The sequence below is a fragment of the Microcebus murinus genome, chromosome 8, assembly GCF_040939455.1.
Source record: "Microcebus murinus isolate Inina chromosome 8, M.murinus_Inina_mat1.0, whole genome shotgun sequence".
Taxonomy (NCBI): domain Eukaryota; kingdom Metazoa; phylum Chordata; class Mammalia; order Primates; family Cheirogaleidae; genus Microcebus; species Microcebus murinus.
The window spans coordinates 106,008,477-106,079,550 of NC_134111.1; the positions used below are offsets into that span (position 1 = coordinate 106,008,477).

Consider the following 71,074-nt stretch of genomic DNA (forward strand, 5'->3'; position numbering starts at 1 on the left):
CAGCGCCGCGGCCCCACCCGCAGAGCTCCCAGCCTGGGAACACCCAAACCAGGCGGCCGGGCACAGCCCCACCTGCAGAGAGGCCTCAAGGCTGTGGCCAGGTGGGGACACCTTGGCAAACCCAGATTTCTGCACGAACTGCACGCTGAAAATATTCCCTGCTTCCAAACATACACTGGTGTCTCTCCGGGGAAGAGCGAGGGAAAACGGCCACGTCCATCTGAGGGCGGGCGCCGGGCTGCCGCTGTCCTCTCCGCGATCTCACGCGCACCCACACCGGCGTCCTTGTGGGAAGCTCCTGACGCGGAGCCCAGAGCCGGGTGTCCGGGAGGCGAGCGCTAGGACGAGCTACTCCGTGCAGCGCTGGGCGCTCTGCACCGAAGAGCAGAGACGGCGTGTGGACCCATCAAATGAAGAAATACAATTACACATCCTACCTTGTAGGAGAAGAGAGGGCTGTTTCGTGTTACCTAGAACGTCTGGGGTCTTCCACGTTGTTTTTGACCAGCTACTACAAACTACCATCAGAATGTTTTTTAATCACTGACAGCTGGACAGAGCCAGACCCGGCCCATCTACGCTCCTCTAAGATGCGGCTGGCAGATGATGATCGATTGACTGATTAATAACGCTGCCCACGCATTCTGGAAAACCACGTCCCAGGTGCCACGCACCACGGCCGGGCACACCCACCGGCCTCTCCCGGCCCTGGGCAGAAATGTCTCCTCACAGGAGGGGTTCGCTTTTTGCAACAGGGATTTCTGGGCAGCTGGAATTCTTTCTGGGTCTAAATTGCATTCTCTCAGCAAGACTGACTTTTCCCCTCACAGAGGAATTCTTTTTAATTTGGGCCTTGGCTGGTGCATAGCGAGTTCTCACATTTTATTTCAACAGCATTGCACTTGCTGCGTTCATCTGCCAGCAGGCTTCCCGTGAGGTGCGCAAACACTAGAGATGCAATATGCAAAAACCGCCCTGAGCGGAGAGTGTCTCGGCAACCTGGAAATGCTGGGGAGGGGGGCAGGACCTGACTTTCCCCCTGCAGAACGGGACCACCGGGACAGCCAGCCGTGCAAGGCTTGGTGACCGCTGCCGGGTTTCGAATCTCAGGACAGCACAGAGGTCTCTGAACAGGACCAGGAATACCAGTGTCCCGTGTGTCCCAGGCGGAGAGCTGGTCCTCACCGAGGTCCGGCCCACGAGGGAGGTCCAGGATCTGCCACAGCAATAGCAGCAGGGCAGCTCGTCCCGGCCCACACCCTCCGCCTGGCTCCCGAAGGCAGCTCTTTGAGAACCGGGGACACGGGAGGGAGGCTCGGGAAGTGCAGGCTGAAGACCCGCAGCTCGCTAGATGTCCGGCCAGGGCGGCCACCACGTCCGGATCGCTGCTTTGTGTCGACTTGGCCACGAGGCCTGCCGGGCCCCAGGACAGACCAGGGCAGGAGGGGAAGTCGGGGCAGGCGAGGGGCACTGACTCACTGTAACTGCGGTCTTGGGGGGAGGTGGCCAACAGCTCCAAACCAAGGGCCAATGGACAAGGGACTCCGGCTTGGGATCTCAATGCCGCCCCACCTGTGGACACAGCTCTGGTCAGGTGCGACCTGGACCCCAACCCGAGGGACCAGAGAAGGGGCGGGCGGCGGACCCCTAAGGGGAGCTGCATGGGCTGTGCGTGTCCGGTCCTCAGCGTCAGCACGGAAACCTGCAAACGCTCACGGCAGGCTGGAGAAAGAACTTTCATAGCACGAGGAGAACAGTTTTAGGAAAGAAAGTTTCTCTTGCTTTCTTGAGAGAGAGCTAGAGAGACAGCGAGCATGCACGCAGGAAAGGAGAGGTGCCGGGCAGCTAGGAAGGTCGCTCGGTGCCTGTCGAGGGTGAAAGTGACTTTTCCCTCTGCTTCTGCAGACGGATAGCAGAAGCCGCTGTGAGATCCCAGGGAGTTCTTTACTTCTTTTTCCTCCTCTGCGAGGCTGGGTCATCCGAGCCCTTTGGCGGGAACCGAGGCAGACACTGGGGCGGGGAGCTCGCACACAAAACCCAAACACCAAGACCGACGTGGTCACCACTCTGGGGCGACAGCTTCTCCAGAGCGAGAACGCGTGAGCAGCCCCGTGGCAGGAGGAAGGCCACGCTCCCCGCCTGGCGTCCCGCTGGCTTCACACCCTGCGTCTGGGACGGTGAGATGAAGAGAATCCTTCAGGCTTCCGGACTGTTATAGCAGGGTTCAAACTGTATGCTGCACACCACAATGTCCAGAGAAAGGACAGTGACCCGTGCTCAGAGGCTTGGCCTCTGTCTCGGAGTCTGAGGGGACCAACGCCCAGCACCAGCCCGCGTCCCGGGCCCCGGGAGGGAGCGGGCAGACGGGTGGAGACGCCGCTGTCCTGTTCACTGAGGTCACAACCACCTTCCTGTCCCTGCCTCCCGAACAGAACAAAGCTCCGGAACACGGAGCAGGGAAGAAACGTGCTTAAGCTCATTTGGTGGTTTTTCTTGGTGGGAGGAGCGATGTCATAGTGACGCTCTGTAGTAGAAAATCCGATTTAACGGGATTCGCGCTCTCCAGTCACCTTCTCCTTTGTGCCTTCGCTCCCACGCCCTGGCATCTACCCCACCGGCCCTCAGCTCACCTGTCGGCCCGGGTCCTGCCAAGGCCACGTCAACCGTGATGCTGGGTCCTCCTCTCCCGGCGCACCTGCTGCAGGTGACCCGGTGCACCCTCCCTGCCCCTCCCCTCACGCACACGCCTCAGACCCGACGTCGGTGGGGCTCTGTGGGGTGCCCTGGGGTGCAGGCCAGGCCCTCCGCAGACCCCACTGCCGTGCCGTCCCCACCCCTGCGTTCCGTGCTGCCTGGCCACTGGTGAGAACGGTGCCTGGGCCACGAGGCCCACGACACTCGCTGTGTGGCAGACGCATGACCACGTGCAACGTGCCAGAGGAAATGCCCTTTTTAAAAATTAAAGGCTGGGATTTTTAATATAATCACCAGGCACAGCCTCATTAAAAAAATGCTTATTCCATGAAACTACACGGCCCCGGAACGAGTGCTTCCCAAACGTGAGCAGCAGCAGGGTCTAACCGGGAAGCTTCGGAATTTTAAATGTTCACTTGTGAAAAATTTATTCTTATTGAAACAATTTTTTAATTAGGGATTTCATAACTGTTAAAGTCAACAGTATATACAAATGAGCAAACTCACTCACGGTTAAAGATAAAATCCGACCGCATCTGGCTTCCTCTTGGAAGAATCCTTAAATCGGCCTCTTTCTGCGAAGGCAGCCACGCTGAGCCACGTGGGCACATCTGCCTCAGTTTACCACATGGAGAACACCACTGCGCCTGTCTGGACCCGTCTGAAACCGCAGCTCCCAGCCTGTGCGATGCAAGGGGGGGTCCCACACCCAGACTAGCAGAGTCCGGCCTCCCAGCGGGGGCACAGAGGCCAAGACCGCTCTACTGAGAAGGAGTCCTGGCCTTCAAGTCATGATGGACGGGTCCCTTCTAAAATGCACCCGCCTTTGTACAAGTCCAGGAAGCATCCAGTGACCCCCGGGGGAGGGTGAATGCTGAGCTGCCCCTGGTCTCTGCCTTGTGATTCCCCTAAAGCAGAGGCTCAGGTTCCAGCTTGTATCCACATGCAGGTGTACGGCCCCACGTCACCTGGGCACTCGCTTCCGTGCACGGCACCCTTCTTCTCCAAGCCCCGGTGCGGGGCAGTGACCCCCCCCACCCCGCCCAAGCCCGGCTCCTGTAGACCTGCAGCCGGGGCGAACGTGGACCGCGCTGCTCACCAGCCGGCAGCCGCCCGCTTGCCCTTTGCTCTCACACGTGCACCAATGACGACGGCCAACCCAGAAACTGGACCCGGCAAACACCACAGAGCCATTCCAGGCCAATCAGTGGCCATGAAAAGGGACACGTGTCAAGCCGGACGAGAGCTTCTTTCGCTTCTGCCGTCTCACAGAACCCGACGCTGGAGTCACGCTGCAGCACCGTGGACTGAGGGCGGGTGCTCACACCTGGGGCTCTGGCCACACCTCAGCGGGGGAGGGGTGCTCACGGCAGCTCCATCCCGCCCGGTGGTCGGCGGTCAGCGCAGCCGGGCACCCCACCGCTGGCCACTGGGCCCTGCTTCGCTCAGGTGGGCGTAAGTCACTGTGTGTAACTTCCTCTGAGAAGCTCGATGTTCTTAACCATTTCCTTATAAAATCTGGTAGAACAGAAAGATACCTTAGGGAAAAACAAGTACTTTCTCTCCAACACAAAATTCTCAGGCCTGTGAACACACGCCTATTAGGAATAAAATGCAGACGTAAACCATATTGTTGCAACATGCTTGTTTCCTGGCCTTCAAAGCACTGAGAATTCCAGCGCAGAATATCAAAAGTCCGTGGTTTTATTTTGACCCTGGGTTATTTTTTTAAGGGCTGTAAGCGCTTTTGTGAAACTAAACCACACACTGCTGTGAAATAAGATTAGGAGTGTGCACTGACTTCTTTGGGGTTCGATTTAGAGAGAAGACTTGAATAGTGTTTACATGTCTTCCTCTGTCCAGTAAACACACGGAACACCAGAAAAAGACCTTCCTTAGCACCACGGACTGCAGCCTTCACACCCCTCCTGGGGACCGAAACCACACGAGGCAGACATCTGGGCATCATGTCCCAGAGCCCACACGGTGCTGGCAGGGTTGGGGTCTCCCTGGGCAGCCTGGTCCCCCGACTGTCCTGCCCACACCGAGGACGCACCACCACCCCCGGCAAGGCTTAAGTAAACAACCGGCTCCTTACGGCCAAAGGCATTAGGAACATCCAAAGTAATTAAAGATGTTTTGCTTTCTCCTTCCTCCTCTCCTTAATGGGTTTGTGAGGTGCTCGGACCAAAAACACTTCACGACTGGCCCGGTGCCCGGCTGTGTTTCCATTTAATGACTAAAGCCACCAGCTTCTTAGTGAAATGCGGAACTTCAGTCACTTAAATCTGGACTCCAACTCAAAAACTGCTGGGAAACTTTAACTTCAATTCTTAGAGCAAGGAAAGAAGGAAGCAAGAAAGGAGGCAGGGAGGGAGGGAACAAAGGACGGATGGAAGGAAGGAAGATGGAGACAGGGCAGCACACAGGTGGGAGGGAGGCAAAGGGAGGGCGGGAGGAGACGGGAGGAGGGAGTGGCCTGTCTTTTCTACCAGAACCTTCTGTGAGGGTGTAACGGTCTGTTCTGCACTGCCCAAAGCTGAACCCACTGCCCACGCAGCTGCTGAGACCTGAACCATGGCCAGTGCAACTAAGGAACTGAATTTTAAAGTGTACTAAATTTCAATTAATTTAAATCGAAACAGCCACATGTGGCCAGGAACCACCTCACTGGAAACAGGGCAGCTTTACGGCAGAAAACGCGGTTTGCCCCGCCCAGGGGGAGCCGCGGCCGGCTTGCTCTGGTCTTCCAGGTTCCCACAGAGGTGAGTAAAGAAGCGTGCTTCTCTTTCCCGTTTCTCATTCTCGACTGACAACTTGATTTTTGGGGGTAAAAAAATAATATATTGTTCTGCTTTTGCATCTTATCCCACCCACATTCTACACTCAAATCTCCCTTCAGAGAAAGGAGTTCTGAAACCGGCTGAGAACGGTCATCATGTGAACCTTCTCTAAAACTTCTTTTAAAACACACATTGTTCTGTGAATCTGTGATAATTTTCTTCCTCTTTTTGGTATTTCTTCTTCACTTCTTTCCTTTCTGCTCTAATGCAGATTAGATTACTAAAGCAAAGAGCACTGTAAGTCTGAACTACACCAAATCACACCAAATCAGATGGTGGGGAACTGGTGTGTAAACGTGCACACGCACATGTATGTCTCTGTGTGCACATGTATGTCTGTGTGTGCACATACACGTCCCTGTGTATACATGCATGCCCGTGTGCAATGTATGTCTCTGTGTGCACATGCATGTACGTGTGTGCACACATATATCCATACATGCACATGTGTGTCCCTGTGTACACATGCAGGCCCCTGTGTGCACATGTATGTCCCCGTGTGCACATGTATGTCCCCGTGTGCACATGTGCCTCTATGGCCTGGCTGTGTGTGCAGACAGGCATGCTGAGGAGACGCTCCACAGAGCGACTCTATTCCTTGGAGTCTGGAGAGACAGCGCGCACACAGAGCGGCGTGCTGGAACGACAGCTCCCACAGCGGATCCGTTTATTCTCCAGTGGTAATGACGGGCCATTCCAACCAGAAGGTTCCAAAACCTTTTAATGGAAGTTGTTTCTGCCAACTGCATTAACTACACCACAGGGCAGACTGCGTTTGCTAGGCCATGGCTTCTACTGTGCAATTTTGGGATCATTTATGTCCCCGCACCCCCCAGCCCCCAACTTAAAGCTACGTGGAGTCCGGGAGAGTCCGGCGGACCAGAGCCGCTTTGTCGCCGTGCTGCAGCGGGCGGAGGGCGCCGTTCACTTCAGCCAGATCCATTTGTCGCCGACGTCGGCGTTGTACCCGGGCGCGTACTTGCGGCCTGGCAGCTGCGGGAAGGAAGAGCCATTGGTACACCGTGCAAAATGAGCGAATGTTCCCCAGCTCACCCGACACGTCTCATTTAACTCGTTCACCCAACGGTACTGGCGAGTGCCTGCCCTGCAGCAGGTCTGCTGTGAGCGCCAGGACATCACCAGAGAGCTCAACCGTAACACAGCCCTGACTTCCAGAAGCTTCCATCCTAGGGTTGGGAGTTGCCAGTGAAACAAACCCCCTAAGTGTTCTCATTTATGTCGGGACGGTGGCAGGTGCCACCGGAGGGAGGACCGAGGGCAGTGGGGTGGCACTTGGGGGTGGGAGCACCTGTGACACCGGTGGGCTCGGGCCTGGAAACCACAGGCCATGCTCACGCTTCGGCCACCCTGATCTGGAACAGCGTGACTGTGAAAACCCCACTGGGGAAATGGCCCATGGAGAAGCCACTGTAGTGGCCAGGGTCCCGGCTGGAAACAGCACTCGCGGGAGGACGAGGGAGAATTCAGCTCGGGCCTTTGGAGCAGGCGTGGGCGGGCTGAGGAAACCAACACAGGAGGGGAGCCCGCCAGGCCCGGCCACAGCAGGAGCTGCAGGAGCCGTGGGAGGACACGGCCGTCAGAACCCAGAGGGCTGCAGCTGCAGGAGAGGGGTCGGCCAGAGCAGTGCTCTGGGCGCAGGGCAGGAGGGGACCTGGGTGGCAACACGAGGACGGTGCACAGGGGCGGCTGCGGTGAGAGAAGATGGCAGCCTCACCAGGGAGCTGGAAGCCTAAACCCGACAGGAGTTCTGCCGTGACGAGGGACATAGTCTAGCACAATGTTTCGTCAAGTTACAGCAAGTGGGAAAAAATATCGAGTTTTTCGTATTTTCAAATCAACATGGACAAACAGCAGATTTTATACACTACTCACGTGAGAATCTTCCAAATTCTGCACTTACAAACAGGTGCTAAAAATATTGTTTTAAAAAGTCAAACTTTTCCTCTATCCTAAGCAACAAAAGGCATTCACAGCCAGCCACGCCGGCCACCGCTGCCGGGACCACAAGCCACGGACACATGCCCTGCCCGGCCGCGCCAGCCAAGACAGGTGCACAGATGAGTCGAGTGAGCAGGCCGCGCAGTCGTCCTCAAGACCAGCTGTCTCAGAATCGAGGGCCGGCAGTGCTGACCATCTTCTGCGGGGCCCTGGGTCCCCCCTTTTCCTTTCCCAGAAGCACCTGCCTTCCTAGGAGCGCGGGTCTGGAGTGGGAGCCGGGGCGTGGCGCTGTCGGCGCTTGCTTGGAGCAGGGAGGGCGCGGCCGACACGCCTGTGTGCCAGGGAAGGCGAGCACGGGTCTGGAGCGGGAGCCGGGGCGTGGCGCTGTCGGCGCTTGCTTGGAGCAGGGAGGGCGCGGCCGACACGGCTGTGTGGCCCAGGGAAGGCGAGCGTGGGTGTGGTCACGGAGACACGGAGTGGGAGTGGCCTGTGGGGGCCACCCGGGGGCCACCGTGCAGAGACAACCAGCAGCAGCTGGAATGCTGGGTCTGTGGCTCAAAGTCACGGCTGTACAGCCACCACCCAGTAGCTGAGGGCGGGCCACCACCGGACGCAGAGCATCGGGTGACAAGAGAGGATGGGGCGGGTCGCACCGGGGGGCGGCCGAGCCAGGCCCACAGAGGGGCTGAGCAGAAGGGAGGCGAGTGGGCACGAGGGCAGATGGCGATGGCACGGGGCACACCAGGCCCCACGCCCAACAGCAGCCCCGTGGCCACTGGCTCTGCGCGAGGACGGGGGCAGGAGAAGAGACCACACTGGCGTGAGGCACCACCAGCACCTGAGAGAGGCAGACAGGATGGGGCTGCCCCTACGTTGGGAAAGGCAGGGTGTGCATGTGCGTGTGTGTATGTGTGCGAGTGTGTGCGTGTGCATGCGTGTGCAGAGGGGATGCTGGGCAGTCTCTGTATCGGGAGAGGGTGGGAACTGTGCCAGGCACGATGACGCCCCCAGACCTGTGACTACGAGACCTCATGTGGCCAAGGGACCTGGCCAGGCGGGTTGAGGCCCCGAGACTGGAGGCTGTCTGTGTCACTGAGTGGGCCAGCGTCACCACTGGGGTCCCACAGATCAGAGATGTGACGCTACCCCGGGCCGCACCCAGGAACACAGGCGCCTCTGGAAGCTAGAAAGGAAAGGAAATGCGTTCTCCCTCCAGCCTCCAGGAGGACCCAGTCCTGCCAGCACCCGACTTTAGGGTCCCGACGCCCTAGAACTGTAAGAGCAAACAATCGCGTTGCTCTGAGGCACTGGGTGTGTGGCAGTCTGTCACAGCAACCACAGGACACCCGTACAGGCTGTTCTGCTTCTTGTGACAGGAGACACCCGGGCACGTCTGTACGACAGAAGGGAACGGTGCGGAGGGACAGGCCAGAGACGCGGGAGAGGGCAGGTCGCCCACTGAGAACAAGCACGGAGGGCGGGTGGGCGAGCCGGCGAGCGCCGACCACACCGGGTGCTTCCGGGATACTCCGCCGCATCTGCAGAATGGCTGCTGGCGCAACTGCTGCGGCAAGAAAATCACGTTTTAGTTGTGATCACGTGTAAAAGGTGCTCCCGCCAGAAAACAACTTCTTTCTACCTGAAGGGCCAACCGCAGAGTTGTGTCCAAAGAACAGAAACGCCTCAACAGAGGAGCTGAAAGGTTTCCCGTCTTGCCAACACCGGAAGCCCACACGGTGGCAGCGGGCACCCTCCCGGCACCCTGCACCAGCCCTCCCGGGTTCACGAGACGTCTGAGCCCAGCAGGGGAGCCGCGCAGGGCTGCTCAGAGCAGCACCCACGGAGGGAGGCCCAGACTGGGCACCGTCTGGCTGTTTCCACCTCTGCAAATCGAGTCTTAAACCAGAGCAGAGAATATAACTAGCAAAACATCGGGCCTGCTGAGTCCGGGCAGCGTCCACTAATTGCCTCACAGAATGTGCTGCCTGGACGCCTCGGGCAGCGTTTTATCAGCCTCTAAGATCCAGGAGAGTTTTTATGACCACTGGGGTCTCTTTCCAGTGCTTTTAAGCCCACAGAGACCCACAGGGAGGGTTTTCATTTGGAGCAACTCACACCAAGAGAACACAAAACCTGCTTATTTTACATCATCAATTTCATGTCTGCACCTGATTAAAAGAAACCTCCTACCACCAAACCCAGTCCTCACTCATCACCCTTCCCTCGCGGGGCAGCCTCGCTCCAGAAGCGACACCGGCTCAGACTCGGCGCCGAGAGCCTCGCTGCCCGACCTGCGCACGCGGGACGGCCGGTGCCCGGCAGAGCACGGCACGTTCAGGTGGAGAAGGGTGCGGCCAGCTACGCCAGGAGCGGGCTTTAAAAACGAGAAGACGCTCACTCTAACCTGTGGGAAGCCTTAGCTTCCGCTGCCTGCACAGTGGCGAGCAAACCACGGGCCCTCAAGGAACAAACCAAGAGCAACGAGCAGTGAGGGAATGAAAACCCCTCCCTGCTCATTCTTTGGAACTCCCCTCTGAACACACGATGCGAGGGTGAGTTCACTGACCGGACCTCTGAATTCACGGCGTTTTGGACTCGCTCAATTCATGGTACTTGGGTAAGTCTGATCCTTCCAGGAGGCTGTTTCCCACATTTTCCATTAAAAAATCAAACACCAAGTTTACTAAAGTAAGGGCAAAACACAGTAAATTATAAAGCCAAACACTCAAAGTCCTCTTCCAGGGCCCAGTGGCTGAGCTGCCTCTACCCGAGGTCACGGGCACACTCGTCCACCAGCAGCCATGCGGGCCTTCCGCAGCACGGCTCCAGCCAGGAGGGACCCCAGACAATGTGCCGAGGTGGCCACTGCCAGCAGCCTGGCAACCGGCCTGACCCCGCCCAGGTACGAGTCCCCCGCCCTCAGCCTGCCAGCCATAAGGCCCGGCTGGAAAAGAGCCCACGCCCGGGCCCCACAGAGACGGAGGCACTGCCCTCCTGAAGGAGGTGCAAGGGCACGTGTATGCATGCATGTGAGTGCATGTGTGTGTGTGCATACATGTGTGTGCGTGTGGTGCATGTACATGTGTGTGCAAGAATGTGTGTGCATGCAAGTGTATGTGAGCATGCACGTGTACATGCTGCAGCCCAGCCTGTCTCGGGGTCTAGATCTGCATTTTCTTCTCCAAAAAAACACCTGAGCTGTATCTTGCTCCTGCTGGAACATCTGGATTCACGTATAGGAGATCTGAAAAGACAGCATCTGAATGCGACACTCTGATCAAGATCATTCCCAATTTCCCTCAAATATTCAATTGAGTGCAAATCTGTGCATCAGAAGGCCATGCTTAATTAACAGCCATGTTTTAAACAACAGACACGATGGCCTTCCTGATGGTCACGGTTGCTGAACGGCACCCACAGCCTGGCGGGGACCTTTCCCTGCCCCTGCTGACACGCACCCCTGCGAGGACAGACACGGAAGGAACGCCAGGGCTGCCTCCCTGCAGGGACGCCGGGGGCACAGGACGTCCGTGGAGCCAAGTCTGAGCCCGCACCCTCCGGCCCGCGCCTGCCAGCCCAGCCTGACTGCCCACAGCACACCACGACCCGCAGCCACGCTGCTTCTGCTTCGTTTCCCTGTTGTAAACAAATAACACTTGGAGGCAACCCCTCCAGATTTGTGTGCTTAAGATGAGTTTCTAGAAAGGGAACTGCTGCTTAAGGAACAGCAATAAAGGCCGGAGCGACAGGTGCTGAGGCAGCCGTCCGAGTGCGTCAGTCCAATAACGCAGGAGCCGCCGGTCCAGGTTATTGCACTGCTTGGACCCGTGGGGCCGGCTCGGGGCTCCTGCTTCGCTTTATGAATTTCCGCCATGCTCTGGGCCTTTTTCTGCCCAGTGCTGTGGTCAGCAGACTGCAGCCCGCGGATCAGGCCTGGCCGTTCTGTAAATCAGGTCTGACAGGCGAGCAGTCGCAACCACTTGTTCGCACGCTGCTGTGGCTGCCTTCGCACCCCAGCGGCAGAGTCGGGCGGCTGTGACAGGCCGTGTGGCCTGCAGAGCCCAGAATGTTTACTCTGGCTCTTCATGGAAAACGCCTGGCCGACCGCTGGCCCAACAGAAAGCCAGCAAGGACACTGAAGCTGATCTTACTACGTGGTGTAAACCCACTCAGTCCGCACCATTCCGTAGGTGCCGGGTCCCATGTCGGGTCACAGAGTGACTGCAAGGAGCAGGGTGGCTCACGCAGCTCCAGCCGGGGCCTCAGAGGCAGCCGAAGCGTGTCACCCTCCATACCCAGAGCAATGCCACTGGGTGTGGGGACTCAAGTGAAGCGCTGCACGAGGTCTGACGTTAGAAAAAGGTCCCCATCTCTAAATGCCACGAGCCAGGCTGCTATCCGGGCCGCGAGGGTCCAGGTCACACATCGAGGCTTCTCCCAGGTGCTTCTCTCTTGCATACAACCTGGAGACGCTCTGCGCTGACGCTCCAGCAGCCAGCTGCATGGACAGCAGCTGAAGGGGGGAAACGTACATACGTGTGTGTGTGTGTATACACATAGAGAGAGTCACTCGTTCTCCTGGAAGAAACTTACTCCTTCTACACGTGAAACGCCGTGTCCTAAGTGCTCTGAGAGACAGCAATGGAAGGCAGGCCCATTCTCTCTCTTTATCAAACACGGAGAATATATAAGACAAGCTGGAATGTGAGAGGAGCCCCGAGTAGAAGACAGGCGATGGAGAAGAGCAGAAGGAAGAAGTCCTACCTGGCCAGTGTGGCCAGAGGCTTCAGGCACACGGGGCCTGGGGCAGCAGGGGCCTCGGGCACACGGGGCCTGGGGCGGCAGGGGCCTCGGGCACACGGGGCCTGGGGCGGCAGGGGCCTCGGGCACACGGGGCCTGGGGCGGCAGGGGCCTCGGGCACACGGGGCCTGGGGCAGCAGAGACGGCTGCAGCTTGGGAGGGAGAAGGGAAGGGACTGACGCACGGTGACAGGGCCAAGTGTGGCCTCCGCAGAGCCGATGGAGCAGACTGCAACCTCGTGCTCTTGGAGAAGCCAGACATGGAAAAACGCCTTCCCTGACGACATGCTGGACTTCAGTCCCTGGGCGCTAGCGTTGTCACACCACCGGGCCTCGCCACTGAGAGCCGCCAGGCCTCCCTAGCGGAGTCACAGGGTCTGGCTGCACCCTCCAGCCAGACACATTGAGAAACTGGAGTCTGGTGGTTGCTTTGACTCTGAGCAGACCAATGTGGCTAGAATCTGGGCACTAGAGTGCGGGGGCGGGGAGTAGAAAAACAGCTCCTGAAATCTATACCGGGGACCCCTCTGGGCTTTGGCTGACACCAGCTTGTGCGTGCACAGGACGAGAGTCCACGAGCCCAGGCAAAGACCACGTCAGGGAAGGAACCACTCCCAGGCACTGCAAGCAGAGCCCACCTGGGACCATCCGAACTCCCACTGGCCACACACAGGTACTCAACAGAGACCCCAGGGCCACACCTCAGTACCGGGCTAAACCCAGCCTGGAGACAGGCTACTCCAGGCTCATCAGAAAGCTGAAACACCAACCCTCAAAAGCTTGTGCTGATTTGCAAGTAGCATAACTGCCTGCCAGAGAAAGATGATAACACTCTTTGAAGGAACAGAGGAGATCTAACACTCAAAAACATAAAATTCACGATGTGTAGCAGCCAGTGAGACATTTCCAGACATGTGAAAGATGGTTTCATTTGCCGTCATAACCAGGGAAAGAAACATCCAGCTGACTCAGAAGTGATGAGGATGCAGAATTAGGAAACACGGACCATGAGATGGCTGTTACAAAATGCTCAGCGTGCTCAAGAAAGCAAATGAAAAATGAAAACAATAAGGAGAGAACTGGAAAACTAAAAGAACCGAATACAATTTCTAGAGTTAAGAAACAGGATTCCTGAAATAAAGTTCCATGGGATGCGTGTGGTGGTCACAAATACGGCTACTCGGGGCTCCCGCGGCAGGACCCTCGGGCCCTAACGCCACGTCCACGCCACAGCCACCCCCCATGTAACGGGCCCGGTCAGTCACTGAGCGCGGCAGAGCGCCCAGTGCCAGCCGGTTCCCGAGGACGCGGGACTCTCCTGACAGCGCCTCTGGCTCTAGGACACCCGCCCGCCTGGCCAAACCTTTCCTGGACGCTTCCTTCCAAAACTGCTGCTTTATTTAAGAAGGAAAGAACGTGTTTGTTTATTTAACTTCAGTGAGTGTGATCTTATTTATTTCAGTGAGTGTAACTGACTTGACAGCAAACATATCCGCAGGAAACGCCACTGGGAGAAGCCAAACACGCGCTTCCCTATCAGACGAACCCTGAAGTTCCCCAAGCAGACGTCTCTTGAATGCGGCAGCTGACCCGCTGTTCCCGGCGGAGGCCATATCTGCTCTCCACTTAGCGCCCACTCTCCTTGACACGTTTCCCTGAGCCGCATCCGCCTCCTCCTGGAACCCTGCCTTCAGACAACGCCCTTTCTCCACGCAGCCGTCCCCAGGCTCACAGAGGGGCTTGTCCTTCTCGGAACTCCCTGACTCCTCTGACCTTCCCTTCTGTCCCCCCTGAAAGTGGCGCCCAGTGTGCTCGCTGACATCAGTGGGCACCCTGCAAAGTCTGTGTGCTGCTGACACGCGTGCGACCCTGACACAGGAGGTGAGCAGAGGCTGACTTGTCCGGGGTCACTCGGCTGGAAGGGCCAGGCCGAAACTGGTGCCAGACCTTTCGGTTATCAAGTCCAGGAACCTTTTCCCACTGCACCACGTCAACACTGGTTGAATTAAAGAGTGACTTTTAGTGTGCCGACTTTGAAAACAAAGCAACAGCTCTGCCTTCCTTCAGTCGCATGCTGCCTTTGTTGTTTTCCTGAGCTCCCTCGTTTGCTCCCCCGTTCCAGTTTATCTGTCTGTCCGCATGTGGTGAAGGTTCAGCCGTGAGGGCTCCTGGGCGGTGGGTGTGGTCTGCAATCCACTCTGACCTGGCCAGGGAGCCTGATCTCTCCGAGGGCCCTTTCACATGAACCTCAAAGCCTGTTCTTGGGGATTTTAATGTCCCAGTAGTCCCTTCAGCGACACTCTATGATGCTCACGGTTTCTTAGTTGAAGGCGTTTTCCTGCAGGAATCACACACATACACACACACACACACAGACACACTCACACCCCAGCACCAAACCCTTTACGACATTACTGTAAATAGGTACATTAAAAAAAAAAAGGACTGACTGAAGTGCTGTGTGTTGTGCCCCTGACACTAAGGCAGGAAGGGTGTTACATCAGATATGACCGACTCTGGTCTCTCCAGATGCTCTAAGGAGCCTGACACACCACGGAGCTCTGAGGTGATCTGGGGGTTCCAGCTTCCAAATCCTACTGTACATTATTAGATATAAATGCTAATGAGCTCTGCATAGAATTTTTCATTAATTTTAAAAACATCATAGAAATTATCAAAGTCACTTCTCTGATACACAATTTGCCAAATTTCCATGTTTGTACAGCGTAAGTCAGGTATAACAAAACTGACATCAATTATCAAAAAATTTTTTTTTATTTTATCAAAGTCAAGTTTCAAAAACCATCTTTTTATTACAAAAATAAGTGCCTTCTATTTTTAACACATAAACACTACAGCCTATTACAAATATATCCTTGTTTAGTTGTCAGAATGAACATCACAACATCACGTAGTTCAACCGTCTAGTTGAGGGTTAACCTCAACTCTTATCAGCTGTAATAGAGAAGCTCCTAACCTAAGCACCTGTTTAACACCTGAAAACATTAATAGCACGCTTTCTAAAAACTCTACAACACAGAACTCAACACAGCACAGTCAGGGCACGCCTGGTTTCTCCGGTCGCATGTGAGACAGACGCTACCTTACCATGTCATGTGTGCAGACACGCAGATGCCACGCACGACAAGCGATCACATACAACCGGTGCGCCTGGTAAAAGCCCACTTTCACACCAACCACCTCCTCCAAGTGACGTGTGTTGGGAATTTTCGGCACCAAGAAGCATAAGTAACTGGGACACACGCAGCAGTGCGGAGTGCCCGGGACGAAACTCCCGGAGCGCGGGGAGCGGCACAGGCAGGCGGGTCCCGCTTCTCCCCCTAACCGGGAGGGCACGGGAAGGCGTGACAGTACGTGATCACTTCCAAACTCCCTTACGTAGCTTCTGAACACAAAATCTGTGTTTTAACACGGTAACTGGATATCAAATTGAGTCCCAGGTGAGGTCTCAATGTCAAGAGGAAATTCAGGCCAATTGAGTCTGGCCTTTCTTCTTCCCTCTTAGGAAGTTTGTCCTTGTCAAAGTGAATTTCAGAAAGGCAAGCACACACAGTGTCACCTCTATTTTAAAAAATGGTAAAGGAGAACTTGATACGGAAAATGAAAACAACTTGAGGTAGTAAAGAAACAGAAATAGCAGGAGCGAAAACAGGGTCCTGTCGTCGCGGCAACTGTCTGGGCCAGGACCGGAGGGCAGAGGGCCACAGTGTCCGGCAGCACCGCCTCCTCCAGCTGCAGACCGAGTCGGCGAGCTGGAAACAACACAGTGTGTCTGCCCGAGGCAGGACTGGATAGAAGAAAAAGTGTCTACATGTAACCTAAACATTTGTACCCCCGTAACATTCTGAAATTAAAAAAAAAAATAAAAAGTGACCTGATATAACATTTAAGAAATGACTTTGGAAAACCAGCCGTCTGCCTCACGGTTCAGTGTTTTCGGGGACACGTACAGGGTCGACGCCAAGTGCAGGGGGGGGGGGGGGTGGCCAGTGGCAAACCGGCCAACAAGTAACGCTCAGACTCCAGGTACGCGTGCCCCTCTGAAACATGTTAATAAAAACTGCCTGGACCCGCAGTCTCCAGTGCGTCAGCATGTTCGTTCACCCCGGGGCCCACACTCGGGAGTCCTGGCGGGAGGCAGCCCGGCCACACCTGTCCCACACCTGCCAGATGTGAGCCCCGCCCTCCGAGGAGCCGCAGGACCCCGACACCACTCTGCCCGACTGCCCATCTGCAGACAGGAACAGTGGTAACAACAGAGCCTTCTAGCAGCAACAGCACGGTGCCCGGCACACAGTAGGCCTCCAAGCTAGCTGGCACTGCCACCGCTGTGACTGTCAGCAGAAGCGGCGCCCTCGTGGGCCCTGCCTCTGGTCTTCCCACTGCCCCTCGGGCCCTGCTCGCCCCGTGGCACTCCAGCACCCACCCATAATCCCTCCTGCCAACAGGTGTCACTGCCGCCAGCCTCTCTCCGCCAGCTCTCGGCCACGGCCACCAGATTAGTCTGCAGCACCCCCGCTCAGCGTCCACACTTCCTCTGACAGCCGGCCACACGGAGAGCCCAAAGCCCTCCAAGAACCCAGCCCGCGGTGCCGGGTCCTCCCCCAGCGGAACCCACGTCCCCAGCCAGGACAGCGTCTTCTCGGCCACCACCCCGCATCTTCCGTTTACTAGTGTGTTTCCCTGAGCTAACTCCTCTGAGCCTTTCTCTTGTGTTTTTATCTTTAAAAATCTACCTCACAGGGTTTATTGTAGTCAGTGAATTACTCTAAATAAAGCCCTTTATAAAGCATCACAATCTATAAATCTTAAACTCGGGTTCAAATCCCAACGTCTCTGAGAACCTTTCTTAATTATTCCGTCAGCACTGATAGAAGTCCTCTCTTTACAACGTAACCCAGGACTCAATCACGTAGTCATGTGCAGTGCGCACTCACCTGCTACGTGTGGACTCCTAGGCTCAGCTCGTGCTCACCGAGCCCCACATGGTTTAGGATGGAGATCCAGCCCGTGTGACCTCAGCCCCCCACCCTCCAACGCCATCTCTCCTGCCTGTCACCCAACACCCGCTCCAGGCCCCAACCCACCCCCAGCGCCCTGCCCTGCAGCCCCAGCCCTCGTGGAGCTGCCCTCCCCCAGCCGCCCCCAGTCCCCTTCTCGCCCAGTGGGGATGGCTCTGACACTGCAGCCCCAGCCCTCAGGGAGCTGCCCTCCCCCAGCCGCCCCCAGTCCCCTTCTCGCCCAGTGGGGATGGCTCTGACACTGCAGCCCCAGCCCTCGTGGAGCTGCCCTCCCCAGCCGCCCCCAGTCCCCTTCTCGCCCAGTGGGGATGGCTCTGACACTGCAGCCCCAGCCCTCAGGGAGCTGCCCTCCCCAGCCGCCCCCAGTCCCCTTCTCGCCCAGTGGGGATGGCTCTGACACTGCAGCCCCAGCCCTCAGGGAGCTGCCCTCCCCAGCCGCCCCCAGTCCCCTTCTCGCCCAGTGGGGATGGCTCTGACACTGCAGCCCCAGCCCTCGTGGAGCTGCCCTCCCCAGCCGCCCCCAGTCCCCTTCTCGCCCAGTGGGGATGGCTCTGACACCACAGCCCCAGCCCTCACGGAGCTGCCCTCCCCCAGCCGCCCCCAGTCCCCTTCTCGCCCAGTGGGGATGGCTCTGACACCACAGCCCCAGCCCTCACAGAGCTGCCCTCCCCCAGCCGCCCCCAGTCCCCTTCTCGCCCAGTGGGGATGGCTCTGACACTGCAGCCCCAGCCCTCACAGAGCTGCCCTCCCCAGCCGCACCCAGTCCCCTTCTCGCCCAGTGGGGATGGCTCTGACACTGCAGCCCCAGCCCTCAGGGAGCTGCCCTCCCCAGCCGCCCCCAGTCCCCTTCTCGCCCAGTGGGGATGGCTCTGACACTGCAGCCCCAGCCCTCAGGGAGCTGCCCTCCCAAGCCGCCCCCAGTCCCCTTCTCGCCCAGTGGGGATGGCTCTGACACTGCAGCCCCAGCCCTCAGGGAGCTGCCCTCCCCAGCCGCCCCCAGTCCCCTTCTCGCCCAGTGGGGATGGCTCTGACACTGCAGCCCCAGCCCTCAGGGAGCTGCCCTCCCCAGCCGCCCCCAGTCCCCTTCTCGCCCAGTGGGGATGGCTCTGACGCTGCAGCCCCAGCCCTCAGGGAGCTGCCCTCCCCAGCTGCCCCCAGTCCCCTTCTCGCCCAGTGGGGATGGCTCTGACACTGCAGCCCCAGCCCTCAGGGAGCTGCCCTCCCAAGCCGCCCCCAGTCCCCTTCTCGCCCAGTGGGGATGGCTCTGACACTGCAGCCCCAGCCCTCAGGGAGCTGCCCTCCCCAGCCGCCCCCAGTCCCCTTCTCGCCCAGTGGGGATGGCTCTGACACTGCAGCCCCAGCCCTCAGGGAGCTGCCCTCCCCAGCCGCCCCCAGTCCCCTTCTCGCCCAGTGGGGATGGCTCTGACACTGCAGCCCCAGCCCTCAGGGAGCTGCCCTCCCCAGCCGCCCCCAGTCCCCTTCTCGCCCAGTGGGGATGGCTCTGACACTGCAGCCCCAGCCCTCAGGGAGCTGCCCTCCCCAGCCGCCCCCAGTCCCCTTCTCGCCCAGTGGGGATGGCTCTGACACTGCAGCCCCAGCCCTCAGGGAGCTGCCCTCCCCAGCCGCCCCCAGTCCCCTTCTCGCCCAGTGGGGATGGCTCTGACACTGCAGCCCCAGCCCTCAGGGAGCTGCCCTCCCCAGCCGCCCCCAGTCCCCTTCTCGCCCAGTGGGGATGGCTCTGACACCGCAGCCCCAGCCCTCAGGGAGCTGCCCCTCCCCAGCCGCCCCCAGTCCCCTTCTCGCCCAGTGGGGATGGCTCTGACACCGCAGCCCCAGCCCTCACAGAGCTGCCCTCCCCAGCCGCCCCCAGTCCCCTTCTCGCCCAGTGGGGATGGCTCTGACACCGCAGCCCCAGCCCTCAGGGAGCTGCCCTCCCCCAGCCGCCCCCAGTCCCCTTCTCGCCCAGTGGGGATGGCTCTGACACTGCAGCCCCAGCCCTCAGGGAGCTGCCCTCCCCAGCCGCCCCCAGTCCCCTTCTGGCCCAGTGGGGATGGCTCTGACACTGCAGCCCCAGCCCTCAGGGAGCTGCCCCTCCCCAGCCGCCCCCAGTCCCCTTCTCGCCCAGTGGGGATGGCTCTGACACCGCAGCCCCAGCCCTCAGGGAGCTGCCCTCCCCAGCCGCCCCCAGTCCCCTTCTGGCCCAGTGGGGATGGCTCTGACACTGCAGCCCCAGCCCTCAGGGAGCTGCCCTCCCCAGCCGCCCCCAGTCCCCTTCTGGCCCAGTGGGGATGGCTCTGACACTGCAGCCCCAGCCCTCAGGGAGCTGCCCTCCCCCAGCCGCCCCCAGTCCCCTTCTCGCCCAGTGGGGATGGCTCTGACACCGGAGCCCCAGCCCTCAGGGAGCTGCCCTCCCCAGCCGCCCCCAGTCCCCTTCTGGCCCAGTGGGGATGGCTCTGACACTGCAGCCCCAGCCCTCAGGGAGCTGCCCTCCCCCAGCTGCCCCCAGTCCCCTTCTCGCCCAGTGGGGATGGCTCTGACACTGCAGCCCCAGCCCTCAGGGAGCTGCCCTCCCCCAGCCGCCCCCAGTCCCCTTCTCGCCCAGTGGGGATGGCTCTGACACTGCAGCCCCAGCCCTCACAGAGCTGCCCTCCCCAGCCGCCCCCAGTCCCCTTCTCGCCCAGTGGGGATGGCTCTGACACCGCAGCCCCAGCCCTCACGGAGCTGCCCTCCCCAGCCGCCCCCAGTCCCCTTCTCGCCCAGTGGGGATGGCTCTGACACTGCAGCCCCAGCCCTCAGGGAGCTGCCCTCCCCCAGCCGCCCCCAGTCCCCTTCTCGCCCAGTGGGGATGGCTCTGACACTGCAGCCCCAGCCCTCAGGGAGCTGCCCTCCCCCAGCCGCCCCCAGTCCCCTTCTCGGCCCAGTGGGGATGGCTCTGACACCGCAGCCCCAGCCCTCGTGGAGCTGCCCTCCCCCAGCCGCCCCCAGTCCCCTTCTGGCCCAGTGGGGATGGCTCTGACACTGCAGCCCCAGCCCTCACAGAGCTGCCCTCCCCAGCCGCCCCCAGTCCCCTTCTGGCCCAGTGGGGATGGCTCTGACACTGCAGCCCCAGCCCTCAGGGAGCTGCCCTCCCCAGCCGCCCCCAGTCCCCTTCTCGCCCAGTGGGGATGGCTCTGACACTGCAGCCCCAGCCCTCAGGGAGCTGCCCTCCCCCAGCCGCCCCCAGTCCCCTTCTCGCCCAGTGGGGATGGCTCTGACACTGCAGCCACCAGCGCGCATCCTCCCCTCCCAGGAGTCCCCCTCCCTCCGCAAGCACGTCCCCCTCTCTGTGCCGCACACGTCTGCATTCCCACGGGCAGTGCGTCCTCAGAGCACGGGAGCTGGGCTGCGTCCCCACCACCAGCACGGTGTCCGGCACTGAGTGCCGTGAGTGGGCACCTGATGGATACACGGAAAGGGCAGAGCTCCGCCCTGTAGGAGGAGGGGCCTTCTAAGTGCACTGCAGAGTGATGGGGCCACCACAGGATGTCCAACATGACTCCATGGCGGGCGCAGAGCCAGAAACTAACAGCTGCTTCAGAGGCTAAGAGCTGAGAGGAGCCCCATGAAGAACGCTCCAGGAAAAACACTCATCCCTCAGTAGAATCAGCTCCCGGGACACGGTGGGGACCCTAACCCTTAAGGCCACTTGTAGCCTTCTCACTCCTTAAGTGCAGCCTTTTCACTGAATCCAAATTTTATAGAACAGACCCTTTTATTTTTATTAATACATTTTTGTTCATCTTTTATATTTTTATTTTGTCTTTAAAATGAACACATTTAAAATACCAAAAAACAAAACAAGTTTAAACGAAATAATCCTCCCAGATTGACCGCCACAATTAGAACATTAGTAAGCCATAAGGGCTAAACTGACAGCTGCTACGTTCATGATTTAGTTCTAACTTCACCCCTCCCCCTACTGGCGCCACTACCGCACCAGGCTGGTTGCTGAGAGTTTATGAGGGGTCAAGTACGCCAGTCTGTTATCAGCTTTTGACAACAGTGCCCTGTGTTTCTGTTTGAAGTAGAATTTGTGAATCAGTGAATCCGTGTATGACTCAACAGTACTTTTTAATTCTGTCTGCTTAACAGCCCATCCTGTCAAAGAAGACCAAGAAAATCTTGAAGGAAAAAGAACGATTTTTTAATGAGGATTGGGAATTGCAGTATTATCTTGTTTCTGCCAAAGCTAAGATGATTTGCTTGCTTTGTGATACTGCAATGTCAACGTTAAAGAACTTCAATGACACTTAAAAAGACCACAAATATTTTAAATTAGAGGCAGAGGTAGAAACGGCTGTATTGAAGAAATTAAAAGATGAAAAGCAAATGCAGAGACAATTCCTTCAAGCAGCAATAAGACCTGGAAATAATGCCACTGAGGCAACTTATAAAGTCATTTATAACTTGGGAAAAAAGGGAAGCCATTCAGTGATGCAGAAATTGTGAAAGAATGCATGGCTGAAGCTGTAGGATACGTGGCCCCCGATAATGTTCCAAAGTTCAAACAACTGCCCCTTTCAAGGAGAACCATAACTGATCTGCAGCATGAATTAGCCTTCAACTTAACAACTTCGTGCAATACTTCATAAGGAAAACATATATTATCCCATTGCTTTGGATGAACCAACTGATACTACTGACTCAGTACAGGTTTTACATTTCATGTGAGTCATAAAAGAGGACTCCCTTTGCTATGAAGAGCTACTTGCTTTGGGCACTCTTACAAACAGACCACGGGGAATAGATTATCTTCCACAACTTTCAAGATAAATGCCGTGAAGTTGGACTGATTTGGTAATTTGGTGAGTGTATGTACAGACAGTGCACCTTCCATGACAGGAAAACATGAAGGGTTTACTGCACAGATATAGAAAGTATTAACAGATCCAGATGCTCTCATTTCTTTTCATTGTATCTTGCATCAGCAAAATCTCAATGCTAAAGCTACTATTTTAAATGACACTTTGTGACAAGTTACTAAGTGTTGTTACTACAGTCCCACTTAATAGTCAGTGGCATCGTCAGTTTCTTAACACTCTACAGTTGGACGGTGAGGTGCTCAGTGTGGATTTGGGATTTGCCGTTTCACTCTCTAGTGCAATGGCTATCACAGGGACAGCTGTCAGCCAAAATTTTATCTCTGCAAGAAAAGACAGTTAAATTCTATGAAGAACAGAATCAGCAGTAGGAATTATTGAAAGATTTCTGTAGGAATGCAGCATTTCTGTGTGATATCATGTCAAACCAAAGCAACTTGAATATTTCTTTGCAAGGTGAAACTAAGTATATCATAGGGCAAAAAAAATCCAAGCATTTCAAAGAAAGCTATCATTTTTCAAAATATTTCTTCTCAAAAGGAAATTTTGGATGAACATTTTCTCCAGTTAGCAAAGATCACTGATGAGCAGGATGGTACAGGCCTCTATACATGCCGCTATATAGTCTTCACACCATTTGAAGAGCATGCAGCTGTTACAGACCTATTAACTGGAGAAAACAATGAAAGGTTCACTGACTTTAAGAATCATGACCTCACTCATTAGCATTTCTGCCTCAGCTAGTTGGTATCACCAAGGCACCTAAAAAACTAGAGATGGAATTGATGGAGCTCTCAGGGGATGACATTTTAAAGTCACTGTTTGATGCTAAGAAAGAGCCAACTGAAATACTGAAAAATGCAATAGACTACCCATGCCTTTAGCAACATGCCCGAAAAATGCTTTCTTGCTTTTCAACCACTTATTGCTGCAAATCTACACTCCCCTACCCAACCCAAATCAAGATGCCCTTAAGGTCACAAGTGACTGATACCCATCTAGAAGATCAACCGAAACCTCGGACCTCCATGCTGCAACCAGATATTCACATGCTTTGCAACAAGCACGCACAACAAGGTCATTAAAAGGTTAGTTAACTTTAAAATTAACAAATAGTTCTCATTTTTTGAAATTTTTAAGTATATAATAGTGAGATTTTTATAAAATAATGCACATTTTCAAGTATATCTAATTGAAGTTTCTTGAATGTGGCCTTTCAACATGAAAAGGTTCCCCACCCCGTCCCAGGATAACGGTAACTTCCAGAGGGATAACTGATTTAGACTACTGTGTACCAAACAGGAGTTGCGTACCCTTATAGTTATATTAATGCAAGGCCAAATGCAACAATTACAGAACTCCAAGAAGCAGCAAAAGGAGTTTATGGGACCCTCCCTAGACAAAGAGCTGGGTTCCCCTGACTCCATCTAGACTTTGGGGAGGTAGGGCAGGGATCTTTAGCCCAGGCGTCTCCCCTAAGCTTGACTGGAAGGGAGGCTCTGGCTAGAGGAAAAAGCCAAGAGAGGCAGGAGTCCAGAGCCGCTGGCTAGGGCTTCTCCCTAAGAGCAGTGGACCCCAACTGGACCCCACTGCCGTCCTCCTGCTGTAGCCCAAGGCCACCGCCCATCAGCAGGTGCACCCAGGCACAGGAACGTGGGGGCCAGGGGGCCCAATCGGGGTCACCCCTACAGCACACACTGCCACTGCTTCTCCAAGCTGGCACTGACCCTGGAAGCCCCATTCGAGGGTGTGGCTGACGGGCAAGAACAGGCTACCCACATACCTAGAACAGGCAGCCGGGCTCCCTGCACAGGTGAGAGGACTCACAGGGACAAGAACCTCTGCACGTAAACCTGAGCTGTGAGACCATGTCCCTCCAATGGCCAGGCAAGGAACCTGCGAGATACGCCTGCTCCCCAGAGACCCGTGAGCTCCCGTCCCAGGATGCCCAGCCACGCACGCTCAGTGCTCAGCACACCAAGTGCTTCTTTCCTGCTACGAAACAGAAAGGCGAGAAGTCAACTAGCTGTAATCTGTTGTCTGAAACCAGCCCAGCAGTAAGCACCAGTGGATTTTAATTAAGGAAGGAGCTGCCTCAACAACAGCGTGGTCACCGGGCTGAGCAATCAGCCTGCGTTAGCTCGCATGCCTTGCACGGCACCCCAGAGGCAGGTTCACGCGTCCACGCCACGCGTGGCCCATCTATGGAAAAGTATCTCTCTGGAGGAAGAGAGAGCCCTCACTCACCCCCAAGGACCAGGTCTGAGGGCTCAAGGAACGAGCAGGGATCTGGCCTGGCCACGCCTCCTGTGGGGCGTCCCTGCCTCGCCAGGGGTGGCCAGTCCTGCCTGGTGAGGGTGCGCAGCGGCCCCTGGGACCCCGCTCCTTCCCGGCAGGTCTCTCCCTCTCCACCAGCACCGATGCTGTTGCCTATGAACAGAGAATGCCTCAGCCTTTACACCCAGAGCAACACAGCAAGCCGAGGGACACCAATTCCCACCACCCTCCTGACCCTGCCCTCTCCAGGGTCCCCTACCGCCCAGCCACCCAGGCAGTGTCCTGAGCACTCAGCCCTCCCACCCCAACCTCCCTCCGCGATGTGCCGGGTGCTGAGGCCCCTCTGCGGGCTCTCGGGCCCCGAAGTCGGCCTGTCTCCTGGCGCTCTGGAGCTGGAACTCGTCACAGCCTCCTGCCGGCAGACGCCAGCCTGACCACCGGCAGCGAGCCCACGCCCACCCTAACCCTAACGCGCGGGACCCCGGCCGGATGAGTCCGTGGTCCGCTCCCAACAGCCACACCAGTTGCGCTGGTTCTTGTCACTGCAGAATTTAATTAAAGCTTATGAAAACTTACTAAGTATGAGTCTGAAAGGAAGATCTGCTGTTCTATTAAAACTAGGTTGAAATGCTTTGGAACAATTTGGTAGAGGTGAGCTGCTAAAACAAAGTCTGTAGAAACAGGTGTGGGCGAGCCACCTGTAGATCCGTTGGGGAAGAATCCTGTCTTCCCACTGGTTTTTACGCTTTAAAAAAAAAAAACCTAAAAAATGAGCTCCTTCTTATAAAAGAATTTGAGCTCTAATGAAAAGCATAACTTCTATGACATCCAACTTTCCTTTAATATGAAAGTTAGAATAACGGCTTCGTTTCAATGTGCCAACGGCAAACAGATTTCACAAATATGTTCAGGCCGGCTTAGACAGGCTTCCCGGCGTCACAGAACTCCTTGGAAGTCTCTCCGGAGCAACCCCTTCTGGGATCATCTACACAACAGTAGATTAAGTTGCACGTAAGGACCACGAGAATATATTCATGAATAAGCACGCCCGGGGCTCCCAAATGAAAGCCTGTACACCGAGGCCCGTTCACAAAGAGCAACGTCCCGCTCTGAGCCCCGCGGGCCCCAATCGCCTCGCTGCCGCCGCCTGTCTGACCCACACTACAAGTAAGTCTCCCGGTGTTGTCTACACTCGCGCCACCTTCTCTCTGCTGGTGTCACGCGCACAAGTCTAAGGGAGAATAAACAAACACCTGCACATGCACCTCCAGCTGAAGACACAGAACACCACGGGGACTGGGGAGCCCACTCCCCCACCCTCGTGTCACAGGACCCTCCAACAGTGCTCTGTGTGGCTTTGGAGACCTGAGAAGCAAGAACTGCTCCAGCTGTGCAAGGACCGGGCAAGGCTGCCCCTGTAAGTGGGGTCCTGGGAAAGGGAGGGCGACCAGCCTCGGGGCCAGCCCCCGTGCCTCCCACCCAGACTACCGAGATACCTGCCGAACGCTCCTCCACCTCCTCGTCTGTCCCCACAGTCGACGTTCGGCCTGGCAGGCAGCACGGCCCTCTTAACCCGTAACTGAGACCACACTGCTCTCCAAGCGCGGCAGGTGCCACGGCCTCGCCAGGAGTCAGCCCTGGCCTCCACCTGCTCTCAGCTCACCTCCGGCCCTACCCGTGCCTGCCCTGTCGTGTCTTGCCACGCTGGCCACATTGGGCTCTCCGCGGTCCCGGAACATGCCCAGCTGCCCCGACTTACTCAGAACCACTGCGCCTGCTCCCCGGCCGGAGGGAGGCTTCTCCCACCGCCTGGGCACCTGAGAGCTCTCCCCACAGGACAGCTCCCGCCCCGCAGCCTTTTCTCCCTAGCCCCAGGTGTCCTGTTACCTATGTGTTTATCACCTGCCCCCAGAAGGATGAAAGCTCCTTGAGGGCAGGGCTTGGCTTCCCTCCCGGGAGCAGCCCAGGGCTACCGCAGCGCCTGGCACAGGCCACACCTGCCCAGTGATGGACGCGCAGTGAAGCATCGAGATGACAGTGTCTTGGGGTGGGGGCTCTGTCAGGCCAAGCTGAGCAGCAAGTGTTTGCGGTACACTGTCACTCCTAGTAGCTCTGAGCTCCCAAGACACCTGACTGTATCTCCCAGAGAGAACTCTCCGATTATAATAAAAGGCAAAAATTCTTTTATCAGCAGGTTTCCCGTCTGTGCCTTGCGGGTTGGGGCTTTGATGAATTCTCCATCCTGAGGGATTGTTCACTGGGCAAATACCGATTGAGCACATAACACCGAGAATTTCTAATTCAGACAGATCCTCTGCAGAAAGGACACAGGAAGAACCAGCACCGAAACAGGCTTTCGGATCATAAAGAGAAACAGAGGGGCCTTCCATTTCCAGCACCACGGTAGCACTGATGTCCTGAAAAGCCTCTTGATACAGAATCTCTAGAAATGCTTTCAAATGCATTGCTGAGCTCGGTAGAAATCACAGGGGGCTAAAAATGGAGAGTGCGCTGAAAATCAGAGTGGCTGGCTGAAGCCACAGCTGCCCTGGGGACATTCTAAGAGCTGCCGAGGAGCCAGAAGACAAAGCCTGGTGTCCCTGCGAGGGCCGCACCCTCGGGGAAGGGTAGGCAGAACAGGCTCCGCTGGAGCTCGTGACCAGAGCCCGTCCCCACACGGGACCGGGGCTCAGACCCACACCACCTCCAGGGCCCGGAACACCGCGCGCAACAAAGGCGCCGCAAACCCCTGCCCCCCGGGGGTCCGAGGGCCTGGCAGCGGCAAACAGTCCTTCTTCCCGGTGGGGCTGTCCGTGAGCAAAGAATGTGGACGCCCAGTTAAACACAGCACTTGGGCGCACTCATGCAGAAACAGCGTCTGTCTGTCAGCGGCGTCTGTGTTTTCCGTGGAGTCCCCCCAGCAGGGGCTCGCTCTCGCCAGACGCCCAGAGACAAGCTCCGAAGGCAGGAGCACAGCCCCGGGTGAGAGCAAGGAACAGCGACAACATCAGACAGACACTGCTGGATACGGAATGAAAGTAACCACGGTCACAATGTTTAACCCCCCAGTGCGGCGGGCCGAAATGTCGGCTTTTGCATCTAGGGCGAAAAGTGTGGCGTGCCGATATATCCTCCTCCGCAGGAGCCGATATATCGGCCCGCCGCACTAAGAGGGTTAGAGAGAGAGAAGCGAGGGTAACCATGGCATAAGCAAGGAGTAGGATCCTAACAGCAAGAGTCAGAAAGCACTGGCATAGATAAAAAGAAACTCCGAGTCTATTCCTATCTTGCTAAACTACAAAACACCAAAGACAGAAATATGAGGAAAATATTAAAAGAGAAAAGGAGACTAAAATACTCAATTAAAACAAAGTTGAAGCACTACTCCTTTTCCAAGAATCAGAAGTACCACCTGACAGCTTCCAGCCACAAACACGGACAAGTTCAACAGCGGCCACAGGACACGCACACCGCATAACGACACGGCCACGCCTGGAACACGCGGACCGCCGCCGCTTCCACGCCTCTGTGTGAGCACAGCACCGTGCATCTCGGGTTCTCACGAAATTATAATGCATGTTTTTAGTCATTTTATTACCTTTGTAACATTAAATGGGATTACATAAACTTCTCAAGTTGTTGGTGGAGTTTGGCTAAAACAGATATTTTCAACATGTTTTTAAAAAAGATAGGAAGTGAGAAACTGCCTACTGGGTACCGGCTTCTAAGGACCGCTGCCAGGAGAAACCGCCCCGCGGCCTCCACTTGCTCTAGAAAATAAACGGCCGCAAAACACTCTCGGACCTAGTATTAAAAAATCCTTCCTCTTTTGGAATGTCTGTCCCCAAACAGCATTCGCTCCCCTTGCAGCACACCAAGCGTCTGCCAGACGCACCTGGGACCAGTCAGAAAGGCTCCCCATGCCCAGCCCGGCCAGCGCGGGGCCTGTCTCCTACGCTGTGCGACAGGACGGACGCTCTCCCTGCGCCCCGTGCCCTCGCTTGCAAGTTATCAAGAACCTCACCTCTGACGAAGGCGGGTCTCTATCTTCTCGAGCTGCTCATCTTTTGTAATGTATACAAGACAAAACCTTTCTAAGAGGCTTGATTCTTGTCAGATCTTTAACCCGCTATTTCTTTCTGTAACATGTAAACCTAGAAAACAGTGTTTAATTTGGTTGCAATTCAAACTCCACGGTAATTCTCACTGAACCTCAGAACCTCTAACTCCGAGCCGACCAGACGCCACTCCAGCTGCCTGTCTTCCTGGGGGCCTCTGGGAGAGGCGGTTATCACTCTAATGGTGCGTTATTTTTCTATTCCTGCCCTCCCCTGAAGTTTGAAATATCCCAAAATAAAAAATAGCTAAAACGAAGATCAAAAAAAGACCATTTTAAATAATAAGTGCAAGAATTCGTTGTCAACGAGCGGTAACAGGCGAATGAAGAAAACCGCTGGGACACACACCACCCCGCTCTACGTACAGAAACAGGGAAAAGAGGGTATTTCGATGAAAAGGAAACTCCTGCCCTAGAACACGCACACACAGCAACACCACCCTCTTCAGAGCAGTGGCTCACTGTCCCTCCCGCTGCCACCGCCCGCCCCCTGCCAGCCTCCCAGGGTCTCACCTCTCGGAATTTAGTGAAGACACGGTCACTCTGGTAAGCGCCAATCGTGGTTTCTGGGAGGAAGATGGGGATGGTTGTGTAATTCAGCACAGCCAACTTATCCTGAACCCTAAAAAACAAGACAAATACGGATCACACCAACCTGTCAAAATAAACATAAGTTTAAGTCTGATTTTCTAAAAAAAAAAAAACCTAAATAAAAAATTCACACATTCAAATAAATGCTGTTCACTGCTAAGCAGTCATCTCAGAAGCAGAGCCTTCATCCCAAAGGCCATTTGGTCTATTTGGAGCTGCTTTTTTGAAACTCCTTTCCGAACCGAGCTAGAGTGTTTTAAAAGTCTCATTGCCTACCGTTGACACAACCCTTTGGGAATGAATATCGCTTTGGGAACACAGAAAAGGTGTCAAGTGTGCTTTAAGCATTGGCAGAGCAGGCATGAGAAGCTACAAACAGCCACATCAGAGCCACTGAACACCTGCAAGAGTAATCAATCCGAAGAGACCAAACAGCGAGTAAGTGCCTAAGAGCTCGGGGTGCAGGCCAGGACCCTGCTGCTCTGCTCCAAACGCTGAGTCTGCCTGAAGGACGGCACTGACAGAGGCCCGGGACAGTCAGCTGGACCCCCCTCGGCCACGGTCCCCTCTCTGCCGTCCCTGGTACCCGCAAACACAGATCATGGGATACTCTTCTTATTCCACCATTGCCATCTGCTGAATGCTAAAATATTTATACTTTGTTACAATTTGCTTATTACATTTTAAATTAAATTTAGTCAGAATATAACCATTATACTTAAAGATGAAAGGCATTTTCTGAGGTTTTAGGGAAAAAAAACATTAAAAAAAAGCCTCCTTTCTTAAGGGCTCAAACCAAAGAGAATAATTATTTTAAATGGCCACTTGCCCATTAATGAGTTATAAAAGCAGGAGACGTTTCTTGTTTGTGATGGCGCAAATGGAAATTCTGTGAATGTACCTGGCTCTCGGCCAGGCTCTGTGAGTGAGGACAGGCCCACGACGCGAACCCAAGGCCTGCTCCCCACAGCACCTGCCACGCACAGAACCACCCAGGGAAACTCGAGGCTCCTGGGGCCCACGGATCGCACTCCCACGGACAACCACAGGGACCTGAGGACCTGCGACAGGTGGCAGAGCGGGCGGAAGGTAAGGCGAGCCATGAGTTTCCCACTAAAAACCACGTCACTCACACACGGTTAATGACCCAATGACCCAAACAGTATTCCAAGAAACTGCTGCCAGGCTAACTGTGTTTGTTTTCCCGAGTGTATTTATGTGAGTTTCCACTCGGTTAGGCAAACGGCTGTCATGTACATACGCAGAGATAGGATTGTTTTCTTAGTTTCAATATTAAGTTGGTTTTACTTGCCCAAAAATATTCAAATATTAAAAAAAAAAAAATCAAGCAAGCAAATCAGAAAGTTTGTAAAGTCGCTGCATTTTGTAAGGCTGCACTGTTTGCTGCTGTTAGAAGCGCAAGGTGGGTGTCAGCAAATTTCACAGCACAGAAGTGTGTCGTCCACGTCACCCCTCCAGGTTTGCGCACGGCTCCCCTTTCCAAAGTGGGAACGCCATTAGCCTTCTTCACGCATCTTCCCAAAGCGCCCATGCATGTGCCAACGATGTACGAGTAATGTCTCATTGTTTACACAAACAGAATTATTGTCGGTTATATATGGACAATTTTTTGAAGTTATCTCACAATAAAAATTTCAACTAAAAATGAAGTTCATATTTTAAGTGTTAACAAACATCGAGGTAGGAAGGTGATGTGGCTTTCTCTACAGTTCGGAAAACCTCAGAAAATGCTGGAAAATGTGAAAGAAATCGATGGGCTGGAGCACCTGTGGCCCACAGAGAGCAACAGCGCCACCTATGCACCATCGGTCATAATTACATGGAACCCGGAAAATCTCTAAGCAGGCACACTTCGAACTATTTTTGAAGATTCAAAAGATAATCTGCTGCAACTATTCTACAACTTATTTAAAGTTGATTAAACTGCTCTTTCAATACTGTGAGCTTAAATGATGACTGTTAAGAGCCTATGTGCATTTCCAGTACACCCCCAACACCTTAACCTCTCATGAACTGCAGAGACTGAAGATAAATAAGGAACAAAGACACCAGGAAGCCTTTTATGGCTCAGGAAGCAAAACGCAGAGAAAGAAAACATTCTGTTCACAGAGCACTTAGTTTAATTAAGAAGAAATCAAAACTGACTGAGAATAACATATCCTCTTCATATCATAAGCTAACGTGTCCAAATAAGATAAAATGTTCTAGAGCTTGGTTTACAGTGTGAGGGACACAGCCACATATTTCAAAACAAGAGGCAGGAAAACAAACAAACAAACAAAAAAATAAAATGGTAAATTATGTTTTATGACTCAAAACTGTTTCCCAATTAACAAAACATCTACACTCTCTCCTAAAACACTTCCAAAGTTCTGTTGCAACACTATACCTACACCAAACAAACAAGCTAGAGCACATTTCTATAGCACTAAAATTTCACATTAAAAAGATGTTTCTCCAGGAGTTACATAAAGCGTCTCAGTAATGAAGCAAGAGGATGCACGAAGCCCTAAGAGCTGAGGAGGCAGGGAAGGGGGGTCAGAGGCCTGGTAACTGGACTGACGCCAACCGAGCAGGCGCCGTCGGTAAGGAACTACTGTGGCTGGGAACACAAACGCTGTCAAGACGGAGAAGTGCAATTACTGCCTCTCCGTGTAAGCACATATACACACACAACGTAATTATACACTGCCACACGTAACCGAGACGGCACAAAAATGCTCTAAACCAATAATCTGGTCAGGTTCTGGACAAAATGAGTATAACCGACAAATGGCATGTTTACAATAATTATCTTAGAAAATTGGTCATAATTTTCATTTGAGTCCTCCAAATGGAGAAATGTTATTCACATGAAGATAAACACAGTTGCCATTGTAAACTGTTATGAAACACCCATGGGGAGGAAGAGGAGCAAAATGTCAGGAGCAGGAAAGAACAAAAGCATTTATAGTAAACCGAAACAATTAATTGGCACAATTTCTAAACTGAGGGAATTACAGAATCCTTCTCTGTGCTCTGATAACCAAAAAGCTAAATAACTACTAAAATCATGACTTTAAGATGTGAATTTTGGACATGGTATAGAATAAAATCAACACACATTTCAGATGTTCAGAAAATGACACTGTATCCCAGCGGGAGGTCAGCAAGTCACACACATGGCCTCGACTCGGTGATTCACGGGACGCCACGCTCTGCCCAGCAGGAGCTGACACTACAAACGATCACGTGTACATCCATATCAATAACGGCCTAGTAGAGTTAAGAGAAGGTTTTTGAGGGGAAAAAAAGAAAGGTGACTACAGCCAGGCTTTAACATCTGCTGCGATTTGCAGGTTAACTCTTGGGCAGGTGAGGGCAGAAGGGACCAGGGAGAGGGCTAGGATCCTGGCAAAAGAGGCAGAACCAGGCAGGCGACCAGGATTCTGGATTAATTCTGGGAAACAGAATTTGAGCCTATGACTAAACAAAGATAAACCACTGAAGAATTCTAATAAAGAGAAAACAGGGTCACTGTGACCCTTCTTAAAATAAACCTGGTGGCTAGTGGGGGAGGAGTGAAGAAATATCTCAGTGGAAAAATGGAGGCAGAACGAGGGAACAAAACCCCGATGGCAGCAGGAACAGGGAAGAGGTGAGGGAGGAACCACTGAAAATGGAACATGCAACCTTCAGGGTGGACCCAGGCAGGGCACAGGGGCAGTGGGGAAAGGAGGGTCCAGCTAGGACCACGGGTGACAGGCGGGTCGAGATCCCACCGGGACTCAGCCCGCACGGTGGCAGGAGGGAGCGCTAGATGGCCCGCTGCACGGGACCACAGAGAAGGCACAGGGAACCAGAAGCTCTACCAGTTTGAGAGGACAGGTCCTGCACACAGCTGTCATGCGGCCTTGGCAGGGCAGAGCTCTGAGCCGTGGTTTCATTACCTGTAAAATAAGGTATCCCTCCTGCGTCCTCCACCCCCCCCCCAATAAAAGTGGAGCACAGAAAACATTTCCAAACACCTTTCAGGTATGGGGTCAACACTTAAACTGTCAACTACGAGGTTTCAGATGTAAAGGTGGGACACGGTAACGCAGTTGAGAGATGGGATGGAGGTTTGCTCTAAGCAAGGTTCTGATGACAGAGTAAGGACTGACAGGTGTGGTGGTGACACCTGTAATCCCAGCTACTTAGGAGGCAAAGGCAAGAGGACTGCTTGAGCCCAGGAGTTTGAGACCAGCCTGGGCAACACAGCAAGATCCCATCTCAAAAAGAAAAAGAAAATCAGTAAAGATATGGACAACCTGAACACCACTATCAACCAGCTTGATTTAACTGACATTTCTAGAACACTCCATACAACAGCAGAATCTATAGCCTTCTTAAGCTCAACATCAACATGATTCAGGACAGAAAACATTCTTGGCTGTATAAAACACTATAATAACCCTAAAAGGAGAGAAGTTGTATGCAGTATGTTCTCAGACCACACACGACACAGCACGACATACTCAGAGATTCATGAACACACACACACCTAAAGACAGACCAGCAGAGCCTGGCTGAGCTGTTGGCTGCCCCTGGCTCCCCGCAGCAGAATCGCAGGCTGCTCCATCTCACTGGCTTCTGCTCCCATTTCTATGGTAAGTGGCTGTGCCTCTGACCTCTAGTCCCCCGTGTGCTCTGTCACTTCCGTTTCCTCACCCCTCTGCAGACTAAATTCCGTGGCTCGTCCTTACTGTGCGCCCTCTTGCCCTCTCTCGTACTCACGTGGCAAAACCCAGTCTCGTGGAAACCCGAGGCTCCGCTGTGGTGCAGAGCCACGTTCCTGGGTTCGGCTCTGCCCTCCCCACTGGAAGCCGCCGCAGGCCTGCAGGAAGCCTTTCCCTGGTCACACGCAGAGCAGCCCACGCTCCTGCCCTTGGCTTTGGCAGGTCCTCCATGGAGGCCGGCCCTGGGCTGGTTTCTGGGCGCTCTGAGAAGCGCCCCGTGCTGACCAGGCTGGGCGGGGACCCCTGCCTCCCACCGGTGCGGCGTGGTCGAGGGTGAACACCTGCCATCTCTCTGTGGGTCTGCGTGTGGGCCGCTGCCCGTGTGGCCAGTCACCGGTGACAGTTCTGGGCGCTGAGTGTCTACTGGGCCTTCCGGGCAGAAACACTGCCTGCATGTTAGTCACTGCATCTTTCAGCGCCAGGCAGAGTAGCCTGCTGTGTCCCCGTGTCCCCTCACGGGAGGGGAGGGCACATCTAAGCCTGTGCGTGGATCTCTCCAGACTCCAGCCTGTCTTTCTCCCTATCGATCTGGCTGAGTACCCTCCCAACTCGCTGTGATAACCCTTACTCCGCCACACAGAGACCTGCAGGAAGCCCGGGGGTGCCTGGAGACTGCAATCTACAACACAAAGGGCTAGACACTCGCCAGGTGAAGACCCCACCTGGCTGCAGTGCTGGCCAAGATAAGGTGGATATGGGATGGACGTGGAAAAGGAGGAAGCTATGAAGCAAACCTGGGTGTCCAGATCAGCTACACGGGCGAGGACTACAGGAGCTCTGTGCAAGACCGTTTCTTTCCTCCTCTACCTTATATGCAAAACACCTGTGGTGAGGATTTGTCATGCCTGCACAAGGACATGCAGCTGCACCATCCCACATGTGGACACACGTTTTCATCTGGACAGAAGATAGCAGTGGACGTGACCATCCCCTGCATCCCCTGGGTGGACAGTCGGGGTATCTTCCATGTGTCCCTTCAGACCTCCTCCGCACCCCTCCTCCGAGGTGCTCTGTGCCAGAGAGGGGCCCCCTGCACCTGTGGGGTCCCCTGCCCTCTGACTTCAAATGCAGCTGGGCAGAGGTGCCGTCCAAGGCCCAGCATCTGTTCTCCCAGGTCCTTCGAGCAGGGTCCCCTCGTATCTGGGGTCCAGCTTATTCTGGGCACCCTCTCCCACAGCTGCCGCATCGCCCTGGGTTCCGGTAAGCAGGTCGCCCCCTGACTGCCACTTCCCCACTGCGGACAGCCAGGTGCCTCGCCCCCTGCTGTCTCCCCTGCCCTGCCCTGCCCTGGCAAGTGGTCCCTTCACTGGACTCTGCCACCACCCGGCCAAATGTGCCACCGGCTTCCTACCAGGACCCGGACAGAGGCAGCTAAAGCTGGACTGTGGGGGAGAGAAAGATTAAGGGCAATCCACAAAGTTATACTGATGGGAGTGCACAGCGAACCTTCCTCCGGCTTTCCTACGAAACTGATCTTGTTCACGTGGGTGGGCAGACTCCTCCTGGTTTTGCACAGCCATGCACTGCGTAACGGCAGACTACATGGGAGCTGAAAATGCGACCGCAACACCACAGCTCAACGCATCTCCCACGCAGGTGGTGACGACGTGAACAAGCCTGCTGCCCCGCCATTACGTGCAGCACGCAACACGGCGCTGGACCCTGCAGGCCGGGCGGGCGCGTGGCTCAGGCAGCACCCCACCAAGGGGCGAGGCACACTGGGATCTGAGCTACAGCAAACCAGCAAGCAGCACCGGCCCACGCACAGGAAGAAAGGATGGAGGACCCCTCAGTCAGGTCTTCGGGTGGGGGCGTTCAACTACACTGCCAATTTCTGTATGAACTGAGGATAACAAATGTAAATTATTTCTGAGATCATGAAAAAAAAAATTTAATTAAAAACCAAAACAAATAAGGTAGCAAAGTATGTAAGATAATCATGCATCTATAATTACAGCATAAAATACTATACATCCTTGTATGCATGGCAATTATCACAATATAGTAGCTAAAACTTTTTAGTGCTGATGATATATTCTGTCCTAAGCCTCAGATCATTCATGCCTTTAACCCTCAGGACAGCCCCATGAAGCTGGTTCTGTTTCTCCCTGCCTCACAGTGAGGAGACCAGACACAGACAGGCCTGCCCCTTGCCCAGGGTCACAGCGGCAGGTGGACGGCTGAGCACCTCTGGGATCTCTCCAATGTGTCAGGCGAAGGTGAGCCTTTGCTATGAAAATCATCTTCTTTTTAGAAATACAAGTCCTCCTTTTACCTTCCTTTCTCCAGACCTGGTCTCTCTCCTTCATTCTTACGCACGTCTGTCCTAAGGTTGAAATCACTTGGAATGTGCCGGTGTTTACGGGCCTCCGCCACAGCTGAGGGTGGAGGACAGACTGACCATGCAACGACAGCCTCACAGGGACCCCAACTGACCCCACAACGCAGAGAACCCTCTCAGTCCAGACGGCTCAAAGGACTCCGCTAACTTCTGGGAGGCACCTGTCGCTGAGCGGCTCCCAGCTCCAGTTCAACGTGCCATCCGTCTGCAGCTGGCACTGGGCCTCGGCCAGCACCTCGGGCTCAGGGTGTTCACCAGAGGCCAAGAGCGGCGCTCTGCAATTGCACACCCTTCCCCAGGAGCAGTTGAGGAGGAAAGGAAGGTGTTTCGTTCCTTTTACTTTTTGATGGAAGATTTACTAGTCTCTTTTAAAATACTTTGTAGAGAGCCAATCATTTCAGCAAGCTACTTTTATTTAGATTGAGAAGACTTTATACAGTAGTGAGTATACAGAACATAGCATGAAATTTACACTTGCTTTTGTTTTACTTTTGATAAATATAGCCTGGCATTCTGCTTTAATGCCATCATTTTTCAGATGAAGAAACTATGGTAAAGTGACTTGTCCCGAGGCATGCAGCCACCTAACGGCTGACCCGACCCCGCCCAGCTCTTCAGTCCTGCAGGAGGACCCTACGTCACAACCTCACTCCTCTGCCAGCACCCAGACAACTCGCTCAAAAATGGATTTTGCGAACACTGCTTGAACAGTGTGCTTGGAACTAACAAGCTAAGTAGACTGCCTGGTTTTTTTCATGTAAATCTATTTTTTGCTTATTACTGCTGTACTGGAAATATCCAACAGAAGTAAACTGGTCATTACGCATCGCGTTTAGCCTCAGCTTTGATCAGCGAGCTGAGGGCTGCGTGTGCAGTGAGCAGCCGTCCCTGTGGCTGCCCCGGGCACGGCTCACATCCCACCCGGTAGAAAGTGCAGGGCTGCTCCTGCCCGCACGGTGAGGACGCCACTGCGAAGGCACCACCAGCCCAGGGCCAGGCACAGGGCCACCCTCGCGGTCACCAAGCTCCTCGCATCGTCACTGACTTCCAAACCCTGGGAGAGAAAGCCAAGCGCTCAGGCAACCCCCGGGCCTGGACAGCCTGGGTGAGGCACAGCATCTGCACCAGTGCATCTTATGGTGTCCCCTCGCTGGCGGCCCCTGCCCTGCCCCTCCCACTGCAGGAGGACCCAGCCCTGGCCTCGCCAGGCCGCTTTCTGAGAGGGGACCTTTGTCACACCCCGGCCACTGCCTGCCCCGTTTCCCACGGCTACTCTGCTTCCTGGCCTTTAGGACCCAGCACAGTTGTATTACTTGTTTACTGCCTCACCGAAAATATATTTTCAACGAGAGCAGGAATTTTATTTCATGGTATATCCCTTGAATCCCATGAGGTATCTGGCACACAGTGGAAGCCAAACACCTGTTGAACTAATAATGCCACCAGTGAGTCACCAGACCAGAGACGTCAAGAGCTGTTTGGAAGAGAAAAGGAAATGCCCCTGTGTGTGGCCCAGGTGGTGACCCCCAGCTTAAAACACGGTTATTTCCAAACCCTGAACGTGTCTGTGTGGGCCGGCGCACCCGACGCACCGCACGCGGCCGTTTCAGGCCCTTCCGACGCAGGGGAGGGGACTCACAGCATTCGCAGGTTGTGGAAACTGAGATCGTCCTGCTCCAGCCACGGCCCTTTGTCATACTTGAGATACTCGATGTCCTCCACCACCTAGGACAGAGAAAAACTCCAATTCAAACAGAGAACCTCATTTCAGAAATTCAAGGGAGGTAACATTTTAGTACTTCTACACGTTGCTGTAACATTCCGCAACGTTTGCAGGAAGAGTCGCACCACGAAGGTCGAAAGGAACGTTAAGGTGGACGGGCGACCGGTAGTGGAACAGGGACCCCAGTGCTGCCCCTCCCCTACAGCCTCGCCTCGCTAGCAGCCCCGGACCACGGGGCGATACAGAAAGACCTCGCAGGCTGGGAGCACAGGGCAGACGACAGAGACAACCGAGACTAGAGGGGAAACCAGGGTTTGTGACAGAATACTCACTGCTTCCCAAGTGCCTTCGCTCCAGAAGGCAAGCCCTAGCCCCTCAAAGTGACAAGGGAACAAGAACACAAACACACTTCCTAGGGAGACCCAGTAACCCAAGTCTCCCAGCCCCACGGCCTACTGTCTACACAGCCCAGATGTCCTGAGGCGTGACCTTTTCACATGCACGCTCTCCGTAAAACATGCCAAACTCGGGGACTCTCTCTAGTTTCAAGAATTTGAGTATATTCTATAATCAACCCAAATAACACAGTATTAGAGGCAAAATACATCATTCTTCTAAGATACATGCCACTTAAACACTCTGTCAAAGGTATAAAAATAATCTAAAAACAAGCAAATGAGCATCCCAGAAACAGAAGTTTGGGAAGAAAACAAATGTAATTTAATCAGTCCAAGCAGAATGAACCAAGGTCTCCAGAGAACTTTTACAGCTGGCAGCAGCAGGGCCGGGACCAGAATGCAGTTTCTACCTGAAAGGAGAATGCTGTTCTCTAGTCAAAAAAAAGGAACTCATGCAGGTAACTCTCCTCTCATCCCCCCTGCTGAGCAGGTGAGGTGTATTTATTACATGTGGTCAACCCTGCAAAGCTGCACCTGCTACGAGAGCACGACCTACACCTCAGTCCCAGACCCTAAAACTTGTGTTTTCTAGAATTTTTAGACCTTGTTGTTTTCTTTTAGTAGTTTAATACTTAATATACAAAATAAAATTTAAAAACTTGTTCATTAACAAACAGATGTTCGGCTCCCTCAGTACCATTTAAGAAATAATCCATTTTCTTCTACTTCATTTTATAAATTATCCTTTCAGGAACTGACTTTACCAAACTAAAGACACAAACATACACATATCTGTTTCTGGATTCTGTTTCATTCCATTAAGCTATTTATTAATTCTTACATTAACACCACAGTGCTTTCATCACTATAATTTTACAGTTTGGTTTTGTATTTGAGAGGGAAAATGTCCCTGCATTATCCGTTTTCAATGTTTTTTTGGGGGGGAGCTATTATCATTAAATCCCCTGGAACTGCAGTGAGATCAATTGAACTTTCACAAACGCACTCACTAGTTTAGGGAAAGCTGTTGTCTTTACAAAACTAAGTCTTTCCCATTGACTAATCCGACTTTCAATTTTACCATCTGTTTAATAAACAAAAACACTGGAGCAGATGAGCCAAGGTTCACTGCATTTTCTCATCCATCATTTTAAGATCATAAAATCTGAATTATTCAAAGGAAAATCAAAACCTCATGGCTGGGTTGGTATTGCTTCCAGACTATAAAATACTGACGCATTTCTCAAGACCAGTGGGAATCGAACTGACTGCGTAACATGCAAGAACCTCACACAGGAATCACGATCATGAACTTCAACCGTATTTCGTACCTTCGAGGCGTCTCGAATTTCCCTCGGGGTGTATATCAACACCTCACACTTCTCGCTGAAAGGAAAACAAGATGAAACTCAATGTGAGCTTTTCTAAGCTGCAGTTAATGTACAAATGACACACACCGCTGACGCCTCCCGCCGCGAATGCTAAAACGTCTTTGAACCGGGCGCTGTGGGCACATGGGCGCTGGCTGAGGACGTGTCGGAAGAGGCAGAGGATGCAGGCGTGCCTGTGGCCTGACAGTGGCAGCGGCAGGTCTGTCCCTGGCTCCCCTTCTCTCTGACATCGCTGGTCCCTGGCCCAAGGGTGTGACCGCAGCCGCCAGTCTGCAGGGGACAAGGTGCACGTGTCCCTAGGCTGCTCCACATCCATCTCCCACCACAGGAAAGGACAGAGCAGCCAGGCCCCCACACACACAGGCACAGAGAGCAACACACATGGCAACCTGGGACGCAGGTTAACTGAGCTGCTGGGAGTCAGGATCTAGGAGACAAATGAACCCTCCGAACAACCAGTTTCAACCAAACTATGCAACAGGGTAGCAGCAACCGAGTCTCTGTAGTACTAAGTCTGGACACTGAAAATCACCACCAGGTCCCAGAGGGAAGGGAGCAGCGGCTCACCACTGCAGCCCTCGCCCGTTCCCTCCATGTTCACACTGGCCGTTTAGAGACCGGGCGTCCAGCCAGGAGATGACGGAAACCAGCAGGCTGGCAAGGCCACGCCCTGCCAAAGGGAGGCGCTGCCTCTGCCCTCACCTCCAGACCAGGGGAGCTGTCAGCACCACCCTGGCCGGAGAGGCCCCCAGGCAGGCCTGCTAGAATGCCCGTCACAGCAGAGATGCTGGAACCCCCATCGGCAAGGGGGACAGAAGAACGTCAAGAAGGGACTAATGTTTCCCTTGTATCATGGCATGGCATAAACTAGGGGCACCTCGCATGCAGGCATCTTTATGCAGATGTAAGTGGGTGGAACAAATAAATACTCCAGGAACTTACAAGCTTTTTATTCTCAGACTGAAATCCACGTATAACCTCTACGGTACCAAACTTCACCAACTCTGCGGCCCGTCTTCAACAGACTACTGGCTTAATTAAATGAGTTAGTATAAAGTACTTATATTGTGTTAAGTATCATTATTACTGATATAATTAACTCCAAAGTGCAGGAAAAATGAAGTTGTTAAGCCTGTAATCACTGGACAGCACACCTGTTCTCCAAAAGCCAACAGCACATGATTCAAAGGGCCATCCAGTCGGATAATATCTTCTTACAGCAACCAGATCACCGCACTTCTCCTATCACTAAGATCAACCTGAGGGTTCAGAAACTGTGAGCACAATGACCGTTAACGCCAGAGTTTGGAAAATACCGCACTTGCCGTGAAGGTTGGGAAGTCAAAGGTCACTCTAATTGCAGGACTTTCTGCTTCTCCCCTCACCTGTCTAGAGCTACCTATCGCTGCTGCGCAGAGAGGTGAAGCGTGACAAAGGGGAGTCACCTTCCTCTGCAGCCACACAAGTGGACGCTAAACCCAAGTACGTGGGAGACAAGGGTCCCAACCTCCCTGACGATCAAGGGAGTGAATGGGGCTGGCATGGAAACAACAGGACATTTCCTCACACAGGAGTATGAAGGTCACAGACTACTGGACATTCTTGACATGCCTATCACAGGCGTGGACATGAGAGATCTGGAAACTATGTGACAGGTACTTCCAACACACAGAACTGAACAGACATGAACTGACCCCCGCAGGTGATAAAGACAAGAGACCTTGGCCTGCTGAGAGCAACCTGGGGGGGCGGTTTCACAGCCTGACATTCCCGCCTCCTCTGTGCCCCGGTCCAACAGTGCCCACGGTGGGCAAAGCACCATGTGCATGCCTCAGTAACAGAAAAACAAAATCCCCCTCTTCCCGGGCAGGCCAGCCTCTAGTTCCCACTAAGTAATGAGGGGGAACAAAGGCAGTAGCGGTGAGCCATCTGGGGGACGAGCCTGTCCCTACAGATCACAGGGCCAAGGACAGCCACCAACCTGTGCTCGTCACTGCTGAGCCCACGATGATACGACAACACTCCCAGAGCCTGCCTGCTGCCCACCTGCCTTAGAACAACCTGGAACAACAGATGTTTACAAAACTCACTAAGGGCCAGGCTGGTCACACAGGGCCCCCTGCTTGTCTCTGAAGTCTCAGAGAAGTTTCTTTCTCAGACAGGCCTGGCCTCCTGTCTCAGGCACGAATGCCTCTCGGCTAACACGGGCGCTGACAGCCAGCCATGCGAGCTGACTCAGGATGTGCTGAACAAAGGAACGGCCAAACGTCTGTTCAACTAAGCAACAGCTCACGCTTATTTATGATACATTCATAATCAAGGGAATGAGGATAAAAACATGTACTCTTAGGATCTGCATCATAAATACCAACAAAACCAGAAAATACACATTCCCATGACAGCTCGTTGTGGCTCTTAAAATCCCACCATACGATTATTTTGGGCAAGGCTGCCATGTTCTGTATGTGTTCATAAACAGCATATACAGAAGCAGCGAAGCATCCCCACCTACCGCCAGGTGCACAGGAGAAACTGCCCAGGTGAAGATGAGACGTGCAGGGCTTCTCCAACGACAGCTTCATCCTGCAGAGTAAATCTGCTCTGTCTCAAACACTGCTATGAAAGCTAAATATTTCTCCTTATTCAATTTTGATTTTATCATTTACTTATGTTCCAACAATATTATTGTCTGAGGTTGCTCATTATAAATAAATAGCATTTAACTAAATGATGGTTAGAATGAAGAAGCCCAGGAAACCTAAAATCGTTTCTTTGAGAAAATACCTTCTGAATTCTAAAACACAAATGACTTATAAACTTTAGCTTATAACTTATTTGTTATAGGTTTCTTGAAATTTTGAGTAAAGTAGTTTTAGTCAAATTTTACAGTGGATTTCTGAGAGAAAACCTTAAGATATGAGTCTATCTCACAAAGCTGTAGTGTGATCTTGAACTGTAACTTAAAACATATAAAGCACACTGCATGGAGTACTTCTGGTCCTTGTTCTTCTAAATGTGACAAAAGCCACTCCCATAAATCAGTATAGCTTGGGCTGCCAGAGAGAACTCACTTTAACAGGGAACAGAAACTCTATCTTCAAAGACAAGAGCTGAAATCACAGCAATACCAAGCAGCGAGGAAAAAATGCTGAGGCTTGATGAATCTACATGGGCTACACAGTAAAAGCAAGTCTCACCTGTATGAAGCTGCAATCAGGCATTATTTTCCTGATGTTGTAGCTAGAAATTCTATTTGAGAACTTATGAGAAAGCTCTTCCTCAAGGATGCTTCTGAAGCAAGATGCCCAAGAGGAATTTTTAAAACTGAAACTTCTAAGGAACTCACGCAGGTAGCTCTCCTCGCACCCTCCCTGCTGAGCAGGTGAGGTGTATTTGTTACATGTGGTCAACTCTGCAAAGCTGCACCTGCTACGAGAGCACGACCTACACCTCAGTCCCAGACCCTAAAACTTGTGTTTTCTTCTAGAATTTTTAGACCTTGTTGTTTTCTTTTAGTAGTTTAATACTTAATTTACAAAATAAAATTTAAAAACGTGTTCATTAACAAACGGATGTTCAGCTCCCTCAGTACCATTCAACTACGTTTGTTTATGCTGTGTATTCACATAGCTCTACGTATTCCCCCCTTGGCAAAGATTTGTAAAACTGCTTTGCTCTTCACTTCTGGTCTTGGGAATAGAGCAGTACAACAGGTTGAAAGGAACCTGGAGTTTACCCTGTCTTTTCTACCACCTAAGAAAGAAAAGCTTATCACAAGCAGGCAGAGATTATACAACCATCAACATTATGGTTAAAAAAAAAAAAAGGAAAAAAATCTTTTCAATTGAAAAAAAATTTTTCTGCCAAAATTACTATACTTTACGTGCTTTTTATTCACAATTTTATAGTTACTTTGAAATTTTAAACACCAGCATGATATTTTTAGGTATCAAAAAAGGCTTAAAATCCTAGCACTCTGGGAGGCCAAGGCAGGCAGATCACTCAAGGTCAGGGGTTCGAAACCAGCCTGAACAAGGGCAAGACGCCGTCTCTACTATAAACAGAAAGAAATTAATTGGCCAACTAAAAAGTATATAGAAACAATTAGCCGGGCATGGTAGCGCATGCCTGTAGTCCCATCTACTTGGGAGGCTGACACAGAAGAATCGCTTAAGCCCAGGAGTTTGAAGTTGCTGTGAGCTAGGCTCACGCCACGGCACTCTACCCTGGGCAGAGAGTGAGACTCTGTCTCAAAAAAGAGAAAAACAAAGGCTTAAGTTTTTAAAACGTATGAGAACTATCACTAAAAACCTTCAATAAAAGCATTATTCAAAGAATCTGCGTTTAACTGGACTTGAGTGACAGTGGCAAATGGCATTCTTTACACACAAACACAACGAATAAACCCAGGGGCCACAGAGTGACAAGCTAGAGAGTGGGTGAAAACATCGTCCTTGTGCCGTCCACAGAGAGCAGAACAGAAACGGAGGGCGGAAGGACAACGGTCTGCTGGCGGTTACTCCACCCAACCCACTCCTCTCACTGACGCCAGACACCAGGGTCTACACAACCGTCTACACACCACAAACCTCCTCTGCAAACGCACCCAGCACGTCCCGGCAGCCTTCCCAGGTAAACACAAACGCTTGCTTGCCACCTGAAGTAAAACTACTCCAAAACTTTAAAAACCTATACAGAAAGTCTATACAAAACTTTAAAAATCCATACAAAGCGGAAGAAGTACCGACAAAATAAGCAAACCAAAAAAAAAAAAAAAAAAAAAAAAAAAAAAACCCACAAAAATCAAGCTGAAAGGCCTCCTGTGGTCCTTGTTTATAAACATCAGGTGACAACACCCTGGACCACATCCACCGTGCTGAGTGAGAGAAAACTCCCCGGGCTGTTGGGACGAACCAACTATCAGCAAAGAAGCTTCGGTCCAGAAAACCAGCGTGGCTCACCTCATCTCAGGGAGGAAGGTCTTCTTATAGGCATTCTCGATGTCCTGAAGATAGGCAGTGGTGATCTTCATTTCGTGCGGCTAAACAAAAGCAGAAACATCAAACTGGGAAACACTTGGACCTCGCTTTCTCTTACCTGTGCACGTGTAAGAGGTATCGATACTCGGTGAGTACCGTCTCGTCAAATAACTCATGCTGGGCCTTATAGGGACTCTGGGGTGACAGGAAAGGCCTCAACATCGGTTGGAGTCATTCTCACTCTACAACAGTGGACACCTGAGTCTGCCCAGGTGTGCCCGCGGCGTGACCGTCCTCTGTGGGCTCTAGGACGCATACTTAGAACAGGGCAACGCAGCAGCCCCCGCTGCAGACAGCCTGTGTTCCCGGTCCCTCCATGCCCGAGTGCAAGCACTGAGAGACCACAGCAGAGGAGGCCGGCCTCTGCCATCTGTCCTCAGCTCCCTCCTGCCACCTCGCCCTCTCCGCCCTGTGTGTCTCCCTGTGTCCCCACCTTCCTCTCCTCCTCCTCTCTCCTATCCTCCACCCCCTTCCGCTTTCTCCGCCCTCACCTCCCTCATTGTACGAAGTGGCTAAGCCCATTTCAGAAACTTAAAAGTCCAACTGAGCGGCACGTTTTGATATCTAAAACTCCCCACAGTTCAACACCAAAGGCTGCTATGTTATCCTCTCACCCTGCTTTCTTTTCTTCATGGCATTTACCTCTACTGATGTTTTCCTTATTTACTATGGGTCCCCATTAGAACAGGAGCTCTGGAGCAGGGACCTCAGCCCCCGTTCAATGACGGCCCCAGCACCACCAAAGCAAGAAGCACAGTGAGTGCCCAGTGACCATCTGTGGGAAGAAATGGTCTCTGTGTCGTCCATCACACCTATGGGCCACAGGGTGACTTCAGAAAGCGGAGTTTTAGGGCACCTAATTACGGCTCAACCAAAACTAAAAAAATAAATGGATGTCACTGCTCTACTATTCCAGAATTGCTAAGTAGGAAAAAGGAAGGAAGAAATAGTTAGGCCTACTGTTCTGACTCACAAAACTATGAAAATATTTCAAAACTCCATTATGGTGACTGTTGAAAAAAACCTGGTAAATTGACTAAAACTCATTGAGCTGTACCTTATAATGGGTGCATTTCATGTAGTATAAATTATACCTCACTAAAGCCCTTCAAGAAAAAAAAAAGAACCAAGCTTTCCAAGAGCATCTGCTGAGTGCCTGTAGCGCCAGCAGTGAGACCAGGCACAGAAAGGCAACCCAGGCGCCGCTGCGTCATCACCTCAATCAGAACAGGGGGTGTTTTCCCTCAGGAAAATACTGAAACTGGGAGTTTTATTTTCGATAAGGACCTGGCATCAGGGCAGAGACGGTCTTTGTCGATCTCTGTATCCTCCTAGTGTGTGGAGCAGGTGCCTCACCTGTGGGAGGTGCTTGGTATTAGTGGTGGGAATGAAATCGGCAAAAGTAATACATGAGTAACGTGATCTGAAATCTCTACATTAGCTCTGTTCCAAGTAAAGTAAGACTAAATGTAGACCAGTTGTGAAACGAACTACAGCATGTGTATTAGAAACACACAACATAAAAACACAGCAATCCCAGAAATTTGACTTGCGAATACTAGATAAAATATTTAGTTACTGATAACTTCGCCTGTTTTCGTAGAGTTTAGAAATGGTTTTCGGATGTTCCCACCAGTTATTACCAAAGGCTACAACACAATCGTAGACTATGCTGAAAAATCAAAACAAGAACACATACCTATTATTGCTATAATGAATCTTTTTTAAAATGTGGGCATTTCAGCTGGTGACAATACACATCTAAGACTTTACTTGGAAAAACAGAAAAGCTGACAGCTCTATTTTGGACCTCAGAATGTTTCTGAAATATATCGTTATCCCAGATGACAAAAGAATTCTGGACGCATGCCTTCATTTTTCTCAGCGTCAGTGTAATAACCAAAGGTGCCCCAAATTATTCCATTGAGAAACCATTAAATATTTTCAACTTGCAGTTCCCTCCTCTTGCCACTGGATGGCACGTTTCTGCAAGTCTAAATTACATGACATACTAAGAGCAAACTCTGGATACACGAAAGGTACAGAGTACCAACACATAGGGACAGACAGACGTCTCCCGCTGCTTACTGAAAGACAGAGAGAGGAGGACAGTTGGTCTCTTGCAATCTTTCAGCAGCAGCAAAGGATAAATGGAGCTTTTTTTGTCCTGACAAGAACCTCCTGTTCAGAGAGGCGTCTGAGGGACACGGAGGAGCACTCCAGCCCTGAGCGCGGGCACCGAACGATGAACAAACAGGCGCCCTGCATTTCATCGCAATGTCAAAGAGGAGATCATATTTTCTTCCAGTAAAAAATGCTGCAGCACTAAACAAGGACAAGCCACAGGGCAAAGATGGTCTTTGTTGACCTCTGTATCCTCCATCACACCTCTGGGCCACAGGGTGACTTCACAAGGCGGAGTTTTACGCCACCTAATTACGACTCAACCAAAACTAAAGGAATAAATGGATGTACGTGGAGGCCACTGCTCTACTATTCCAGAATTGCTAAGTAGGAAAAAGGGGAAAAGACACAATTTGAGTTAAACAGATGGGATATCAGAAGTCTCTTTCAATTTGCAGGGAAATGACAAGACACAAAAACCCCATTAGGGAACAAAAAGGCAGAGGAAGGTCAGGGGCCTTTCCCATCCTCACGAGAACAGCTGAGGTGACTCTGGGACAGCAGTGGGGCTGGGGGGCACTGGCGGGCGGCAGCTCCTCCCAGGGGCAGCGCCAAGCCCAGCCTGGGCCACCCCCCTGCAGACGTCTCCTCTCTGCGGGGCGCACTGCGCATCACCCTCCCGCCCCCATGAGGACCACCAGGAATCCGTGTCCCACTACAGACAGGACTTCCGAGCGCTGCCCCACAGTATTATAAAAATAACAGGACCGATAAAAAGATGCTTGGCCTTCAATTTAAATCTGACTTACATCTCCTTTCTTCTGAATCCGACTCTGGACCTCTGGAACAGGCACGTCGATATAGATCACCACGTGGGGAGGCAGGTACTCGCAGATGGTAACGTTCTTCACCTCCTTGTAGTGGTCCACACCTGGCACACACGACAGAGGCAGCCTGTCACCCTACAGTCCCCACACAGGCTTCTAAAAGGTACCTGAAATCCTCAGAGCCATGCATCCATCTTCAAGTCACACAATGGTCACAGCTCTGACCGCTGACCACACGCGTGGCGTGTGACTGTGTTCCCGGAGCTGGGGGCATTGGCACAAAGCCCCTGTGCGTTCTGGGCTCGGCCGCCACCATCACTCCAGGGCTTTCCCAAGACAAGCGTGCCCCCCGGCAGTGCTGAGGCCCAAACTGTCTCTCAGGACTTCAGCACAGATGCCCAACTGCATGCAGCATCACCTGTGGCCTGGATCGGGGGTACCTCACACTCAAGATACCCAAGCACGAAGCCCCCCGCAGCCCGGTGCCCTGTGCACCTCCCAGGTGGCCACTAGCCAGGGCAGGCCCACCGCTGCTCTCTCCCCGTGCCCCACCAGGCCGCCCGCCCAGGCGATGCCCTCTGCCCAGTGAAGACCCATTGGCACAGCATCCCACCCCAACTGCCTCCCAACTGGGCTCCTGCCCCTTGCATCTCCCCTCACCAAACACACCCTTCAGATGAAAGCCTGTGATTATTTTTAACTCAACTCTAACCACGCCCCTGCCACGTTTAAATCCTCCCATGCTTCCTCAGTACTTTTGGGACAAAATCCACATGTCCTAGCCGAGGGCAAGCCCCTCCAGCACTGCTCTCTGCGGCACCTGGCCCTCCCTGTGCGACCCTGGCAGCCTGCTGCCACCACAAGCCCTCCACCATCCCCACACCTCCCTTGCCCAAGGGCCACTCATCGTGAAAGCTGCCCCTGACAGCACTCCCATCTCCCAGCCAACCAGACATTTCTCCTGTGCGCTTCCCAGAGTAGCACTGAGGCGCGTTAGGTACGCTATATTACATCTACGTTGGCTTGATGGCCTCCCCCCGACGCCCAGGACCGTGGGAGCCTTGTCTTGCATGTCTACATGTCCCCAGCACCTGAGGCACCACCTGGCACACAGCAAGCACTCCCGAAATGCGTGCTGACCGCAACTGCTGCTCGGCCACATCCGGGGAGCGTCTGCCCCTTGGTCAGAAGCAAGGCTCCGACGGCTTTCTGCCTACAAGCACGTGGTGGACCATCCTTAAACACTGCACTGCCTGCACGCAGACCAAGACAGAGTGAACGCCTCCTGCTCAGGATCAGCGCCTGCCCACTCGGCTTGCTTTCATCCCCCCGTTCATTGACAGCGCCTGCTGGGACCTCCCACACTGCAGCGGACTGCTGGCTCCAGCCACCAGCACGCAGATGAAAACGTTGCCAGTCAGACTGACCACAGGCTTGTTCAAAACACTGCCCCAACATGCCTTAGTTACAGACACTCCAGTCCCCCGTGGCTCCTCAGGGTCAGCCTGCTTCTAGCCAGGCTTTCATTCCTTGTCATTTGCCACTGGCCAGACCTTAGACCCCCCCCCCAACACAATGCCACCATCCCCAAAACCTGAGAACAGTGACAAGTCAGCAAAAAGAAAGGGCTCTGACACCGACGACACTGCAAGCGAGCGGGGACGGGCACAGGGAAAACAAGACCTCCCAGTTCCCCAACAAGGCACACACTGGACACTGGAGCATTCGGCACACCTGCATCTGCAGGGCAGGGGAGAAGCGTGGGTCTGACAGGGCAACCCGAGCGCCGGGTCACTCCTGGGGGAAGCCGTGAGGGCCGAGGGTCAGGCTGTGCATGTGCAAGTGTCCAGGGACCCACTCCACTCGCACAGGGAGACGTGATAGGACAGAAACACCTTTTAGGAGAAGAAGCTGGAAGGAACCTCAGTCGGACCCCTCTTTCCTGCAGACATTCCCTCGTAACGGCGTTTATCCGTCTTTGTAAGGGATATTCACCAACACGCTGACCGCGCCTCGAGGCGAGTCTCTCGTGGCCTCTGCAGAGGCACACGGCACGCACAGACGCTCATCTGCGACCCCAACTCACACTGCTTTCGGATGAATCCCTGGTTGTACATGGCCTCCAGGAAAACAAAGTCGCTGAAGATGGAGCGCTCCAGCACCACCCCTTGTCCTGTTCAAAAGCAGGGAAACAGAAGCCAAGAGTCAGGTGACAAATCACTGTGCACTAGCAGTGCCATTTTAAAAACAGAAAAAAAGTCATTTACAATTCCATTCCCATACCAAATACTTTCAAAGGAACACACATATCTGTAACTGGAAAACCATTTTCAAAACTATAGCACTTTTTTGTTTTTTAGCAATATAACATGTTTCACTCAGTCAGCTATAAGAAAAGCATCCAGTTAATACAAAAACTGCTTCTCTTTTAAACAATCTGTCCCGCCCGCGGTGCCCACCCCAGTCCTGCTCCAGCCTGACAGCTCCAGCCAGGTCTACTGAGGCTGGCACTTCCTCAACCTTGCCCTACCCATGCCCAGCCTCACTGGCATGCGACTGTCACCGCAGCCCATGACACTCCCACATCTCAGGACACTGGTCCCCAGGTTCCCAGCCCAGCTCCCTGCAGTCAGCCCCGCTGTGCACGGGCAGAGGCCTCCCCACACCTTTGCCCTAAGAGAACAGGCCCCAGCCCACCCCACGGGCCTCATCAGAGCACCCCCACCTCAGGACCTGACACACTTGTTTCCAGGATGAGTCTCTGTCCCTCACTAAAACATAAGCTTCCCTCCCTGTGGCATCCCTAGCTCCAAGCGTGGGCTTGGCACGCAGCAGGCATGCACCAAATATTTAATAAACAAGTTAATATAGTACAAAAGGAAACAAGTGTTTATTTAATAATCAAAGTGTTTGTTTTTAATTTTAAGAAATGGCCAGAAGACAGGGCCGAAGCGTGCTTCAGGAAGAACCTGGAGAAGCCCGATGTCGGCATAAAGTCTAAGCTCTGCGCCAGTTCCTGTGAGTTGGGTCCTGGTGCAGAAGCTCAGAAGGCAGACGGCACACCACATTTTTTTCTTACCAGTAACACTAACCAAAATCAGGGCTTACATTCATATAACAAAAAAGAATCACTAATAAAATGATGAAAAGGCAAGTCAATAACCAGAGCCTCTGAAACGGTTTGGATGAGGGCATCACCGTGCGTTTCATGGATGTACACTGTGTATGCGGGAGCCTAAAGGAGCACAAAGGAGTGGCTCCCCATCGGCTTTGGGAACCAACCTCATCGGGTATCCAGGGTGTGGTTAAAAACACATTTCTTACAGCTCAGACCCAATGAAGCCACCTCTAGTGCAGCTGAACTTCTGAGCATAAATAAGCCCATCTGGAGCACTGACCGTATACCCGTGTGGCCACTCTGCCATACAGAGCAGACACAAAGCCCATGGGAATCACCCAGTCGCCCTCTCTCCTACACACGTGCATGCCATGTGCTTCTACCTGGGAATTCAGAACCACCATGGCACGGTAGCTTTGACCAACAATCGGCAGTGTATCTGTTGTCCCATTCTCAGGGTGTTTTGGGACCGGACCCAAGTTTAACAAAGGTTGCTGTTTCCCAGGACGGTAAATCAGCCCTGGCCGCATCTGCCCTCATTCTGCACATGCACAACCTACGTTCCTTTCCCATCTGTCCACCCTCCCTTCATCTCCAACTTCGTTTCCTGATCCCTATCGTACATCTCCCAGGCTCGGGACCTTGCGTAACCTAACACACAGCCCTTGTCCACTTCTTCCCTGCTTTGGATAACTTCCAGGGACACAGCCCCACTTACTGCACAAGCCAGTGACACCCTGTGTGTCCCGCCTCCCTCTACTCATGCCATCTTCCCAAGGTTTAACTTCTGCTGTGTGGCCTTATGAATTCCAGCCCATCTCTGGGCCCTCCAAGACAACCCTATTTTGTTGTCATCCACATTTCCATATGATACACACTCCATCTTCACAAGTGTGATTCCACTTCCTCCTGGTGGCTTACATGATCTTTCTTTCCTCCATCATTTTGACACATTTCATGTATGTGCTTAAAGCACTGGCAGGAAAATTCCATACAATCTCACTCAAGTACACAACAGTAAAATAATATTAAGTTAATTTTATTCTGACGCAACAATAACATGGATCTCAGGGAACTTATAATCTCATTGAAAAGACAGAACTTACCTCATTAAATACCCCTAAAGAAAAGCTATACTTAGTGACAATTTACAACAGTTGAATTCTAGAACAGAGTTCAAGTACAGAACATGTCCCCCAGCTACCTGACCAATGATACTCCACCTGTGCTTAGCAAGTGTTCCAAGGCATCCGCGTACTGTAGGAGGCGACTGGCATACAGCCAGGACTGCAGGCGGTAACTGTTGCCATCGTTACTTGTCGGATCATCATAGAATTTCTCCAAACTACAGTTGCCACTGACCTCTACGTCGAGGGGCTTTCCATCTCCTGTAGTGCTGTCTGCATAATGTATCCCTGCTTCAGGGAAATGCTTTAAGCCTGAGAAGAGAAATGACTGGCTGAGGCCTCATGTGGACCACTCCCTCCTATCAGCAAGCAGCACTGACCAAGCCACTCAGCCCATCTGAATTTCATCACCAAGGATGGTCCCTGAACCCCTGGGGAAAGCTACCCTCGAACCTGTGCTTCATGACACATAAAGGGAACACACAAGATACCAAAGCCAACATGCCTGAGCACGTGTGTAAGATATGTATGTGAGCTAAAGCACTGCACTATGCACTGAATTCCTGCTAAAAGGACGGCTTGACCGTCCATGACCACAGGAGCTCTTCTATGTAAGTGGGCAGCTTGCAGTGGACAAACATCTGCACAAGTAGTCGAGAAACAGGGCTCTAATCGTGGATTTGCCACTGCCCAGCTGTGCCATCAGCTTATCTTACTGAGTTCACCCATCTGAATATGAGCACAATAGTAGCAGCTCTGTCAGTCTCAAGAAGCTGTTGCAAAGTTCAAATATGACAGTTTACTGGAAGGGTCCTGCTTACACTATCAAGATAAAATTCCAACTTAAATTGACAACTAGCATAGATTTTTTAAAAAGATTTTCCAAATCTGAAAGACTAAAAGCAGCTTTTTCAATAAGCAAAAATGTAAAATGCCCACCTCAGGCTCGATTCTACCTGGTCAATTAAAGTCAAGTCAAAGTGAGATAAGCAACCGTACATCTGAGAAAAAGACGCCATTCTGCAGAACACAAATTCATACCTAGTTGCTCCGCTATTTCTTTTGCAAGCTTGCCTTTTCCAGAACATATGTTGCCATCTACAGTTATCACCTTGCTGTATTCTGTCAGTTTTTTGGTGGTGGTTTCACCGAGCGTGAACGCCAAGGGTCCATACTGCAGCTTGCCCTGCACGCTGGTATGAATTCTTCCCTAAAACGCACAACACACAACAGCACAATGAGACCATTCTGGCCACTACAGGCACTTGTAATTCTTAGGCAAAAATGCCAAAAAGTCCTTGGTAATATAAATGTCAACATCTACATCTTTATTACCTATTAATTCGTTTAATTATCTGTTCTCCCTCCCGCCCCCGAGCCACACACGCTCCATAAGGACTCCCGCCCGCCGCCTCTCACCACGCGCTGGGCGCCGGTCACCAAGACCCGCGCGGACGTGGACGCCCCGACCACCCTCAGGAGCCTCAAGGCCATAGCTAGCACGGTCGGCTCCGGCTCAAGGACCCGAGCGGATGAGGTCGCGGCGGGGTCCTCTCCTACCGCCGGCGCGCCGCCGTGACGTCACGGCCGGGGTGCCCGCGGCGCCTGTCGGGAGCCTTCCCAGAAGCGCGGGCCGCCAGGGAGAGCGCGCTTCCCCGCCGGGCTTCTGCGGGCCACCTGGGGTTGCGTGAGGACCGTGACTCGGGGCCCGCTCGCTGGGTCCTGAGTCGGTGCGGGTGCGGGGCAGAGCCCGCCCCGGGGCGAGGGCCGCCTCCCCCAAACTCCACAGGCGGGTGTGGAAGTCCGAGTCGCCTCAGAGAGAAGCTTCCAGCTCCGGGACGGGCTGGGTTGGGGAGGGGCCCGGGCCGGGAGCCGGAGGGATGGGGGTGGGGAGGATGGGATGGCCCTGGGGAGGGATGGGAGTGGGGAGGATGGGATGGCCCTGGGGAGGGATGGGAGTGGGGAGGATGGGATGGCCCTGGGGAGGGATGGGAGTGGGGAGGATGGGATGGCCCTGGGGAGGGATGGGAGTGGGGAGGATGGGATGGCCCTGGGGAGGGATGGGAGTGGGGAGGATGGGATGGCCCTGGGGAGGGATGGGAGTGGGGAGGGTGGGATGGCCCTGGGGAGGGATGGGATGGCCCTGGGGAGGATGGGATGGCCCTGGGGAGGGATGGGATGGCCCTGGGGAGGATGGGATGGCCCTGGGGAGGGATGGGATGGCCCTGGGGAGAATGGAATGGCCCTGGGGAGGATGGGATGGCCCTGGGGAGGGATGGGAGTGGGGAGGGTGGGATGGCCCTGGGGAGGGATGGGATGGCCCTGGGGAGGATGGGATGGCCCTGGGGAGGATGGGATGGCCCTGGGGAGGGATGGGATGGCCCTGGGGAGAATGGAATGGCCCTGGGGAGGATGGGATGGCCCTGGGGAGGGATGGGAGTGGGGAGGAGGGGAGGGATGGGAGTGGGGAGGATGGGATGGCCCTGGGGAGGGATGGGAGTGGGGAGGATGGAAGGGATGGGAGTGGGGAGGAAGGGAGGGATGGCCCTGGTGAGGGATGGGAGTGGGGAGGATGGGATGGCCCTGGGGAGGGATGGGAGTGGGAAGGAGGGGAGGGATGGCCCTGGGGAGAGATGGGAGTGGAGAGGGTGGGATGACCCTGGGGAGGGATGGGAGTGGGGAGGAGGGGATGGCCCTGGGGAGGGATGGGACTGGGGAGGATGGGATGGCCCTGGGGAGGGATGGGAGTAGGGAGGGTGGGATGGCCCTGGGGAGGGATGGGAGTGGGAAGGAGGGGAGGGATGGCCCTGGGGAGAGATGGGAGTGGGGAGGAAAAAAACTAACAGATTTTGTTTCCCCGCAGACTCTCTCTTCCCCCTTTCCATGTGGCTAAAGGAAGCCCTCCTCACAGAGAGAAAACCACACGGGAAGGCTGGGCACTTCAGAAGGAAGAACGATACAATGGATAAGATAGGAAGAAATATAGTAAACTGTCCCTTGCCTCCTGAGTTTTTAAAAAATCCCATTTGGTGATAGAAGCAAAAATGATAACACAAAAGTCTTCAACGAAATGGTAGCAAATCGAATCCAGCAATATATAAAATAAATACTATGCCAGAACCAAAGGTGATTTATCTAAAGTATCTGAGGTTCATCTGATGTTTGAAAATCAACCAGTGTGATCCACCTTATCAACAGGCTGAAGAAGAAAAAAAATCAATGATCAGAGCAGCTGATGTAGAAAGGCATTTGACAGAGTCAAACGCTTATTTATGATAAAAACAAAACACCTCTCAGCAAGAAAAGGCTAACAAGGAACTGCTTCAACTTGACAAAGCATAGCTACAAAACAGCTGACATCACACTTAATAGTAAAAGACTGAGTACTTTCCTCATAAGTAGAAAACAAGGAGAGGGTGTCTGCTCTCTCCTCTTATACAAGAGAGTTGTATAAGTTGCAAGTTCTAACCTGTGCAATAAAGCAAAATAAATATGAATTGCAGACAGATTGGAAAGGAAGAAATAAAACTGTCTTTATGTGTAGATGATGTGATTGTTTACATAGAAAACTCAAAGGAATCTATAAGAAACTCCGAAAACTAATAAATGAGTTCAGCAAGGTTGTAGGATACAAGGTCAACACACAAAAATTAACTGCATCCTATATGCTAACAACAGACAGGTGGAAACTGAAATAAATTACGGAATTTACAACTGCTCCAAAAGAAAACACAATAGTTAGGTTCAAATCTAGCAACACATGTCAGAATCTGTTTGCTAAAATGTACCAAAGCCCAACAAAAGAAGTCAAAAACGTCAATAATTGAAAAGACGTACTGTGTTCATGGATTAAAAGACTCAACAACATAGCACTGTCATTTCTTCCCAAATCAATCTATAGGTTTAGTGGAATTCCTATCAAAATCTCAGCAAAGTTTTTTGTAGATATGGGCTTACTATAAAATGTACATGGAAATGTAAAGACTCTAAAATAGCCACTATAATTTTGAAACAGAAGACTAAAGTGGGATGAATCACTCTTCCAGTGTTAAGGTTTCCTATATAATGATGTCAATCCAGATCATTGGCATTGATGGAGAGGACAGTATTGCAAGACACATGCATCAGTGAAATAGAACAGCGGATACAGAAACAAACCAACACACATACTCTGAACTTACACAGTCATGCATCTTATACTGTGTTTTTATTTATCTTTCCTATGTTTAGATATCTTTAGTTACACAATTATTTGCCACTGTGTTATGGTTGCCTACAGTATTCAGTACAGTATCCTGCTGTACAGGTGTGTAGCCTGGGAGCAATAGGCTATAGCATGGAGGTTTGTGTATGTGTATGTTGGGATTAAGACCACTGGAACTTAAGGATGCTATGCCTGAAGCTGTGAGAGGAGAGGAAGTGAAGAAAGTGCCTGAGCAGAAGCCTGAAATAAGGGCAGATGTTAACTGCCTAGTTGGGGGACATATGTCAGTGATCTGGGAGTACAGCAAAGCATGCTCCAACCTGAGAGCCTAAGGGGTCGCATGCATGAAAAGCCGCAGGCAGGCTGTCATGAAAACTTTTCATGGCTGTAGAGGTAGATTGCAATATGTCAGCCTGGGAGAATGGTCTTAAGGCTTCCACTGTTGGAACACTGGGCCAAGTTCCTTCTCTCCCTTTCTCTCAACAGTGCCTCAGTTAATGTAAAACCAGTCTCCCAGTGGGAAGCATGTAGTTTCTTTGTTTCTTGATCAAATGTATCACAGCTACTAAAGAACTATGTGTTTTTCACTTCTAGGAAGGAGAAGGAAATTAGCTAGGACACCTTGTGATTTTGGGGGAAGCCCTGAAACCTTTGACCATTGTATCCCATGATTTTTTGACATGAGATCATTGTATTTTGCAACATGGCAGAGAGAATAAAAAGCAAGTGCTGGGGTTCAGTCACTGCCACCTTGGTGCCGGAGTGCTGGTGGTCTCCCCTGACCTGCCTGCTTTCTTAACTATTATTTCTGTGTCTGTGTCTGTTTCTCTCATCTCTTGCAACACAGTCTGACAGGGGACCCTATCTTTACTGGGGACATCTTGAATCCCCGATAACTGCACTCTACGTCAAAATCACTTTAATGACTCATTTCTCAGAACATCATATCCCTGTCGTTAAATGATGCATGACTGCATTTGACAACGGTGCAAATGCAATTCTGTGAAGGATGGTGTTGGGACAACAGGACATCGTGGGCAAAAAAGTGAACCTCAACGTGAACTTCACCCCAACAAAAACTAACTCAGAATGGATCATGGACTTAAATGTGAAAAGTAAAAGTATAAAACTTTTTAAAAAGTAGAATAAAAGCTTTGGGTCTAGAACTAGAGGAAGAATTCTTAGGCTTGACATCAAAAGCATAATCCATAAAAGGAAAATTGGCCAAAATCAAATACTTTTGCTCTGTGCGATACCCTTAAGAGCATGAAAAGACAAACTGCAGATAGGCAGAATTATCTGCAAACCACATGGGAACCTCATAAAGGACTTGTATCTAGAATACATGAATAATTTCCAGAAGTGAGCAGTATGAAACACACAATCTCATTAGAAAATAGGCAAAAGATGTGAGCAGACATTTCACTGAAGAGGACGTACAGTGGTAGATAAGCACATGAGAACATCTCGACCTCAGTAACCTTTCTAGACATGCAAATTAAATCTACAATGAGATACTGCTGCAGATGTATCACAAGTGCTAAAATAAAAAAAGAGAATGTCAAAAGCTAGAAAGGATGCAGAGAAGTTAGTTCACTCACACATTGCTAGAGATCATAAGATGGTACAGCCACTCTGCTAATAATAGCCAAGGCAACCTTGGAGACAAAGAACAAGGATGGAAAACATGTGACTAGATATCAAGGTATGTGGAAGGAGTATGAAGTAGACAAACCGAACAGAATAGAGTCCAAGCACTGCTGATATGCCTTGCTTTATTGCACTTCACTTCATTGCACTTTGCAGATACCACATTTCTGGTGGATTGAAGGTGTGGCAACCCTGCATCAAGCAATTCCATGGTGCCATTTTTCCAACAGCATGTGCTCACTTTGTGCCTCTGTGTCAGTGTGTTTTAGCAATAAAATATTTAATTAAAGTATGTATATTGATATATATAATGCTATTACACACTTAATAGACTACAGTATGTATAAACATAACTTTTATGTGCACTGGGAAACCAAAACATTTGTGGGACTCACTTTATTGCAATATTTGCTTTATTGCAGTGATCTGGAACCGAGCCCGATATATCTCCGAGGTGACTGTGTAGACAGTCATGTGGTTTGCGACATTGCAGGGGGAAAAGTGTGATCTTTTCAGTATACGGTGGGTGAGGTGCTGGGTCGTGTCCATATGGAAAATAACGAATTTTGACCCACATACCATAAATAAAAATTAATTTCAGGCCGGGCGTGGTAGCTCACACCTGTAATCCTAGCACTCTGGGAGGCTGAGGCGGGAGGAATGCTCAAGGTCAGGAGTTCAAGACCAGCCTAACCAAGAGTGAGACCCCATCTCTACTAAAAATAGAAAGAAATTATCTGGACAACTAAAAATATATAGAAAAAATTAGCCAGGCATGGTGGTGCATGCCTGTAGTCCCAGCTACTCAGGAGGCTGAGGCAGAAGGATTGCTTGAGCCCAGGAGTTTGAGGTTGCTGTGAGCTAGGCTGACACCACGGCACTGGCAACAGAGTGAGACTCTGTCTCAAAAAAAAAAAAAAAAAAAAAAGACTTGGAGCCCCTAGTGGGCAAAGGGTTTGTCACCTGTCATGACAGCACTCTAGCCTGGGCAACAGAGTGAGACTCTCTCTCGAAAAAAAAATTAATTTCAAATAGTGTACAACTCTAAACATGAAAGATAAAACAAGAAAGCTTCTAGAATGAAACAGGAGAATATCTTCATGACCTTGGGAGAGACAAGAGTTTCTTAGATGGAAATGCACAAACTGGACATCAAAATAAAAGAACTTCTCTTCATCAAAAAACACCGTGAATGTGCTCTCTTCGGCAGCACATGTACCAAAATTGGAACGATATGGAGAAGATTAGCACGGCCCCTGTGCAAGGATGACATGCAAATTATTGAAGTGTTCCACTAAAAAAAAAGAAGAAGAAAGAACACCATTAAGAAAATGAAAAGGCAAGTCCACAAACTGGGAGAAGATTTTTGCAATAAATACAGCCAGCAGAGGGCTTGGATCCAGAATGTATGAGAACTCCTGTGAGTTAAAAATAGAAAGAGACTCCATATAAAAATAATGAGAAGACTTGAATGGGCCCTTCAGAAAGGGCATCAAGCCACTAAATGTTGAAAAGTTGCCCAGCATCACCCGTCATGGGAGGCGTGCCTATTAGAGTCCCAGTGAGCTGCCCTTACAACCCGAGCAGGGCAGACAAATTGGAAAACATTTGTAAGACTTACAAGTGTTGGTCAGGAGATGGAGCTACTGGAATTCTCAGATATTGCTAGAGGGAATGAAAACCGGCACGCTCACTTTGGAAAACATCTTTCCATTTTCTGCTAAGCCCGACCGCACACATCCATTACCTTGCCGTGATTATAAGCTGGTATAGCCGTGTGCACATAGGCCCAGCCCACAAAACTGTGTGCATATTAATCAAAAGATGTAAACTAGGACGCTTATAGCAGCATTATTCGTAATAGAGAGTCGCCACCTACTGTCCACACAATAAAACGCATAAATGCATCCTGAAATACGCAAGTATCCCACGGCAGTGAGAATGCTCGAACTGCTGCTGCCTGCAAACCCATCCAGGATTCACCCAAGCATCGTGGTGAGGGAAAGAGGCTGAATGTTGTGGGTAAAAACTCCGTGATTACATTCATAAAACCCTCAAAAACCAGCTCTGAAAGTCAGGATAACGGTTCTTCCGGCGCAGGGACAGTGACGGAAAGACCTGAGGGAAGCTCCTTGCTCTGGCCAGTCCTTTAGTGAAAACACATCCAGAAGAAGGCTCGGCATTGTGCAGTTTTGTGGTTTGTTATAATTACATTTAAAAATTAATTAAGAGTACAAAGTGCCACGTGTGATGCTGTTTTACCACCACGAACCACATTCTACGTGGCTTCATGGTCCTACTGTGAGGCTCGACCCCAGCCCAAGGCCTTTTTCAAGGCATCCTTAAATTCCTTGTTCCTCAGACAGTAGATCAAGGGGTTCAGGATGGGGGTGAGGACAGTGTACACAGCAGAGATGAGCTTGTTAGAGCTCCGTGTATCGATGGCCTGGGGCCGGACGTATATGAAGATCATGGCCGTATAGAAGATGGCAACCACAGTGAGGTGAGAGGCGCAGGTGGAGAAGGCTCTCCAACGGCCGGTGGCTGAGGGGATGCGCAGGACAGCCAGGGTGATGCGCCCGTAGGACAGCACGGTGGCCAGGAAAGGGAACACCAGGATGATGAAGCCCAGGACGAAATCCACCAGCTCTGCCGTGGAGAAGTCCGTGCAGGCCAGCTTGAGGATGGGGGAAATGTCACAGAAGAAGTGGTTCAGGACATTGGAGCCACAGAACGTGGCGCTGGAGATAAAGTAGACCTTGATCACGGAGACGGTGAAGCCACTCACAAAGGAGAAGACCACCAGCTGGACGCACAGCCTCGTGGTCATGATAACGTGGTAGCGCAGCGGGTAGCAGATGGCCACGTAGCGGTCGTAGCCCATGGAGGCCAGCAGCACACACTCCGTGCACACCAGGGAGATGAAGAAGTAGAGCTGCGTCATGCACCCGACGAAAGAGATGCGTTTCCGCTGCAGGAGGAAGCCGTCCAGCATCTTGGGTATGATGTTACACACATACCAGATCTCCAAGGATGACAGGGAGCCCAGAAAGTAGTACATGGGCCTGTGGAGGGAGGTGCTGCCCCAGACGGTGAGGATGATGGCCAGGTTCTCCACCAGGACAAAGAGGTAGGTGAGCAGGAAGAGGAGGAAGAGCACATACTGCAGCCAGGGCGCCGTGGGGAAGCCCACCAGCACGAACGTGCTGACCTTGGTGACATTCTCCCCCCTCATCCTTCTGTGCTGGGAGCCGGGGCCTGCAAGACACCAGAGATGAAGGGCTGCAGGGCAGCCTGGAAGGGGAGAAAGTGGAGCTGAAGCTCAGGGTGAGTCGTGCCCACAGATGGGGACAGCAGGGAGAACAATGGTTGGTTCATCTCCAGGCACCAAGAGGACAGAGCTGCGTGCTTGTGTCAGCCAGCCGACTGATGAGGCGGGAGGGAGGAAGAGAGGACACAGCCGTCAGGTGCAAGGATGGCGGGAGGCGTCTGCACCACCCACTGGGGTGGCCAGCGCAGCGTGGGTCTCCCTGTTCTGCTGTGGGTTTGGGGCCTGGTTTGACACCAGCCGTGGGTCCCCCAGCGACCCTAGCACCCACTCCCACTACCACCTCAGGCATGCAAGTCACTACGATGCTTATTTAATTTTTCCCTTGAAAGTTACATATGGCCAGGCTGGCATTTGTCTTCTGCTACAGGGCTAGAGCGTGCCATGGCGTGGACAGGTCTCCATGGGGAAGGCGCACACGTGTGAGCCAGGCCATGGTGCCTCCTCCTGGGGGCCGCTGGGCGAGCCAATCTGCCAGGGAGGGGGCGCCGCACCTCTGCGCTGTGTGGCTGCTGCTCCCACCGGCCCCAAGCCAGCGTGTGCGCACACACGGTCACTCACACTCGCATGCATACACGTGCTCACACACCCTTATACACATGTCCAAGCACACACACTCACATGTGCAGACATACACACCCCACACACCCATGCACAGACATGCATGCACTCACACACATGCACACACCCCACACACCCATGCACAGACATGTGTGCACTCACACATAAACACACACTCACCCACCATCACACACATAGGCAAACATACATGCACACTCACACAGAGATATCACTGCCTTTCCAGCTGGAGAAGACCACAGGGGCAGCTGCAAAGTCTGCTGGAGCATGGGGAAACTGAGGCCCGGGGGGCCCAGGACACTACTGGAGCAGAGCGGCAGCGGAAGGACTAGCTGAGAGCCAGGACCTCAGCTCTTGAGAGCCGCAGATGTCGGGCACAGTGGTGGGGGGAGACGGGCGTGGCGGCCAAACGCACGTGAGTGAGGGGCGCTGGGCTGAGCGCATCACGGGCTTCATGGGGAGTGAGGGCAGGTCAGGACGGGCTGACGGGCTGACGGGGGCTCTGTGAAGCGAGCCCCTCACCCCTCTTGGTAGGTGGGCTGGGCCACGGACCAGACGGGGGCCCCGGTCTGGAAAACTCGAAAACGAACCCAAAGACGAGGCAGGGAGGACGTGAGTGCCCTGGCTGGAGAAGGTTTCTGCGAGAACATGCAGGCAAATAAAACCACAGAGAGAGACAGGCAGGAAACAACGTGAGGGCACTGCCCTTGCCCAGGTGACTTGTCTCCCAGGAGCTGCTGCAGCAGGGCGCGCCCCGGGGGCCGGTCCAGGCGACACCCACAACTGAGACAGGCGGGGGCTCTGGGCAGGCGAGACCCAGAGCTCAAGACCAGGGGCGCGTCCCAGTGGGAGGACGATGGGTCTTCCAGATCCCAGAGGGCGAGGACACAGAGCGCCCCTCGCAGCTCTGGGAGCTGCCCCAGTCAGGGCAGCGGCCTCAGCGCACACTCAGGGCTACCAGCCAGCACGGACCCCGCCCGGGCTGGACAGCCGAGTGCAGAGGGGCCCTGGGGAGGGGCTGCAGGCTCCCAGAGCCAGGCCCACAGGAGGGGACAGACAGAGGACAGCCTGGCGGCCGTTTTCACTGGGCGGTTTAGGCAGGCGGGCGGCGACCTCGGGCGGCTCACAGCTGGAAGGGGGCACCCATGCCAAGGCCGCTGTACCAGAGGCGGGTCTGGCAGGCAGCAGGGGAGGGCTGAGCAGAGGCAGAGGTGACTCCTTTTCCCACCAAATACCCAGAGCGACACTGGCCCGGGTGCAGGAGTCCGGCCACCAGGGGCTTCTCCAGGAGCCCCTCTCACGGCAGGGACTGCCGACTTGCCCTGGGCTGCGAGCAGATGGCTTCCTCCCCACACCCCACCCTGGCCTCTGGCCTCTGGCTCTGTGGCTCCCCTGCCCCCTGTCCCCTGTCTCCTACCCCCTGTCCCCTATCCCCTGTCCCCTGCCCCCTGTCCCCTGCCCCCTGCCTTGCGCACTCCCACACTCCTCCCCATGCCAGCAAAGCACCCTCAGGACGGTTCTGCCCCACCTGGGCACCCAGCCCTGCTAGTCTCCTGCCGTCCCTGGCATGACACCCGGCCCATCACTCAAGCTCAGGGGTCGACGTGTCTTTGTCCCAGACACACAAACTGCCGTGCCCACCTGACTGCCACTCTGAGGGTGAAACAGACACTGCACGCTTCACGTGGGGCCTTGGCACGGTGAGGACTCAGGTCAGGTGGGCTGTGACCAGGACGAGGTGCCTCAGTGACACGCCTGTGCTGGCCTCTGGAGGGGCCCCGGGCTAAGGGCATGGCGGCCGAGGGGACTCAGGGAAGCTCCTTTTAGCAGAGGCTGCTACGGGTTGCTGAGAGCAATTCCATCGGCAGCATTTTGATTTGGACGGGACAATCCAGGAACACCCAGGTGCCCGCAGACGTGAAAAGTCAAGACCTCTGAGAACTGAGTCCCCCAGAATGCAGGGACAGGGACGCCCCAGACTCCAGGATTCCTGCCTTCCCTTCCCGGCCTGGCTCAGTCTGAGTGGAGCCCCCTCCCCGCCAGCGTCTCTGGAGTGCAGAGTGACCTTCCTGAGACTGACTCAGAGCTCACGACTTTCTTGCATCCTTCTTGCTGACAGGGCCCTAAATGCGACGGCCAGTGTCCTTATAAGAGATAGAAAATGTCACATAGAGAGACACAGGGGAACAGGCCACGTGAAGACGGGGGCACAGAGTGGAGTGATGTGGCCACAAGCCAAAGACCCCACGAGCCCCCAGAAGCCGGAGGGGGCGGGAAGGACCCTCCCTAGAGGCTTAAGAGGGAACCTAGCTCTGACATCTGGATCTTCACTTTGTGTCCCCCGGAACTGTGATAGAGCAAGTTTGTTTTGTCTTAAGCCCCCCACCCCGAGTTTTGTGGCAGCCCCAGGACGCTGGCATAGCAGTGGGGAGGTGAAGAGCAGAGAGCCGACCGGGTCATGGCCCAGGTCCCTGGAAGGACGAGAGCAGGGCAGGCTGCCTGGGTGCCAGAGGCATGGCACCAGGCATTTGCTGGACAGACTCGGTGACATGAGGGGTGCTGGCTCTACAAGTCTGCAGTTGATGGGAGAGTTCTGGGCTGAGAAAGAATATTCTAGAAAGGAATTTCCCACCTCTGTACTCCCCCTGCTAAGGGTGAGCCCTGTGTGAGAATCCATTGGTGACACCCTTCCCTGCCTTCCGACGCCAGCCTCTGTCCAGAGCTGGGACCTGCTTCAAGAGCAGGAGCCGTGCCCCAGGATCGCAGCCAAAAGTCACCATTGTTTTAGAGCACACACGGCGACTGCCTCCTGCATCAGAGGGCCTGGCGGTCTGATCCTGGGTGGTGCCTCTCCCGACACCACCACGGGCGGCTTGTCCCCTTCCCAGCTGAGTGACTACAGGGGCTTTAAAGTCCACAGGAAGGGATCCGGAGGCCCCAGGGGTCCTGGGAAGGCCGGTGGTCCCCGCCTGTGGACGGGCTTTGCCCGAGGGTCTCGGGGTCTCGTGCTTTCCCCCAGGACGGCAGAGGCCCCTACAGGTCTGTGCTGAGTATTTGGGCAGTGGGAAGTGGCCATTAATGAGTTGGCCACTTAAATAAAAATTGCATGTATTTATTAGTCCAGGTCCCCTTACAACATGCTCTCTATCACCTGAACTTCAGACAATGGCTGTACTTTCCTGCAAATAAACTCTTCGTTTTGGAATGATTTCAGACCTACAGAGAAGTTGAGAAGAGAGAGCGTCCTCGCAGCCCGGCCGGCCAGCCTCCTCGGGACGTGTCGCGTGAGCGGCGTGTGTGGAGGGATGGACCGTGGCACGCCGCTGCTGCGCACTGAGCTCCAGGTGCGCCGGCTTCCGTCTGTTTCCTCCAATGCCCTTCCCGTGTGCCAGGGCCCCACGCTGCCTTGGGAAGTCTGGTGTTTTACACCTGGCCGTGCCTCCCTGGTTTCTGCGCAGAAACCAAAAGGCCAGGGGGATGGGAGGGGGAGCCAGGGTTCTGTCCTTGCAAACAGTTCTCCTCAGGGCTAAAATGAGCGTGTTTGCCCGGTCACCACACTCAAACTCAGGTCCTTTTTTTTTTTTTTTTGAGACAGAGTCTCACTTTGTTGCCCAGGCTAGAGTGAGTGCGGTGGGATCAGCCTAGCTCACAGCAACCTCTGACTCCTGGGCTCAAGCGATCCTCCTGCCTCAGCCTCCTGAGTAGCTGGGACTACAGGCATAGGCCACCATGCCCGGCTAATTTTTTCTATATACATTAGTTGGCCAAGTAATTTCTTTCTATTTATAGTAGAGACGGGGTCTCATTCTTGCTCAGGCTGATTTCGAACTCCTGACCTCAAGCAATCTGCCCGCTTCGACCTCCCAGAGTGCTAGGATTACAGGAGTGACCCACCGCGCCCGGCCAAACTCAGGTACTTTAAGAAAACCCTAGAAACTTGGGTTGTTTCCACAACTTTACAGTTGTGAATTGTGCTGCTATAAACATTCGAGTGCAGATGTCTTTTTTGTAGTGTCATTTTTTCTTTTGGGTAGATGCTCTGTAGTGGGACTGCTGGATCAGATGGTAGATCTACTTGTATCGCTTTAAGGCATCTCCATACTGCTTTCCCTAACTGATCAACACCTAAGTGGACACATAGGAATAACATTTATTGCGGGTCGGGCAGGTGGGAGGGGGAGGAGGGGACGGGTATATGCATACATAATGAGTGTGGTGTGTACCATCTGGGGGATGGTCACGCTTGAAGCTCCGACTCAAGGGGGGAGGAGTGGCAAGGGCAATATACGTAACCTTAACATTTGTATCCCAAGATATGCCGAAATAAAAAAAAAATTATAAAAAAACCAGGAAAACCCAAGGAAAGTGGAGATTTCCGTACCCCAGCATGGAAGTGTCTGGGGTGGGAGGGGTGCCGCGGTGGCTTCTCCCACAGCTCTGCACCTGCCGCTGGCCCCAGCCCTTTGCTCCAACCCTTCCCTGGCACCAGGCAGAACCGCCCAGTGCTGGCCCTTCGCTATGACGCAGGAGCAGCTGTGCCCTGCTCCGCTCGGCCCACCGGCACTGCTCGTCCCCATGGCACTGCTCAGCCCCATGGCACTGCTGGCCAGGCTGGGTGAGATGTCAGACATCAGGGTGCAGCATGGCACCTGTAAATGCGTGCTCACACAGCACCCACAGGTGTGTACTCAGCACAGTACCCGCAGATGTGTACTCAGCACAGTACTGTCCTCAAAGATATGAGGGCCGTTTATGGAGCACCCAGAGCCATCATGCTGGGTGCTGGGATCGGACTGGACAGGGTAGAGCCTGCCCCGAACTGGGTGTGGGGCACGTGCAGTGGGGGTGTTGGTCTCATATATACAGGCACAGCCCTACCTCCATGCAAGCCACCGCGGCACCCCTCCCACCCCAGACACTTCCATCCCGGGGTAAGGAAATCTCCACTTTCCTTGGGTTTTCTTTTTTTTATATATAATTATTTTTTTATTCAGCATATTGTGGGGGTACACGATGTTAAGGTTACGTATATTGCGACGCACCCTAACGTCTCAGCAAAATGAGCCCATCGTCATCACGGGAAGCCCTGGGTCCTACCTGGGGTCTGGACGCCTCAGCGCCAACCAGCGGCTGCAGCTGCCCGGGAGCGAGGAGGGCTGCGCCCGGCGTCCAGTGGCTCCCGGCTGGCCACAGGCGCTAGATGAGCCCGAGATGCTCTTGAGGAGTGGCCGCCAGGGCGCCTGGAGGAACAGCTTTTCCTGCTGGAGCGCGGGGACTCCGGGGCCCAATTACCCGCCCTGCTGGCAGAGCTGCCCATGCTACCAATTAGCCGCCGGCCTCTGGGGCTGGTGGCCCCGCCAGCCCAGGGCCCACCAGAGTCCACTTGGGTCCCCCGCCCCGCCCTGTGGCTGCCTCCTGCACGCCCGCCTGGGAGCCGCGCCCTGGGCCCCGGGCCCTGGCAGCCGCGTACCAGGGAAGCACCTGTTGGCCGCAAGGCGGCCCGCTCTGGCCTCGGTTTCCTCTCTGGCCTCCGTTCCTCTGGCCTTCCGCAACCTCCACCCTTCCTCTGCTAACCACCCACCTATTCTCTCCCTTCCTGACATCCACTGTTTCAGCTCCCACATATGAGTGGGAACACGCCATGTTTGCATTCCTGTGCTTGGCTTAGCTCCCTTAACATAGCGACCTCCAGTGCCGTCCATAGCATTGCCAATGACACGGTTTCTTTCTCTTTTAGGGTTGATTAATATTCATGGTGCATACATACCACATTTGCTTTACCCATTCGTCCATTGCTGGGCACGTAGGTGGATTCCATATTTTGGCTATTGTGGGTAGCGCCGTAACAAACATGGGCAGGCGGGAATCTCTTCTGTATATTGATTTGCTTTCTTTTGGATATATCCACAGTAGTGGAATTGCTGGATCACATGGTACTTCTATTTTTAGCTTTTTGAGGAACCCACACCCTGTTCTCCATAGTAACTGTGCTAATTCCCATTCCCACCCACAGTGCATGAGGGTTCCCCTGTCTCCACATCCTCGCCAGCATCTGCTATTCCCTGCCTTTCTAATGAAAGCCATTTTAACTGGGGTGAGATGATATCCCATTGTAGTTTTCATTTGCATTTCTCTCATGGTTCATGATGTTGAGCATTTTTTCATATACCAGTGGCCACTGCTATGTCTTTTTTTGGAGAAATATCTATTCATATCTTTTGCTCATTTTTAATTGGATTATTTGATTTTTGCTATTGATTTGTTTGAACTTCTTATATATTCTGATTATTAATCCTTTATCAGATGGATAGGGTGCGAATATTGTCTCCCATTCCGTGGGTTGTCTCTTCACTTTGTTGATTGTCTCCTTTGCTGTGCAGAAGCTTTTTAGCTTGATGTGATCCCATTTGTCTATTTTTGCTTTGGTTCCCCGCGCTTTTGAGGTTTTACACAAAAAAATCCTTGGCCAGACCAATGTCCTGGAGCAATTCCTAAATGTTTGCTTCTGGTAGTTCCATAGTTTCAGGTCTTAGATGTAATCGCATTGTAAATGGGATTTTTTTTTATTTTTTTAGGTTATTTCCTGTTTGCGTGTATAAAATGTTACTGATTTTTGTATGTTGATTTTGTATCCTGCTACTTTACTGAATTTGTTTATCACTTCTAACAGTTTTTTTTTTTTTCCTGTGGAGTCCTTAGGTTTTTCTAAGTATAAGGCCATGTCACCTGTGAACAAGACTAATTTAACTTCTCTCATTCTAATTTGGATGCCCTTTATTTATTTCTCTTGCCTAATTGCTCTGGCCAGAACTTCCAGTATTATGTTGAATAAAAATGGTGAAAGTGAGCAACCTAGTCTTCTTCCAGGTCTTAGAGGAAAGGTTTTTCAATTATTCTGCATTCAGCTGTGGGCTTGTCACATATGGCCTTTATTATTGTGAGGTGTCATGGCCCAATTACAGAACGGGGGATGACATACACAGAACATATACTTAAGACGCAGACAGACAGAATTGGCAGCAGCCCCGGAATAAAAAAGGACACAGAGACAAGAGACGGTTTTGGACTGCAGCATCGGAAAAGTGCTCGTCAATTTTATTATATACGGTTTAATTGGGCAAGCGTCCCGCAGCTATTTTCTCATGCCAGCTACTTTCCCACCTACTTTTTGGTACGTGGCTTCCCACGGCCAACAACACCTGCTTTTCCAGTCAAAGCAAAAAGCATGGCCTTCTACAAGAGGTCTCTTTGATGTTTTGTACTGCTTTCGGATAACAAACAATCTCGGCTCGAGTGCGAGACCTTGAATTCTAGACCATCTTGCAAGTGCCTAGCACCGCGTGCTGGTTACCCGACAACCTTGGCTCGCATGCAAGGCCTTAGGTCCTTGGCCCTTTGCCTGGAGAAAGTTTCTTCAGCCAGTCAGCAAGCCACGTCCTGCTAATTGTGGGAAAAAGCAATGGGCTCCCGTTCTGCTGACTTGGGGTCTCAGCCAATCTGACTCTGGGACGGCTCGCTTCAGCTTCCTTTAGTGAGGTATGTTCCTTCTACACCTAGTTTGTTGAGGATTTTTATCATTAAGAGGTGATAAATTTTATTGAATTCAATTAAATTTTTCATCATATATTGAAACGATCATACGTTTTTTGGTTTTGGCTCTGTTAATGTGATGTATCACATTTATTGCTTTGTGTTTGTTGAACCATCCTTGTGTCCTTGAGATGATTCCCACTAAATCATGGTGAATGATCCTTTTAATGTGCTGTTGAATTTTGTTTGCTAGTATTTTGTTGAGAATTTTTGCATCTATGTTCATCAGGGATATCGGCCTGTAGTTTTTTATTTGTTTGTTTTCTCCTTGCCTGGTTTTGGCATTTAAGGCAATGCTGGCCTTACAGAACGAGTTTGGGAGTGTTCCCTTCTCTTTGATTTTTTGAAGACTTTGAGTAGAATTGGTATTAGTTCTTTCAATGTTTGGTAGAATTCAGTAGTGGAGCCATCAGGTCTTGGGCTTTGATTTATCACAAATTTTTATTGTGGCCTCAGTCTCATTACTCACCATTGGTTTATTGAAGTTTTCTGTGTCTTCATGGTTCAATCTTGGTAGCTTGTATGTGCCCAGGAATTTATGCACTTTTTTCTAGGTTTTCTGATTTGTTGGCCCATGGTTGTTTGTAATAGTCTCTATTGATTCTTTGCATTTCTGCATTCTCAGTTGTTATGTCTCCTTTTTTCATTTCTGATTTTGTTAATTTGGGTCTTCTCTCTTTTATTTCTTAGTCTAGATAAAGGTTTGTTGATTTTGTTTATCTTTTCAGAAAAGCACATTTTCATTTTGTTGATCTTCTATATTGGTTTTTAGTCTCAATTTTATTTATTTCTTCTCTGATATTTATTGTTTCTTTTCTTCTACTAATTTGGGATTTGGTTTGTTCTTACTTTTCTAGTTCCTTGAGGTGCATCATTAGGTTGTTTAGTTGAAGTCTTTCTACTTTTTGACATAGGTGTTTATTGCTATAAATTTCCCTCTAAATACTCTTTTGTTCTATCCCATAGACTTTGGTATGATGTATTTCCATTTCACTTGTTTCAAGGAATATTTTAATTTCCTTCTGAATTTCTTCATTGATCCATCAGTTATGCAGGAGCACGCTGTTTAATTTTCATGTGTTCATGTATTTTTAGAGGTTCCTCTTATTATTGATGCCTAGTTTTATTCTGTTGTGGTCAGAAAAGATACTTGATATGATTTCTACTTTTTTTAATTCATTGAGACTTTTCTTTATGGCCTATGATTTGGTCCGTTCTGGAGTATCATCCATGTCTGATTAAAAGAATGTGTATTCTACACTAGTTAGGTGAAATGTTATGTAATTGTCAGTAAGGCTTATTTGGTCTTGTGTGTAGTTTACATGTTTCTTTGTTGATTTTCCATCTGAATGAGCTGTCTATTCCTGAGAGATGGGTGTTGAAGTCCCTGTTATTGTATTGCAGTCTATTTCTCTCTTTAGATCTATTTATGTTTGCTCTATATATTTGGGAACTCTGGTGTTTTGCTACACAGATATTTATAGTTATTTTATCCCCTTACTAAATTTACTGCTTCATCATTATTATTAAACCATTTTCCTTTTTATTGTCTTTTATTAGTAATCTATTTTATCTGTTGTACGTATAGCTACTCCTGGTCTTCATAGTTTCCAGTTGTATGGAATATCTTTTTCTACTCTTTCACTTTCAGTGTATGTGTGTCTTTATGGGTGAA

At 52.3% G+C, this 71,074-nt stretch overlaps 2 protein-coding genes and 1 non-coding gene across 3 annotated transcripts; 1 reads left to right on the forward strand and 2 right to left on the reverse strand.

Annotated features, from left to right (window-relative positions):
* Positions 1-6,241: 6,241 nt before the first annotated feature.
* On the reverse strand, positions 6,242-53,623 carry NDUFA10 (NADH:ubiquinone oxidoreductase subunit A10). The gene is made up of 10 exons (XM_020288065.2): positions 53,468-53,623; positions 53,090-53,258; positions 52,145-52,360; positions 49,890-49,976; positions 47,786-47,907; positions 44,775-44,854; positions 39,754-39,808; positions 37,941-38,026; positions 29,105-29,213; positions 6,242-6,530 (listed from the first exon to the last, which is right to left on the reverse strand). The coding sequence occupies exons 1-10, from the start codon at positions 53,540-53,542 to the stop codon at positions 6,462-6,464; spliced, it is 1,068 nt and encodes a 355-aa protein (XP_020143654.1). The 5' UTR covers positions 53,543-53,623; the 3' UTR covers positions 6,242-6,461.
* Positions 53,624-59,096: 5,473 nt separating this feature from the next.
* On the forward strand, positions 59,097-59,203 carry LOC142872831 (U6 spliceosomal RNA). Its single transcript, XR_012920917.1, has one exon. It is a non-coding gene; the product is annotated as a U6 spliceosomal RNA (small nuclear RNA).
* A 995-nt stretch (positions 59,204-60,198) lies between these two features.
* On the reverse strand, positions 60,199-61,137 carry LOC105884613 (olfactory receptor 6B2-like). The gene has a single exon (XM_012788691.3). The coding sequence runs from the start codon at positions 61,135-61,137 to the stop codon at positions 60,199-60,201; it is 939 nt and encodes a 312-aa protein (XP_012644145.3).
* Positions 61,138-71,074: the final 9,937 nt, after the last annotated feature.

What these genes read in the sequence shown, in the direction of transcription:
- NDUFA10 (XM_020288065.2), bottom strand. Translation starts at nt 53,542, where the DNA reads ATGGCCTTGAGGCTCCTGAGGGTGGTCGGGGCGTCCACGTCCGCGCGG. An exon ending in GGGATTCATCCGAAAGCAGT is followed by an intron (nt 47,908 to 49,889) that starts GTGAGTTGGGGT and finishes CGTGTGTGCCAG; the next exon opens with GTGTGGACCACTACAAGGAG. An exon ending in TCTTCACTAAATTCCGAGAG is followed by an intron (nt 6,531 to 29,104) that starts GTGAGACCCTGG and finishes TCCTTCCCGCAG; the next exon opens with CTGCCAGGCCGCAAGTACGC.
- LOC105884613 (XM_012788691.3), bottom strand. Translation starts at nt 61,137, where the DNA reads ATGAGGGGGGAGAATGTCACCAAGGTCAGCACGTTCGTGCTGGTGGGC.